Consider the following 72,089-nt stretch of genomic DNA (forward strand, 5'->3'; position numbering starts at 1 on the left):
AAATCAGAAATGAAAAGGAGAAATAACAACCTATACCACAGAAATAAAAAGGACTGTAGAGATTATGACTGATTACCAGGAATGAAACTGAATCAGTAATCAAAGAATCCTAATAAAAAAAAAATTCCAGGACCAGATGGTTTCACAGGTGAATTCTAGCAAGTATTTAAAGAAGAGTTAATACCTATTCTTCTCAAACTATCCCAAAAAATAGAAGAGAAAGGAAAACTCCAAATTCATTCTAAGAGGCCAATATCACCCTGATACCAAAACCAGATAAAGACACCACCAAAAAAAAAAAAAAAAAAAAAAAAAAAGAGAATTACAGGCCAATATCTCTGATAAACATAGATTCAAATATCTCCCACAAAATACTAGCTAATGAGTTCAATAATACATTAAAAAAATAATTCACCATCATCAATGGGATTTATGGGATCAATGGGATGTAAGGGTGGTTCAATATTCACGAATCAATTAATGTGATACATCACATCAACCATATGATCATTTCAGCAGATGCAGAAAAAGTATTTGACAAGGTACAACATCAGTTCGTGATAAAAACCCTCTACAAAGTAGGTTTAGAGGAAACATGCCTCTACATAATAAAGGCCTTTAAAAAACGTAAAGGCCTTAAAAAACTGCTGTATTCCTATACACTAGTAATGAAGCAGCAGAAAGTGAAATTAAAACAATTCCATTTTCAATTACACCCAAAACAACGAAATAGTTTGGAATAAACTTAACCAAAGAGGTGAAAGACCTGTACTCTGAAAACTATAAAATACTGATGAAAGAAATTGAAGATAGCACAAATAAAGGGAAAGTCATTCCATGCTCATGGCGTGGACGAACAAATATTGTTAAAATGTCTACGCTACCCACAGCAGTCTACACATTTAATGCAATCCCCATCAAAATCCAGTAGCATTTTTCAAAGAACTAGAACAAACAATCCTAAAATTTGCATGGAACTCTGAAAGATCCCAAATAGCCAACGCATTCTTAAAAAAGAAAAACAAAAGTGGAGGTATCACAATTCCAGACTTCCAGTTATATTACAAAATGGTAGTGATCAAAACAGCATGGTAATCAATTCAGTAATCAATGGAACAGAATAGAAAACACAGAAATAAACCCACAATTATATGGCCAATTAATCTTTGATGAAGCAGGAAAGAATATCCAGGGGGAAAATGTTTCATCCACAGATGGTGCTGGGAAAACTGGACATCTACAAGCAGAAGAATGAAACTGGATCACTTTCTTACACTATACACAAAAATAAACTGGTGTAAGGCCTATATGTGAGGCCTGAAACCATAGAAATCCTAGAAGAGAGCACAGGCAGTCATGTCTCTGACATCAGCTGTCTCAACATTTTTCAACATTCTAGATCTGTCTCCTGAGGCAAGAAGAACAAAAGCAAAAATAAACTATTGGGACTACATAAAAATAAAAAGCTTCCACACAGTGAAGGAAACAATGAACAAGACTAAAAGGCAACCTACAGAATGAGAGAAGATATTTGCAAGTGTCGTATCTGATAAAGGGTTAGTATCTAAAATATATAAAGAACTTATAAAACTCAACACCCCCAAAAAACAATCTGATTAAAAAATAAACAGAAGGGGCACCTGGGTGGCTTAGTTGAGCGTCTGACCCTTGGTTTTGGCTCAGGTCATTCTCTCGTGGTTTGTGAGTTCAAGCCCCACATCGGGCTCTGCACTGGCAGTGTGGAGCCTGCTTGGGATTGTCTCTCTCTCTGCCCTCCCCACTCATTATCTCTCTCTTTTTCTGTCTCTCTTTATCAAAATATTAAAAAAAAAACATTTAACAAAATAAGCAGAAGACATGAACCCACATTTCTCCAAAGAAGACATTCAGATGTCCAACAGACCCATGATCGGGGAAATACAAATCAAAACTACAATAAGATATCACCTCACACCTGTTAGAATGGTTAAAATAAAAAAAACCCACAAGAAACAACAAGTGTTGGCGAGCATGTGAAGAGAAAAGAATCTTTTTGCACTGTTGGTGGGAATGTTGGTGTTGGAGGGAATGTAAACTGGTTAAGCCATTATGGAAAATAGTATGGAGTTTCCTCAAAAGGTTAAAAATAGAATTACCTTACTATCCAGTAATGGCATTACTGGGTATTTACCCAAAGAATACAAACACTAATTCAAAGGGATACATGTATCCCTATGTTTATAGCAGTATTATTTACAATAGCCAAATTATGGAAGTAGCCCAAGTGTCCATCAGAAGATGAATGGGCAAAGAAGATGTGAGAAGATTCCATGTGCATATATATATATATATATATATATATATATATATATATGCAATGGAATATTATTCAGCCATAAAAACAATGAAGTCTTGCCATTTGCAATGACATGAACAGAGCTAGAGAGTAGAATGCTAAGCAAAATAAGTGAGAACAAGACAAATACCATACTATTCTACCCATACGTGGAATTTAAGAAACAAGAAACAAAAGAAATGACAAAGGAAAAAGAAAAGAGACAAAGAAAAAGACTCTTATCTGTAGAGAACACGCTGATGGTTACCAGAGGGAAGGTGGGTGGGGAGACAGGTAAAATAGGTGATTGGGATTAAAGAGTACACTTAACATGATGAGCACTGAGTAATGTATATAATTGTTGAGTCATTACATTGTGTACCTGAAACTAATAGAGCACTGTATGTTAACTATACTGGAGTTAAAATTAAAAACTTTCTAAAAAAATATTTTGAACTGAATGGAATTGAGAGCACATGTCAAAATTTGTGGGATGCAACCAAAGAAATACTTTGAAATTTATAGCATTAAATCCTTATATTAGACAACCAGAAAGGTATAAAATAAATAATCTAAACTTTTACCTAGAAAGCTAGAAAAAGAAGAGCACATTAAACCAAAATAAGAATATAAAAAAACATAAAGAGTGCAAATCAGTAAGACAATGGCAAAATCAACAAAACAAAAAATTGTTTCATTGAAAAAGATTGATGAAATCTATGAATCCAGAGCACGATGGACAGAGAAAAGACAGAAAATATAAATTAATAATATCATTAAAGAAAGAGGACATCACTACAACTCCTATAGACATTGAAGGGATAATAATAAAATATTATGAATAAATTTGATGGAAATAAATTTGGAAATTAAGATAAACTAGCCAAATTTACTAGAAGATGTAACTTATAGCACAAGAACTATAAAATGTGAATAGCCACATATCTGTTTAAGAAATTGAATTTATAATTAAAACTTTCACACAAAGAGAACTCCAGTCCAAATAGTTTCACAGATGTGTTCTAACATTTCTGAGTAGGAAATAATATCAATTCTAAACACACTTTCAGAATAGAGAGGAAAAGGGGGACACTTCCTAACTGACTTTATGAGGTCACCATAACCCTGATATCAAAAGCTGACAAGGACATTGAAAAAATAAATTATAGACCAATATCCTTCTTAAGCCAAGATGCAAAAGTCCTTAACAGATATTAGCAAATTGAATCAAACAATATATAAAAAGGATAATACATCAAGGCCAAGTGGGGGGATGTTCCAGGAAGGCAAGATTGGTATATTAATAAATCAACAGAAGTCAGCACATTAACAGAAAAAGAAAAAATATGATTAGTTCAAGAAATTCAGAAAATGATTTGACTAAATTCCAACATCCATTCATGACAAAAATAGAAGTTCTCAGCAAACTAGGCATGAAAGAAAACTTCCTCATCCTGACAAAAGCCATCTCTATAGCTAACATCATACAACAAAAGTAAAATATTGAATGTACTTTCCCCTACCATCAGTAATAAGGCAAGGGTATCTGTCTCACTACATGTATTCAGCATTGTACTGGAGATCTTAACCAGGGCAAAAAGGAAAGATTAAAAAAAAAAGAAGAAGAAGGATTGGAAAAGAGAAGTAAAACTATCTTTAGTCACAGAAGATGTAGCTGTATACACAAATAATCTGATTCCTGGGGCGCCTGGGTGGCGCAGTCGGTTAAGCGTCCGACTTCAGCCAGGTCACGATCTCGCGGTCCGTGAGTTCGAGCCCCGCGTCGGGCTCTGGGCTGATGGCTCAGAGCCTGGAGCCTGTTTCCGATTCTGTGTCTCCCTCTCTCTCTGCCCCTCCCCCATTCATGCTCTGTCTCTCTCTGTCCCAAAAATAAATAAACGTTGAAAAAAAAAATTGAAAAAAAAAAAAAAACAAATAATCTGATTCCAAAGGAATCTACCAAAAACTATTAAAACTAATAAGTGAATTTAGCAAGGACACAGCACATAAAGTAACTAAAAATCAATTGTATTTCCATATACCAGGAATAAAAATTGTCAAATGAAATATAAAACTTCATATTTATGTTTACAATGGCATTACAAAGCATAAAATACTGAGGACTAGGTTTATCAGAACATGTGTAACATCCCTATACTAAAAACTAGAAACTACAAAACATTGTTGAAACAAATGAAGAAAACATAAATAAAGGGAGAGATACACCCTGTTCATGGCTGATAAGACCCAGTGTTGTTAAGATGTCATTTTTTCCCAGTTTTTCTAAAGATCCAAAGCAATTCCCCCAAAGCAATCTACAGATTTATTGTAATCCCTGTCAAAATACCAACAGCATTTTTTTAAAAATGAGAACAAACAATCCTAAAATTTATTTGGAACCTCAAAAGACCCTGAATAGCCAAAGCAATCCTGAAAAAGAAGAAAAATAGAGGTATAAGAATCCCAGATTTCAAGATATACTACAAACCTATAGCAATCAAAACAGTACTGGCACAAAAACTGACAAATAGATCAATGGAACAGAATAGAGAGTCCAGAAATAAACCCACACTTATATCGTCAATTAATTTATGACAAAGGAGGCAAGAACATACAAAGGGGAAAAAGTCTCTTCAACAAATGGGAGTGGGAAAACTGGATAGCTACATGCAAAAGAATGAAACTGGACCACTTTATTACACCATACACAAAAAAAATAAACTGAAAATGAATTAAAGACCTGAATGTGAAACTTGAAACCATAAAACTCCTAAGAAGAAAACACAGACAACAGTCCTCTTTGACATCAGCCATAGAAACATTTTTCTAGATACATCTCCTGAGGCAAGGGAAACAAAAGCAAAATTAAACTGCTGGTACCACACCAAAAATAAAAAGCTTCTTCACAGTGAGGGACCATCAATGAAACAAAAAGACGATCCACCAAATAGGAGAAGATAGTTGTAAATGATACATCCTGTAACAGGTTAATATCCAAAATATACAAAGAACTTCTACAACTCAGCACCATAAAACAATCTGATTAAAAATGGGCAGAAGACATGAACAGATATGTCTCCAAATATGGCATACAGATGACCAACAGACACATGAAAAGATGCTCAACATCCTTCATCATCAGGGAAATACAAATCAAAACTACAATAAGGTATCACTTCATACCTGTCAGAATGGCTAAAATCAAAACACAAGAAACAAGCATGGGCAAGGATGTGGAGAAAAGCCCTCATGCACTGTTGGTAGGAGTTGCAAACTGGTGCAGCCACTATGGAAAAATAATATGGACATTCCTCAAGAGATTAAAAATAGAATTACCATATGATCCAGTAATTTCACTACTAGATATTTACCCAAAGAATATGAAAGCACTAATTTGAAAAGATAGACACACCCCTATGTTTACTGCAGCATTATTTACAATAGCCAAGATATGGAAACCCAAGTGCCCATCCATAGATGAATAAAGACGATGTGGTGTGTTTGTATACAATGGAATATCAGCCAAAGAACAAAGTCTTGCCATTTGCAACAACCTGGATGGATTTAGGGGATATTGTGCTAAGTGAAATAAGTCAGAGAAAGACAAATACCATATGATTTCATTCATATGTGGAATTTAAGAAACAAAACAAATGAACAAAGAAAAAAAAGACAAAAAACTCAGACTTAAATATAGAGAACAAACTGGTTGGGGGGGGGGGGAGTGGGAGGTGGAGGGATGGGTGAAATAGGTGAAGGGGATTAAGAGTGCACTTATCCTGATGAGCACTGAGTAATGTATAGAATTGTTGAGTCACTATATTGTATACCTGAAACTAATATAGTACCGTATGTTAATTATACTGGAATAAATACTTTTAAAATGTAGTGGGAAGAGGGGTGCCTGGGTGGCTCAGTTGGTTAAGAGACCAACTTTGGCTCAGGTCATGATCTTGCAGTTTGTGAGTTCGAGCCCTATCGTCAGGCTCTGTGCGGACAGCTCAGAGTCTGGAGCCTGCTTCTAATTCTGTGTAATCCCAATTAAAATCCCAGCAAGTCTTTTTTTGTTTGCTTTTGTTCTTTGTTTTTTTGTTTTGGTAGAAACTGTCAAGCTGATACTAAAATTTAGATAAAAATAAAAAGGAACTACAATAGTGAAAACAATCTTGAGGGGCACCTGGGTGGCTGAGTCCATTAAACATCTGACTTGGGCTCAGGTCATCATCTCATTGTTCATAAATCAGTGCCCTGCCTGGGCCTTTCTGCTGTCAGCACAGAGCCTGCTTTAGATCCTTGCTCTCCCTCTCTCTGCCCCTCCCCCACTTGCACTCTCTGTCTCTGAAAAAATAAATAAAACTTAAAAAAAAAAAAAAAAACTTGAAAAAAATACAAAGTTGGAGAACTTAAATTCCCTACTTTCAAGAGTAAATTTAAAACCAAAGTAATTAGGACAGTTGGTAGTGACATAAGGATAGACAAATAGATCAACTGCGCAGAAGTAAGATTCCGCATATAGAGTCACTTGGTTTTCTATAAAGGCACCATAGCAAATCAACAGGGAAAGGAAAGCCTTTTCTACAAATGATGCTGGATTAACTATTCAGCAAATCAATGAACCCCAAGTACTACCTATACCATATACTAGACTTCACTTTGAGATGAATCATAGACCTGAAGGTTTCCTAAACCTCTTTAAGGAAAGTTAGAAGAATACCTTTGTGAGCTTAGGATAGGCAAAGTTTCTTGTTGTCGTTTTTTTTGTTTTGTTTCATTTTGTTTTTTAAGCAGCAGATAGTAAGCAGTAACCACAAGAAAAAGAATTTGCAAAATTAGACTTGTCCAAAGCAAAAACTGCTCAGCTTTCTTCTGGTCTGAGGCAGACTTACTTCTTTTCTGACAAACGATTTGTAACCAGAGTATTTAAAGAAATCCTTAGTATCAATAATAAAAAAAAAACCCCACAAGCCCATATAAAAATTGAACAAGGAGTTAGACACTTCACAAAAGAAGATATGCAAATGATCTTCATGCACATGAAAATATGCTTAATATCACTAGCCATAAGAGAAATGCAAATTAAAACCACACTGAGGTTCTCTTTCACTTTGTAAGGTGGCTAAAATAGAAAAGAACACCAAATATTAGCAAGAATGTATATTTGCTGACACAATCTTTTCAGATAAATGTTTGGCTCTTTCTCACCAAGTTAAACATTTATCTATCCCATGACCCAGAAATCCATTCCTAGGTATTTATCCAGAAAAATGAAAACATATGTCCACAAAAACGCCTCTATAAGAATATTCATAGCTGCGTGAGTCATGATTGCCAAAATCTGGAAACTCCAACATCTACCACAGGAGAACAGACAAGCACGTTCATAAGTGTAATCTGCTCAGCAATAAAAAGAAATCAATTACCGAAACCTGCAAGCAACTGGATGAATCTCAAAAATATTAAGTGGAACAAAAGAAGTCTGACATCAAAGAGTACAAAGCATATTATAATTCCAGTTTTAAAAGTCTAACATAATCAATGGTGATAGAAATCCAGACAACAGTTGTCTCTGGCAAAGACTTGGGGGGCTTTAGGGAACATTTTGAAGTGATAGTAATATTCTAGATCTTGTGTGCTTTGTTTTAGGGTTTGGATTAATTGGGTATGTACATTTGCAAAACTCACCAAACACTTAAGATCTGTGCATTTCTTTATATGTAAATTATAGCTTAAAAAGAAACAAGAAACCATTGAGTATCTGCTATATATCAGGCATTGTTCTAGGTGCTAGTGATAGAACTGTACACAAACTGACAAAAACACCTCTGCCCTTGTGAAGGTTAATTCTAGATTATGTAAATAAACTTCTGATGTGCTAAACTGAAGCATGCAATTACAGGTTTACCCCTGCCCGGAGAAAGAGGCTCAAGGTATCACACCTCCTCGCCCCTCCCCATTAGCCACCTTACTACACTGGTGGCCAATGGCCTTGTGAGAGAGAGGCCAGCCCACCTGTTGGGAAGTGGTGTGTCGGCATTCGGCATTTCCCATAGGACAAGATGTACTAACTGAACTGAAGACCCTTCTGGGCCATATTTCATTTCTGTGTAAAGCAGCATTTATTCAATTACATGCCTTAGGTTGGATTCACGGGAACAGCCTTGGTTTGGGCCTAGGGTGCAGGGGAGGCAGCAGTGAGGCTGCTGCAGAATCTGTGATCTTATCTGTGGGCAGAAGCTGGGCCCTACGCTGACCTATTAAGGGTGTGCTTTACCAAGCGCTTTGGGCAGACTTGAGGGAGTACAGACGGCTAAGACAGAAGTTTAAGGCCAAGTTGCATACTGGCAACTCCAGCCAGCCTAGGGGCTGTCAGCCTTTTGTGGACTGGCTAGGCTCTTTGTTTTACCTCCTTGTTTTCCCTTTGGCATAGCCAACTCCAACACAGCTTTGGCTGAGAAAGTAACAAGGTGACCTGAGAAGGTAAGAAGTCATTGTGGAGACATTTCTTTGTTTTAGTTCACCCCAGAAAGCTACTTGATAATATACTATTAAAAGGCAGAGTGCCAAGATGCAGTATTAATATATTGTGGAGGGTGCTAAAATGGGTGAGGGTGGGAAGTTGCTAGTAGGAATGACCAAGGTGATTTTCAGGGTTCTTTCTAGCTGTCAACAATGTGTGATGTTGTTGGATGCCTTCTTTTTCTACTAAGAATTTGACAAAGTTTTATTACTACTACTATTTACATAATGACTTATATTTTATAAAGCACATTTCTTACAATAATCACAGCTAGCTTTATTGGTTGTTTGTGTTGGGGAGGGCTATCTTAGGTTCCCCTAGAAGTAGACTCTGTAAAAAGAATTCAAGAGTGGGGTGCCTGGGTCGCTCAGTTGGTTGGGCGGCTGAATTCAGCTCAGGTCATGATCTCATGGTTCGTGGGTTCGAGCCCTGCATCAGGCTCTGTGCTGACAGCTCAAAGCGTGGAGCCTGCTTCGGATTCTGTGTCTCCTTCTCTCTCTGCCTCACCCCTGCTCATGCCCTGTCTCCTTCTCTCTCAAAGATAAACATTAAGAAAAATTAAAAAAAATAATAATTCAAGTGCAAATTAAGCCTCTCCCAATTCATTTGGAAGATAGATGAAAAATTGGTAGAGGAGCAGGGAAGTGAGACAGGGAGGAAAAGTCAGCCAATAAAAGGTACATTTGGGGGCCACTTCCCACTGGAAGAACATGAGACAATACCTGAGTTATCCTACCTCAGAGGGAAGGTTACTGGGTCATTTATGTAACTATCATTATACATCGGTTGAGGGCTGTTTCTTGGAGGAACACTCATTCTCTGGCATATTGAGCCCACCTCTTGGACAGCAGAGCTGGTTGGGCAGCAAGAACATGCCCTCAGAAAAGAAATGCAGATATCAGCAATTGGAAGTGGAGCTGGCGATCCCTGAACAGTAAGATGGGTGGGAGACCAATGGCATGTGTTATGCAGCACTGTGCTAAATACTTCATATGCATTTTTGACTGAACAGTCACAACAACTCCATGACTTGGTATCATGGCTTCCATTTTAAGGAGAGGCAGCTAGGACACAGAGAGGTTCAGTAGCTTCATCAAGGTGGAATGAGGGATGGAGAGTTGGGACTTCTGACCCCAGAACTCATTCTTACTGTGCTGTTCTGGTGTTGTGTTTCTTAATTCCTTTATCTCCACACTAAACAAGAGACATTTCTCTTCATTTTATACATAAGGAAATGGAGGCTCACCAGGTATCAGACAACTTGCTTGCAGTCTTCCCATGAGCTGGAAGGAGAGCCCAGGCTGCCCTCTGAAGCCCACATACATCCCCAAAATGCCCTGTCTGGCTATGAGCTTTATGCTCCTCATGTGCCTGCCTCCTCACTAAGAACTGTGGTTTTTCTTATGCTCTAGTCTTTGGAAGGTTTTATTTATAACTCCCTCTAAACGGGCTTCCCGAAAAACCCATCGTTCCATACAGCAATGCTTAGAGCTAATTGCTCAGGCAGCCTCTTTCATCAGCCTCAACTTAGGGAGAATTTACTTGATTTACTTGCTTTCACTTTCTAAGCCTTCATTTGTTTGCTTCCTTAAACAAATTAGACCTCAAGTCTTTGAAGATGGACTATCAGAGAGGATATACTCTGCATTCAGCATAAAAATTAAGCGAAGTCTAAGATCAGGTGTTTAGAAAGAGATATTTTGGTCACATTTGATCACAGTAAGCTAATCTTTTTCTGTGCTTAAATTTTCCCTTTGAACTCAGGAAAAATACCTTCTTGAGCCTCTAAGACCACCTGGTTTGACCCTAGCATTCCTGTAGATGTCTGTGCCACAGCTAATTAGATAGCAGACAGGAAGATCTTATTCTACATACAAAAGCCCAGCAAATATAAGGGTGAGAATTCTGACAGAGCCAAAGAAATCAGGAGACACCGTAGAATAATACTCCCCCAAAATGGCCCAAAGAAGGCCTCATCCATGGCTTGAATTCTTCCACATAACCAAAGGAGAATTAATTTAGTTCTCCAGGTTTCCATCCCACTGGAGGTTAGCCATTGGCTTTACATCCATATGCCTGGCTTTCTATCTCTGTGTGGGGAGATGTGTCAACCACTGAGGTATGCTGCTGAGATACCCTTTCGAGAGAACCTGCTGCAAAGAGGGTAGCTGGCAGGTATCTTCAAGATGCTACAAACTCAGATCTCCTGCAGACTTCACATTGAGGCCATGCTCTCTCTGTTTTGCCTCCAGCCAGGACTAACCATAGCAGAGACACTAAAGCCATAACATTCCTATCAGACATAAAACTCCTATGATAGGAAATATTTCCTCTGGGGCTCCTCATCTGCCTAGGTCTTCTCAGATATGCTCTTCAGTCTGGGTTCTCCTTCCTATCCCTTCTTAACTCTCTTCTTTTAAACATCACATTCTGAAGACAATCCCCACCTACTTCTGCTCCTTCTTCACAAACATTCCCCCAATGAATCTCTAACACATCTAATTCTATTTTGGTGTCCCTACTTGGAGCACTCACGCTTTTACAGTTGGTACATGGAATGGGGTTTTGGAGACTAGCTGACTCACTTCATGGCTAGCAAAAAGAATCCTAGCCCAAATGAAATGTGGTATAAGGATAGTTCCCAGAATAAAGTGGTATGCCTCAAATGCTGAAGGTTTCATGGTCAGTGACCTAGAAAAATGTCCCCATGGAGGAGAATGTCTTTGCCAATGAAGTGATTCAGGCATTTGAAATACATGAGGGAAACAACTCCAAGGCCAGTTGTTACTAAATTGTACTGACACACTGGAGAGGGATAAACAGAAACTTAGGGCCATTAACAATTCAGGACTAAGTGTGAGGACTGTACAGCCTCTCTGGAAACTTACACAGTCTCTCATCTCCTACAATGGAATAAAGATCATAGATGAAGAGAAGAGTCTGGATCTAACAGTTTCTTAGAGCTCCAGAGATAATTAAATGCTCAACCAAGACAAGGCCATTATGCTAAGGTCTGGGCCCTAGCTGGGAAAACTTTGGACCATGAAACTTTGGATGGGGGGCATCTGGGAGGATACCCCTCCAAATTTTACTTATGTCCTGGCAGATGGTAAAAGAAGGAGTTTTAAAATTCAGAAGGAAAGAATACTAGAATCAGTAGTTTATGTGAGATCAGAAGACCCACCAGAGGGACTGTATTGCATTGGAGAGTTCAGAGGACACAGTCTTCATCAGGACCATCAGGAATATGCTATGAAGTTCAGTAGTGGCAGGACAAAGCTGGGCTTACTGATAGCAATGGGAAGTGGAGCCTGGAAGTAATAGAGGCCAGGTGGCAGCACTGGACCACTAGAGCTAGGGGGCTGTAATTACCATAATGCCTGGCAATGTCAGAGAGGCAGCCAAGGGCCCTTGACCACAGAGAATTGTGGAGATGGTCAGGGGAACATGACCAAATAGACAAGAAGCCAAATGTACTGCTTAGTACAATCAGAAGAAGAAAAGAATAGAGGAGAGGGAGACTAAAGGCAGTTACCTCAATAGAAGGTCATGATCATTTACTCAGTGAGTATCCCTGAGACAGTTTTCTGATTTGAAATCCAATGACTGAAGAGATGGCCAGATCTCCAGGAGAAGGGCCCTGCAACATGATGGCAAGTATAAACTACAATGACTTCCTCAGTCCTGCCTCAAAACCACCTATGGCTATGTACTTGGGTGACTGCGCTGTGGGAAAGTGTATACTCAGACACTTCAAGAAGTATTAGACACAGAGTCTGAGTTGACATTGACACCCAAAGACCCCAAATATTTTCACAGTCCCATAATGAATGGAGACCTGGCTAGTCTGGTTCACAGTAGGCTCAAGGGTCCACAGAACCATACTTGGCAATTGGAGTACTGACCTCTTGGACTGTGGGCAAATAAGAGTGAGAATAGTGGGGAAAGGTCAACTGGAAGCCTCTGAAGTAAATAAAAACAGTATCCCATTCAAAGTCTTTTTTCAGAAGGCAGTGGATGGATGACTGGAGACTACCACAACCTCAAATAGTAGCTCTGATTACAGTGCTGTTTCAGACATGGTATCTTTGCTACAGCTGACTCATAAGGTCTCAGAGGCAGATGGTTTAAGGCTATTGACTTGGCTTCTTCATTATTTCTACTCCAATCAAAAAAAAAATCAGAAAATCAGAAACAGTTTATTTTTACATGAACAGACAACAGTATTTATTTCATGTTGCTCCAGGGCTGTGTTAACTTTCCCATTTGCTCTCATAATACACCTGAATGGTTCTGGTGTATCAGAAGGAAAGAATTCCAGCATTTCTGTGGAAATGGCAGCCATGGAAGTACTCCACTCAGATCTCCTTTCAAGAGAAGCAGCAATAAGCAGAGTAGTTCCTGGCTCCTGGGCAGCTTCAAGCTATCACCCTGTTTCTAATGCAGCATTCATTTTGTGGCCTTGCTTTCCATGGGCTCCTGCTAGCCAGTGACCAAGCATGGGAAGATGCTGAGAGCTGGGCCATACCTGCTCCAGGTGGGACTCCTGTAATGGGCAGTGTTTGCATAGGGGTCCCTCTTGGTCTGGCTGAGAAGTGTTTCACCGACATTGAAACCTTCTCCTATTCAGTTCTCCCCTCTTCCCTCTCCTTGAACAGCTATTAGCCCTGCACAGGGATCTGAAGGCTCTCTCTGCTCACTCCTGCTCCCTCTCCCCTGCCCCTTTTATAAACATTTCCCTTCTGCATTTTTTATTCTGGTTGGGATCTACTTCTTAGAGGACACAAAATGGCACAGGAGGCCATAGAAAAAGGCAAATAAAATTCCTCCACAAAACAAAACAAAACAAACAACAACACATGTATTGCTGGATGGAGAAGTGATTATTGAGCAGGATTTTCAGATATACACTTTACACTTTCTGGACATTTTCAAAATTGCAAGGAAACAAGAATAACTGTCTTGGAGAAAATCTTTAGCCCAAAGCTATTTTCAAGTGTCTCCATAATTCCAAGTTCTGTTAACTTGTGTGGAAGCTCTTATATTTGTCAGATCAAATTCTTGTTCTCTGCCCAACTTGGAAGTTTGCCTTCTGAGTGGCAAAGCACAATAACTGAACTTATGGTCCTGAATGTTGATTGGAAGAGGACTGGCCCAAATCTTATTTCTCCCCAGTCTCTCTGGGATCACTAAGGGCAGCACTCCTCTTGACTTTCAGAGGAAGTCGTGAAAAAGCATTAGCACTTTGTGCTTTATAGCTTGTCTTGATGGACTGCAGAGCACCTCCTTATCCATCATCTTATTTTCAACTGTGCACCTACCAGGTGAAGGAGAGTCTCTGGCAGCACCTTTTTTTTTTTTTTTAAAGCAATTGGATGATTTGCCACTTCTGTCTTAGTATATGCTTGAAACTAAGATATACAGTTGACTCTTGAACAACATGAATTTGAATTGCACGAATTCACATACATGTGGATTTTTAAAAATACAATACTGTAAATGTATTTTCTCTTCCTCATGATTTTCTTGTCTCTAGCTTCCTTGATTGTAAGAATACAGTATATAATACATATAACATACAAAATATGTGTTAAACAATTGTTTATATTATCAGTGAGGCTTTCATCAATAGTAGGCTGTTCAGTTTTGAGGAGGCAAAAGTTTCAACTGGCAGGGGTGGGGGTGCCCAAATCCTGCAAGTGTTCAAATGTCAACTGTGATTGTAAATTTAATTACTGAAACTAGAGAGGCCAAACCAAAAAAGTGACATCCCCTGCCTTTGGTAGAAGAAACATAAACCAAGCCATATGGGAAATGGTTGAGAAACAAACTGATGCTAAAAATAGGTCAGAAAGAAAAGAGGACTCTACTCTTTGCTTGTAAAAGAAGCACCAAGTGCTCTCCCTACAACAGACCATCTTCTTGTGTCTGTATCTTTTTAATAACTGGCTGGAAGACTGCCAAAACTACATTCATATTTCTTCTCCCAAATCAATAAATGAAAGAAGAAAATATCTATGACTTGGTTGAAGCAAATCTTCTATCAAATGTGACTCATTACATGAATGGAGGAAATGAGGCTGGATTAAAATGGCCTTCATTACAATACTAATAGTTACAGTTGCTGAATGTGTTCAACAAGCCATGAGCTTTCCACACAATGCTCTCACCCCACAAAGATCCTACAAAGTCAGTATAATTTCTCCCACTGGACAGGGGAGATCCCTAAGACCCAGAGATGCCTGGTAACTTTCCTGGGGTCAACCAACTGGGACAAGGCAGAACCCAGGTGGGTCGATGCATGTCCAAAGCTACTCCATCCTCTCACCTTCCTCTCTTCAGGCAAGAAAGACATGGGGGAAGGGCAGGGAGAGGCTGGGTAAGATGGTTTTCAGAGCAATGGCAGACCCTTGTAATGAACAATATCAGACTTTGCACACTGAATTTTCTAACAGCTGGAAAGAATGAGAGCAACACTAATAATTGTAGGGATACTTTAAGATCTTGTGAATAATCTTGGTGGGGAACATTAAAAAACAAGATGAATTCTTCCTTTTCTAAACTCCTCTGCACTTCATTTGAGCACATCATTTGGAGCATATTGGGGCTCAATAGACATTTTGAACCAATAAATAAATTTGTACCTCTATTAAAATAGCACTGGCTTTTTGCCTTGTGCTGTAGGTATTTCTGTGTGCTTTAAATCTCCCCTCCTAGATAGTGTCTTAATATCAATAGCCTCTAGCATTTATGTAGAAATTTATGGTAAAATTTTGTGTACATCATTTTACTCAGAGCAGTTCTATGAGGTTTGAAAGGCAGGCATTCTTCTCCACATTTTAAGGACTTTGAGACTCAGAGAGAAAGGATTTGCTCAAAGTCACATTCCTAGCAAGGGGGAAAGGTTGAGCTTGAATTAACAATTTCTAATTTCACATGTTTTTCTTTCAAATATACAGAGTCCTCTTATGGAAAACTGTCCCTCTAATTCTTCATTGCAGTGTGACATAGCCAAGCCCTACACCTTACTCATGATAATGTTCCATAGTATCTGTTGGGTCATTTTTATGAATGAGTGACTGGAGGAGGAAAGGCATGAATGAAACCCTTCTAAGAAATGGGTGAATGAGGTTTGCATTTGGGCAATTTGACTTTCAGATCTGGGTGGAAAGTGTTCTGGTAAATTCCTCTGTATACTCACATTTAAATAAATGTCCTCCCAGATGTCCTCAAAGGAGACAGTTTTACCACACTTTCTAGTTGAAAAATATTCGTGTTTGGTCCTTCCAGAGGCCATAAATCTCTTTAATCAGTGCCTAATGGTCTTGGGGATGACTCTGAGCAAGTATCCCATTAATTGAAAGAAGAATGTTGTCATCTGCCACGGGGATTTCTCATCATGTTTCATCAGATTCAAAACAGAACCCTGTTTGGAATTCTTTTATGAACAGTGTAATTACACCACATCCTATGGTGTTTGGAAGTAGTGCTCACAATTAGCATCTCTGTCATGAGTGGGAAGTGATCCATGCTAAATAGGAGCTGGGCCAGATGGGTCTTGCTAAGACCCTCTCCCCTCCGCCTTCAGCTCCATTAAATTAAGTTGTCCCTACGTGTGTGCAAAAGAATAAATCAATCTTTACTTCTGTGTGTATTAAAGAAATGCATCCGCTTCCATTAATTAAAAGTCAAGTGCTTCTGTTTATAGTGATCAGGATAGAACAGACGCTTATGCCAAAGAATTCCAGAGAAGCAGATCCTGGTGAGATGCCAGAGTCCTCGGCAGGCTGCGCAGCAAGAGGAGCTCAGACATGAGCCGACCTGTCCTTGTCCTGGAAGGTAAGGGGCAGCATCCCAGCGAGTCCGGGGCCTCTAGCCCCTATTGCCAAGTGGCCCCTACTTGGGAACATGGCTGATACTCTCCAGGGGCACATAGAACACAAGACCCTGCCTGATGAACAGCTGCCGTTGGGTCTGCTGGTCGTGTGTAGCAGCAAACACTTTATCTTGGGATCCGCATTTTCCTCCTGACTTTGAAACTTGTTTCTTATCTACCTTTTCACTTCAAATTCCTCCCCTACTGCCAACAAATATAGACATAGGCACTCAGAGTTCTGTTTCCATTCTTCCCTTCTTTACTTGAAGTTGTTCCTAAGTCATGTCTCAACCGTTTACACCTTAGTAAGAAGTTCAGCCAATGTTTGGCTCCCCATGTATATTATGTTATATATTGTATGTATGTGTATATATACCATATACTATGTGTATATATATATATATATATATATGTGTGTGTGTGTGTATATATATAGCATATATACACATATATATAGTATATATATAGCATATATATATACTATATATATAGCATATATATATATACTATATATATAGCATATATATATATACTATATATATAGCATATATATATAGCATATATACACATATATATAGTATATATATAAACATACATATAAGCTTAGTTCCTCATTATGGGAAGAAAGGTTTTGTGCCTAGAGAATTTCTTAGACTTCTTTCTTATATATCGGTATAATTTTCTGTCATAAAATAAATCTCATAATAGGGGAAAGTTTTTAAATAAAAGATAAAAGAATTTGACCTCAATCCTATCCCTCAGAAGCGACCACCTTAAATATTTAGATGTATTTTTTTTTATCTCTTTCCACTTATAAAATTGTAAAATATGTGCTGATTACAAAAAAAGTAGAGGGGCGCCTGGGTGGCGCAGTCGGTTAAGCGTCCGACTTCAGCCAGGTCACGATCTTGCGGTCCATGAGTTCGAGCCCCGCGTCGGGCTCTGGGCTGATGGCTCAGAGCCTGGAGCCCGTTTCCGGTTCTGTGTCTCCCTCTCTCTCTGCCCCTCCCCCGTTCATGCTCTGTCTCTCTCTGTCCCAAAAATAAATAAAAACGTTTAAAAAAAATAAAAAAAAAAAAAGTAGAGAGGGGCGCCTGGGTGGCTTAGTCGGTTGAGTGTCCGACTTCAGCTCAGGTTGTGATCTTAGGGTTCATGGGCTTGAGCCCTGTATCGGGCTCTGTGCTGACAGCTCAGAGCCTGGAGCCTGCTTTGGATTCTGTCCCCTCCTCTCTGCCCTCCCCCACTCACACTCTGTCTCTCTCTGTCTCTGAAAAGTGAATAAACATTAAAAAAAAAAATTTTTTTAAGTACAGAGAAATTCTTATTCTCTTGTTTTAGGCATAATTCCAACAAGCTTGGTTTCATTTCTCAGTCCATAGATTAGAGAAAGCGATTTTAAAACAGGGAGATTAACAGGGGAAAACACCAAGTAAAAAAGAATTGAGACTCCTCAACTCTCCTATGTTTATCCTTTTGCAGGCTGATGAATGAGAAAAACAGAATCAGACAAAAGAACCGGGGGCAAATGGTTCCTTGTATACAACTTGAAACCAAATCATCAAGAAGGCAACCGACTGAAAGGGAGAGGATATTTGCAAATGATATACCCAAAAGGGGGTTCATACCCAAAATATATCAAGAACTTGTACAACTCAACACCAAAAAAACAATCCAATTAAAAAATGGGCAGAGGAGGGGTGCTTGGGTTGCTCAGTCATTGAAGTGTCAGACTCAGTTTCAGCTCAGGTCAGCATTTCATGGTTCTTGAGTTCAAGCCCTGCTTTGGGCTCTGCACTGACAGTGTGAAACGTACTTGGGGTTCTCTCTCTGCCCCTCCTCCTGCTCTCTCACTCTCAAAATAAATAAACATTTTTTTAAATGGGCAGAGGAACTGAATAGATTTTTTTCCAAGAAGACATGCGGATGTCCAAGAAACACATGAAAACATGTTTAACATCACTCATCATCACGGAAACGCAAATCAAAACCACAATGAGATATCACCTTACACCTCTCAGAATGGCTAGAATCAAAAAGATAAGAAATAACAAGTGTTGGTGAGGATTTGGAGAAAATGGAACCCCTATGCACCGTTTGTGGGAATGTAAATTGGTGCAGCCACTGTGGAAAACAATATGAAGATTTCTTAAAGAAATAAAAACAGAAATACCATATAATCCAGTAATTCCACTATTTGGTATCTATCTGAAGACAATGAAAATGCTAATTCAAAAAAAATTATGTACCCCTATGTTTATTGCATTATTTACAATATCCAAAATATGGAAGCAATCTAAGTGTCCACTGACAGACGAATGGAAAAAAAATGTGCATATATATATATATATACATACACACATATGTGTGTGTGTGTGTGTGTGTGTATGTATAATGCAATATTACTCAGCCATAAGGAAGAATGAGATCTTGCCATTTGCAACAACATGGATGGAACTAGAAGATATAATGCCAAGTGAAATAAGCCAGACAGACAAAGATAATTACCACATGACTTTGCTCATAAGTGTCATTTAAGAAACAAACAAAAAAATGACAAATAAAGAGGGAAAAAAAGACAGACAAAAACCAGACTCGTAAATACAGAGAACTGATGGTTACCAGAGCAGAATTGGGTGGGAGGATGGGTAAAATAGGTGAAGGGGGGCGGTTAAGAATACACTTATCATGATGAGCACTGATATATATAGAATTGTTGGATCATTATATTGTACACCTGAAACTAATATACCACAGTATGTTAATTAATAAACAAAATAAATTAAAAATTTAAAAATAAACTAGAGAGGGTTGCAAGGATTGTGATAAATTTTAGCAACCTTTCCATTGCAATTCAGGTCTTTGGAAATGTTAACATTGGGAAGAAATAATACTCGATGTATGCTGCATTTATAATTTAGTTAGCTCTTTGACAAAATTTGTCTTTGTAACAAGTGTGTGAACCCCAGTAGGCAAACATTTTGCTTAAGAACAAGAAAACTGAGTCCCAAGTAGGCTTCAGTGTCTTGCCTGGGTTGGCCAAGCAGTGGTTCTTCTGGCTCCTCACCTTGCCTGTTTCCTGCCTGACAATGCCACCTTCCTTTCCTGGAACCCTTCCCTGGAGACTTGTGCCTGGGCACTATAAGGTCAAAGTTAAGAACACTGATTTGACAAAGGTGACTTCTCTATGTGGTCGTCAGAGCACACACCTGAGGGTCAGACAGCTCAGGTTTGACTCCAGGCTCCTTCACTTACTAGCAGTGTGACCCCTTTGACCCTTGATTTTCATATCTGTAGCAGGTGGATAATATCCGACCTACATCGTAGGGTTACTGGCATAATTAAGAAGTTAATTAACATAAAGTATTTAGACAAATACTTAGTGCTAGGCAGTAAGTACAATATACCAGCACCCCACCTATGACAAAATGGATGTGAATTTAGGGGAAAAAATATGATTTAAAGTGAATGATTTAAAGAATAATGCATTTGTGCATTTCATAGATTATTTTAATGCTGTTGTCCTATTTTACTGTTAAGTAGGTTTTGTTCCAATTTAAAATAGTTTATTTTTTAAAAGTTAGCTTTATGGCTCAACAAATAAACTATTTATGTTTGAGCTCCACCAAATTAGTATAGTCTGTCCATGATTTTGATTTATGATGTGATTCAAGTCCCTGTTTTTATCAAAATTTTGGAACAGTGTTAATGACATATTAGTAAAGGAAATGTTTTCAGCAAAAAGTTTTACATACATTAACAAGGGGCATGCTGTACTCCCCATCCCAACCCCCGCTCTCCAGCCCCAGAATGGGTCCTGCTTTAGGGAAATGAAGTCACCCCTTTTTTTTTAATTATAAAAATACCTGGTGCACCTGGGTGGCTTAGTCGATTGAGCTTTGGACTCTTGATTTTGGCTCACGTCATGATCTCATAGTTCATGAAATCGAATCCCGCGTTGGGCTCTGCACTGAGTAGAGCCTCCTGTGATTCTCTCTTTCCCTCTCTCTCTTATCCTCCCCTACTCTCTCTCTCTCTCAAAAAAGTTAAAACTACCTTTATTTAGGGGTGCCTCGGGATGCTTTATTTAGCAACCGACTCTTGATTTCAGCTCAGGTCATAGATCTGGTGGTTTGTGGGGTCAAGTCCGGTGTCAGGTTCTGCACTGACAGCATGGAGCTTACTTGGGGTTCTCTCTCTCGCTCCCTCTCTCTCTGCCCCTTCTTTGCTTGCATGCACTTGTGTGCTCTCTATCAAAATAAATAAACTTAAAAAATACCTTTATTTAATACCAACTGTGCAATATTTATAGGAAGCCAAGAAAGGATCCTATTCTAGTGGCAGCTGGGGTGGTTGGAAGGGCCACTGGGAAGCTGTCAAAAGCTCACATTTAGTCTTTAGCAAACAAAAATTCTCATGTTATTTGATGCAAAACCCTCCTTTTTTCTGACATGATTCTGGAATGGGCTGGGAGGTTAGGAAAGAAGGATGAGCTGCATGGTTGGAGCCAGTGAAAACATCTTTCTTTTCATGCCTATTATTAAAGCAGCTCCATAGGAATTGTGCCCTTTCTCTCTCTCTGTTCTCTCCTAATTATTTGATTATTTCCATTTATGAACATAATTGCTATGCAATTGTAATACGTGTACTACTTGGCATTCTTTATTTTTCACTGAGAAGCAATTTAAAAATGTTTCCACAAAGTTTTCCCTTTTCTCCTTAAAACTGTGTGATGTTTTATCTTATAAATCTGGTACAAGTTTATTTGACCTTAGAATTGGGCATTTTCCAATATTTTCCCAGATACATCTTTTTTACATGTAGTTTTTCTTTTATTTTTTTTTCTTTTGAGTTGTTATTTTGGAACCATTTCTCAAGGTTAGGACTAATAGGTCAAAGAATATAAGCACTTACTTGGAGGTTTTGTCACATAACAGTGTTAGGACTTCCAACAAATGTGAACAGAGTTATGGAGGTGACTCTTTTTAAGAGAAAATGAAATAGGATTTTCTATCTTCAAGAAGAGAAAAGCAGGCTAGGAGAGTAACTGAAAGAGAAGAGAGTCATGAAGAATAGCTTTAAGGGCCCTTTACGATAGAGTGGATTGTAAATAGTCCTAAAACCTATAAGGAGAGGCCAGAAGGGGCATGGAAAAGGAAAATACTGCTTCACCTTTTAAAAGGAGACTGATCACACATGAAGCTAATCTGTAAAAAAGTCCATTCCTTCTCCCTTTTACTTGAAAGGCATCCAATGGAATCATTTCCATAAATTAGTCTCCTGGCCATGACGTTTTACTGTTGGGGCTTTGTGGTACCCTCAGTCCTCACACACTTCCAGTTTATTTTTAATCATTTGGATGTGCTCTTGGTGAAGTGGGTACTTTTCCCATCAGAAGATTATGAAAGGAGCCTCACATGTCCAGCAATTGTTAGAATGTAGAAGTTTACATTGCCAAACGCTGGGGCTCATGTATTGAGCCATTCAATAAATGGGAGAAGAGAGGAGGTGTCATTGTGGGAAGAGTGTGAGCTTTAGTCTCCCGCTAGTGAATCTCACTTGTATAACAAAGCATCCCACATAGGTGTTTCTACTGACAATACTGAGCTGAGGGCCCTCTTCCTCTGATATTCCCAGCACGTGTCACACTAAACACTTGGTAGTCATCTTCTGTTTGCTGATCCTTAAAGATAACCTTGCCATGGCTGGTTTTCTTTCTTTGAGCATGTGGGCAACATAGGCATAAGTTCTTTCAGTCTGCAAGAATCCCAAACTCAAGGGCATGACAGATTTCAAAATCAATAGGTCAGATGTTTGTTAACTGAAAATATAGTAAATTATGGTTTCCCATTAGATTAAATTAGGACCTTTCACTATTTAATCATGTTTTACGTACAGCTTTTAGATATTGTTCAGTTGTTGAAGTGTAAGTACATATGTGACTTAATTTGATCTTCACAAGGTCGGAAGTATTATTAGTCCACGTTACAGATGGTGGGGAAAAAAACCAGAACACTAGGTTACGTTTTCCAAGTTGATGGAACAAGTGAGCAGTGGGGCTGTAGACCTATATATAACCTGCACCATCAGACTCTAAGCCCAGTCTCTGACCATGGGAGCAGTTTCACTAAGATATGTTGTGCAGAAGATTGATTCAAGCTACGTCTGAAGGGAGTTCTCTGTGCCTCTTGGATTTCAGTGCCTTTTTCTTCCCCAGATCAGGGAAGTTCTCAGCTATGATTTGTTCAAGTACACCTTGCACCCCTTTCTCTCACTCTTCTTCTGGAATTCCTATGATACGGATATTGTTCTGTTTGATTGCATCACTTAGTTCTCTAATTCTCCCCTCATACTCCTGGATTTTTTATCTTTTTCTCAGCTTCCTCATTTTCCATAATTTTATCTTCTAATTCACCTATTCTCTCCTCTACCTCTTCAATCTGTGCAATGGCCACCTCCATTTTATTTTGCACCTCATTTATAGCATTATTTTAGTTCCTCATGACCATTTTTTTAGTCCCTTGATCTCTGTAGCAATAGATTCTCTGCTGTCCTCTATGCTTTTTTCAAGCCCAGTGATTGATTTTATGACTATTATTCTAATATTCTATTCTAATATTCTATTCTATTATTCTTGTTCTGTTATAGTGTTTAAATTTTTTTTGATCAATTTGTTAGCTGTTGCTATTTCCTGGAGTTTCTTTTGAATTCTTCTGTTTCGTCATTTTGGATAGTCCCTGGAGTTGCGGGGAACTGCAGGGCTCTTCCCCTGTGCTGTCTGGAGTAACTTGTGTTGGTGGGCAGCCGCAGTCAGACCCAATGTCTGTCCCCAGCCCACTGCTGGGGCCACGGTCAGACTGGTGCGTACCTTACCTTCCCCTCTCCCAGGGGCAGGACTCACTGTGGAATGGTGTGGCCCCTGTCTGGGCTACTTGCACACTGCCAGCCTTGTGGTGCTGCTTTGATAGGATCTTGTGTATTAGCCAGGGTGGATCCGCAAGGTGGTGCACAGAGGTGGGAGGGACAGGTTCAGTTCGCTTTGCTTTGCTGTTGGTGGTCCCCTGAGGGAGGGGCCCTGCAGCACCAGGAGGGAGGCAGACCCGTGGAGGGATGGATCCACAGAAGCACAGCACTGGGTGTTTGTGCGATGCAAGCAAGTTCGGTGCAAGTTGGGTGACGGGAACTGGTTCCCTTTGGGATTTTGGCTGGGGGATGGGCAAGGGAGATGGTGCTGGTCAGAGCCTTTGTTCCCCGCCAAGCTGAGCTCTGTACTCCAGCGCTCACCTCTCCCTCCCAGTGTCCTCTCGCCCTCCCACTCTCCCAGCAGAGCTGGTGACTATTAACATTCCAGATGTTAAGTCCCACTGGCTGTTAAGTCTCATGCAGTCTGGACCCTCCACTTTTGCAAGCCAGACTTGGGGATTCCGCCTTGCGGGGCAGGCTGCCCCTCCACTGCCTCGGCTCCCTCCCGCCAGTCCGTGTAGCTCACATCGCCTCCCCGCCCTTCCCACCCTCTTCCCTGGGCCTCTCGTCTATGCTTGGCTCTGGAGAATCCATTCTGCTAGTCTTCTGGCAGTTTTCTGGGTTATTTAGGCAGATGTGGGTGGAATCTAAGTGATTGGCAGGAGGAGGTGAGCCCAGCGTCCTCCTACGCCGCCATCTTCTGTCCCTCTCATGCCTTAAGAGATTTTTATAACATATTCTGAAGAAACCAGCTCCTTCCATCTTGCAGCTCTGGCCCCTTCCTCATACACAGGCCTGAGACAGTCACTGTGTTTGTCTTCTTCAAGTCAGCACCAAAGTTTTGAGGAAATAAAAGTCTCACTGTGAACAGAGCAGGAGGAGCCAGATGTAAGAAGAATGGCCTAGTTCTAAAGGACAATGGAGAGACAACAGCTTAAAGAATGAAGAAGACACATGTTGAGGAGGGTGTGTGGAGACGTACTATCATGTACTCCTGGTAGGTATTTCTCCTTAGATACACATGTATAAAATACTTTATATACAAAAATCTTTCTTCTTGAAAATCTATCTGCTAATCCTTCAACAATGTCATTTCTTTTCTCACTTCTGAACCCATCTGGTCTTCAAATGCTTCCAATTTCCCAAATTTCTCCATTTTGGGGGAGCAGCGAGGTCTTCAGGGAAGCTATTTCCTCATGTGTATTGTTTGTAAAGTACCTGTTTCCAATTATTAAGTGGAGTAGCCCAAGTCCATGCACTCCTGATATAGGCTATTGTCCCAGCGTAATTATTAAAAGTCCCCTCATAGATGTCCCATTTTGTGTGGTAAACTATATGATGACCCTATTTATAAGGCAAGGGCTACTTACATTTTAGTGTAGGAGGATAATAATTTTGCCTAGATGATCTCAAATTCCTCTGTAAGATATGGAAGAGTATCCCACATACCCCAAACTCCCTCAGCTTGAACTTGCTTGGGTTGAGTTGAGAGCTTTCTGAGATGCAGGTCTGAGATAGCCTTGAGTCCTCATTAACAAGATGGGGGCCTGGAGTGTTGTTCAAATGCACTCCCTCTAAGCTGCCACTCTGTTCAAGTTAGATAAGCGGGTGTGGTAGAGCCTTATCTTCCCATGGGTAAGAAGAAAAGTAGAGATACAGAGAGAAATGCTCTTTATGACTGTAAATGCCTCCTCCATCTGTTTGCAATATGAAGGAAGGGAAAAGGAAAAAAAAAAAAAAGATGAAGAGATTGATTTAAAGCCATCAATGACTCCAGCGTCCTGTCTCTCCCTAGTCCCCAGGCACTCATCTCAGTGAGAGAGGTTTTGATAGGAAGCCTGTTCTGGAAGAGACGCTGGTCCCAGAGCTGGTACAGAGCTCCTGTGACGTGGCAGTTTCTATAGAGACGAGTCTCTTTCCTAGGAAAGCTCCGTAGGCAGGATACACAAAACCCTAGCAACCAGTTGAAGGCTTTTTTTTTTTTTTTAAATATGATTTTCTGTACTTGAATTCAAAAGGCCCTCCCTTCCCTGGAAAGGCAGCTTTGTGGAAAGCAGGAAAGGGTGGGCTAGTTTTCCTGGGGGCTAAGAGTGTGGAAATAGATTCAAAGATTGTAGGTGAACTAGGATAGGGAAAGGGAGGAAAAGAGATTGCTTCTTACAAAGCCAGGGTGGCTGACTTCAGCCTGAATTCATCTCCCAGCCTGCCCTATGGGAGCCTATCACCAATGCCATGAATCCATGAAATAATACCCTTAGGGACAAAGTAAAACTGCAACTGCCTTAGCAACCTCACCGTTGTCTTCCCTTTCACCTGCCAATTCCAGGCATTTTTAGCAGGGAGAAGTCAAATGCTTAGAGGGTGCAAATCAGAGAGAGGCACTCAGGGGAGCCTGCTTATTTGGCATTAAGTAAACGCTCCACTCAGCTGACTTTCAGTTCCTGCTCTTCCCGTCAAATCAGCACAAACATCACTTCTTAAGGAAAGTCTTCTTTCTTAATAAAAGATTGCATTTGGCTACTTGTAAGGAAAGCCAACCAAGACGTTGGACCAAATAGGGGTTATTTTTCACCTAAGAAGAAATCCAGAAGTGGAGCCTGCCAGCTGTCATTCATGCCCTGGCTCCCTTTGTCTCTCTGCCTGGCCAGTCTTGGAACGTTTCATCCCCATGGTTCCTCTGTGGTCAAAGATGACTGTTCTACCTCCAATCATCATTCCAGTTAGGATGAAGAAGTAGCAAAATGGATGAGGAAGGGGTGGTGCCCACATCAAGAAGCAAGACCTTTCCCAGCAGATTTTTAGTTCTGCCTCTCTGAGCAGAACTGGATCACGTGGCTATGCAGGGGATATGCAGGGTTGTTTGTTTGTTTGTTTTAATTTTTAATTAGCTGAGCAAATTGCTACCACAACCAGTGAGTGTGTTTTAAGAGCAAAGCTCGGAATAAGTATGGACGAACAGCTAGTGGCATATACTATACCTTCCCTGATCATCTCTCCACATCTACTACCTCCAGGTTAGATTATTTCTCCCTGCACCACATGTAATGGCATGCTGAAAAATGTTTACCAGCCAATGCTCTGGAGCAAGAAAGGGCACTACGTTGTAACATTTGCTGATTTCTGTGACATAAATACCTCCATTATGGTCAATTTCAAGCTACCAACATGACGTCACTCAATATAGAGTTGGGAAGAGATACACAGCAATGCGTTTTTCTATCTAGTACTGCATATACAAAAGACAAATAATCTCAAGAGCATAGATAATATTGAAATATAAAATAATGTCTCTGTTCTACAGACATGTGTTAGAAATCGAGGAGGATGGCAGAGCTTTCTTAGCCTAGAAAGCTCAGCCCCACAAATCTTAGCTTTACATTTAGTTCATGGCCCATGGGACATCTTTTAGAAGATTAACATCTGGTTGCCATTCTGACCTAAGTCAAGCGTTGCTCATACTTTAGGAGCCTACTGCTTCAGTCTCTCACACTCAGGCAGGAATGAGACTGGGAAAACTGGTACCCCTGCCCCCAACTCTTTGGAGTCAGTGTAGCGTAGAGATGAAGTAAAGAAGGAAAATGGAGGATGGAGTAAAATATTACTGAACTGTCTTAGTATGCATAGCTGGTCCCACAGCTGGAGAAAGGAGAAGCTAGAATGTCTTCTGCATGTATCTCTGTATTGGGAACTGACCTTGTGCCTCTGGCCACTCTCAAGTTTTATGAGTCCTGAATTCAGTCAATTAACTTGAAAGCTGTTTTTCATTTTCTGCTGTTAAAGCCAAACTCCATGAGGGATGGGTTTTAGGGTTTACTGCCTGTACCACATTAACGAGTTTTCTCTTCTAAAATGAGGTGCAAATGTTGCCAACTAGACAGAGGATGAGGCTACCCATGATGCTGCCTTCTGGACTATTCACTGTAGACTGGACCATTTTGGATGCACTCAGTAAAGCTTAAAGAAAGTACAGCATATTACAATGCTCACCTAAGATGGTGAGCAAGATTATTTTCTTTGTGAAACCAAGAGCAAGATGTAACCAGAAACCTCATTTTCAGGCTGTGAGGAAACTCGATTTATCAAAATGACATCAGGCAGAGTCCGTGACTTGATTTATTAAAAACAATTATTCTTGGACTCTTTCAGTGATTGGAACACTCTAAAAAGAAGTACAGACTTCGTTCCAGGTCCTGAGGTAGGTAGAGCAAACGAGGTTCACATTTATTGTGAAGGGACCATTATCCATGCCTGGGGTTCTAGCTTGCATGGATACTTCTAGGTAACCGCTATTGGACAGCTTAAAGAGCCTAAGGAAGTGTACAATACTTGGTTTTTGCAGGCTAACAGACAACACTGTCCCTGTAGTGGCACAAACCTGAACTGCAGGTCTTAGAAAGACCAATCAGCAAAGGGAAGGAGCTATGTCATGCAAATTCAAATATTATAATAACTTATATTTTTATAGCACTTACAATTTTAAAATTTCTTTCACATTCACTCTCTCTTTTGACTCTCACAATCCATCTGTGAAAAAAAGGCTGGCATTTCATTTTACAGATGAAGTTATAAAGATAAGCTATTTATTCAAAATCATAAAGCTATTAATGGGCTCAGGTCTCCTGACTTTAAAGTTAAGCCTCTTTCTACCACATTGTACTTTTTTCCTCTTCAGGGCATCAAAATGAACTTGCTCTATGTCCTATCCAGGTCTGAGAAGTAACCACAATGTGAAAAGGAATACTACTGTCTTTTGTCCAGTCCCTATATTGCCCCTGCCCTATGTAACAGTTCAGAAAACAGTGGCTTTACAGGGAAGTGCTTTAACCTTAAGAGATAAATAGTGAGAAAAAAAAAAAAAAAGAGATAAATAGTGAAAATCTCAGGTACTACTGAAAGCAAGTGGAGGAGCGCTTTCCAACTTTAGTGCTCAAACTTTGGTAGCAGCTTCCTATTTTTCTCCTGACCAGTACTGGAGTTGGAAGGAATCTAAAGTTCCAAACTCCTATAACTGTACCAAAAAGAATAAAATACCTAGGAATTAAACTTACCCAAGGAGGTGAAAAACCTGTACTCTGAAAACTACAAAACACTGATGAAAGAAATTGAAGATGACACAAATAAATGGAAAGGGAGACTATAGTAGTGGGTTGGAAGAATTAATATTATGAAAATGTCCATACTACCCAAAGCAGTTTACAGATTCAATGTAATCCTTATCAAAATACCAACAGTATTTTTCACAGAACTATAACAAATAATACCAAAATTTGTATGGAACCAAAGAAGACCCTGAATAGCCAAAAAATGATCTTGAGAAAGAACAAAACTAGAGCTATGACAACCCCAGATCTCGAGATATATTACAAAGCAACAGTAACCAAAACAGTTTGGTACTGGCACAAAAAACAGACACATGGCTCAATGGAATCGAAAGCCCAAACATAAACCCATTCTTATATGGTGAATTAATGTACAACAAAGGAGGCAAGAATATACAGCGGGGAAAAGAATTTCTTCAACAAATGGTGTTGGGAAAACCGGACAGCTACCTGCCAAAGAATGAAACTGGACTCCACTTTCTTACACCATACACAAAAATAAACTTAAAATGGATGAAAGAACCAAATGTGAGATTTGAAACCATGAAACTTCTAAAAAGTGAGACAGTAATCTCTTTGGCATACATCTTAGCAATATTTTTCTAGATATGTCCTCTCATGCAATTGAAACAAAAGAAGAAAATAAACTACTGGGAAATCTGCACAGCGAAGGAAACCATCAATAAAATGAAAAGATAAACTAGTGAATGGGAGAAGATATTTGCAAAGGACATATCTAATAAGGGATTTATATCCAAAATATATAAAGAACTTCTATCACTCAACCCAAAAAAACAAACAATCCAGTTACAAAATGGGCAGAGGGTCTGAATAGACATTTCTTCAAAGAAAACAGAGCTGGACAACAGACACACTAATCATCAGGGAAATGTAAATCAAAACCAAAATGGGATATTACCTCACACCTGTCAGAAAGGCTAAAATAAAAAATACAAGAAACAGCAAGTGTCAAAAAGGATGTGAAGAAAAGAAAATGTTCATGCACTGTTGGTGGGAATGAAAACTGGTGCAGCCACTGTGGAAAAGAGTATTGAGGTTCCTCAAAAAACTTAAAATAGAAATACCATCCAGGAATTCCACTAGTGGGTATTTACCCAAAGAAAACAAAAACACTAATTTGAAAAGATATATGCACCCCTATGTTTATTACAGCATTATTCACAACAGCCAAGATATGGAAGCAACCTATGTGTCCATCAACAGACAAATGGATGAAGAAAATGTGATACGTGCATACACACACACACACATACAGACACACACACACACGCAGACACACTGGAATATTAGTCATAAAAAAAGAATGAGATCTTGCCATTTGTGACAACATGGATGGACCTAGAGGGTATTATGCTTAGTGAAATAAGTCACAGAAAGACAAATACATTGTGATTTCACTTATATGTAGAATCTTAAAAACAAAACAAACAAACCAAAAAAAAAAAAAAAAAAAAGCAGACACAGACCTAAAGAATTTGTTTGCTACATTCCACTGCCCTAAAATAAAAACTATGAATGTTAAGTATCCCCCCTACAGGCACATGTACACATCCATATCACAGGCACACAGAACACACATACCAATAGGCTTGTTTCTAATGGATATTCATCTCCTGTACTTTTTGCCACAGGCCTTGTCTTTCCCATGACATAGAACAGAGTGGAGGAGAAAGTGACCAAAGAGAAACCTCGGCTCTTTCTGTATGGATTCATCTAGTGCTTAGGGCTGTACCACTAAGGGCCTGCCACGTTTATTAGGGCCCATGCACCAGCTACTGCCCAGCAGAGAGCAGGTACCAGAGTGGGAGGGCCTAGCCATCTCCCTGGAAGGCGAATCTCTCCTTACCATACAACTGCTCTTGTTTGTATATGCACAACTTTGGATGCAATTGCGTTTACAAGTAATTAGATGCTTTTCACATCAAGCTGCCGAGCTACAGATTTCCAGAAAAGACTCTGGGTAAAACTGTGCAGCCTGTCCTCAGCCTGGCCCCCTGATTCTGCAGGAAAACACTCAAAGGAGAGAGGAAAGAGCCTGGGCAGCCCTGCATCGGAAGACTCAGTTATTGGCATAGTGCCCTCCTTGCCAAGGCTACTGCCAGGGCTAACCCAGGGAGATGGAAGCATTGTACATATGTGGTGGGAGGGGGTGTTTCTAATACTCTGGTCTGACTTCTATTCCTTGAATCTATCATTCATATATATCCCAGGACCAGCCCATAAGGTATGTGCTTTGTGAAACACAAAAAGGATCAGAGCAAAGGTAGCTGAATTCTGAAGAGGAAAAGAAATATGAAAACACTTTAAAGGGAAAGAAAACTGTAGGCAGTGGCTTGAATGGAAAGAGACCAAGAGAAAGAAATTACTCCTTCAATTATCAGAGGTACTAAATAGATGGGCTTGTCCCTGCCGCAAGTCAGCAGGCAGCTAGTCAAGATAGAGACATCCACATCTGCCTGCAGTCCAGAACAGAGGTCTGGGGTTTAGTGTTTTGCTAGATAAGCAGGAGGGAAACCTTGAGAGCTTGCTTGATTTCATCAAATGCTTTTGCTTAAAGGCTTAGGAGCTGCCTGGGTTCTTTAACTCTCACCTCTACCAAACAGGTATGGTAGATGAGACGCACAAACGTTCATGTGAATTTAAAGGGAGTATGAGAGCTGTGGTTCTAAAGTCCCAACCCATCAGGCATCAGGGCTGCTGCTTACCAATGTCTTGAAGACACTGAGTGTACACATGAGTCCCAGGGTACAAGCTGAGAGACTTGGGAACCACCGACTGATGTTAAAAATAACAGTGCTTCGGGTGCAATCACTGTCTACTAGGAACTGCAAAAGGACAAACACATCTCTGAAATTCATGCTGACCCAGGGATGGTGCCCCAGGTAGGCCTAGTAAGAAGGGAAGGGATGAAGAACAACCCAACAGGCCCGTGATAAAATGACCTTGTGGCCTGACTCTGAACACCCCAGCCCCCATCAGGTTCCTGGGTTTGGGCTGATGGTTAAGCTCTTCCAAGGAAGATAAAGATCCTTCTGGGTAAGAGGCCAGCTTGTGGGAGGTGCAGAAAGAATCTGTCCCCCATTTAGGACCCCCAACACGTACTCTGAGTAGGGACCAGAGCACAGAGGCATACTTGGATGAGGGCAAAACCTTGGCTGGATCACGACTCAGACAACAAAAAAAGAGGGAGCCCTGAGGGTCTCAACTGAGAAAACGGGATCTTTTCTTTGTGCCTAGTTACCTCTTTATTCCAAAGCACAGTATTTCTGTCCAGAAAATAGAATCTGAAAAAATGACCTTTAATGAAGACCATAAGATTGGAATACAGCTGTGGATTCCCAAGCCTATCCTCCTCATTTTATAGTTGAGGAAATGGAGGTCACCTCCCCACAGTTAGTGGCAGACTTAGGAGTAGAGCCTAGATTTTCTGATTTTCATGTTAGCCTCAGGACACTCCACCTGGCTACCTCTACTTTGTGCCCCCTGCAGGAATTTCTAGCCAATCCACCAGTCTCTGTGAACTGAGAATTTTTTTTAATGAACTATTGTTTTTATATAATTTACTGTCAAGTAGCTAACATACAGTGTATACAGTGTGTTCTTGGCTTCAGGAGTAGATTCCCATGATTCATTGCTTATATACAACACCCAGTGCTCATCTAACAAGTGTCCTCCTCAATGCCCATCACCCATTTCCCACCACCCCTATCAGCCCTCAGTTTTTTCTCTGTATTTAAGAGTTTCTTATGGTTTGCCTCCCTCTCTGTTTGAAACTATTTTTTCTCCTTCCCTTCCCCATGGTCTTCTGTTAAGTTTCTCAAATTCCACATATGAGTGAAAACATATGATATCTGTCTTTCTCTGACTGACTTTTTTTTTAAGTTTATTTATTTTTGAGACAGAGAGAGACAGAGCATGAAGAGGCGGGGGGGGGGGGTGGTCAGAGAGAGAGGGAGACACAGAATCGGAAGCAGGCTCCAGGCTCTGAGCCATCAGCCCAGAGCCCGACGCAGGGCTCGAACTCACCAACCGCGAGATCGTGACTTGAGCTGAAGTCTGACGCTTAACCGACTGAGCCACCCAGGCGCCCCTGACTGACTTATTTCAATTATCATAATCCCCTCTAGTTCCATCCACCTTGTTGCAAATGGCGAGATTTCATTCTTTCTCGGTGCCAAGTAGTATTCCATTGTATTTATAAACCACATCTTCTGTGTCCATTCATCATTTGATGGATATTTAGGATCTTTCCATAATTTGGCTATTGTTGAAAGTGCTGCTATAAACATTGGGGTACAAGTTTGAAAGTGCTGCTATAAACATTGGGGTACAAGTGCCCCTAGGCATCAGCACTCCTGTATCCTTTGGATAAGTTCCTAGTAGTGCTATTGCTGGGTCATAGGGTAGATCTATTTTTCATTTTTTGAGGAACCTCCACACTGTTTTCCAGAGTGGCTGCACCAGTTTGTATTCCCACCAACAGTGCAAGAGGATTCCCATTTCTCCACATCCTCACCACCATCTGTTGTTTCCTTAATTTTAGCCACTCTGACTGGTGTGAGGTGGTATCTCAGTGTGATTTTGATTTGTATCTCCCTGAGGATGAACAATATTAAGCATCTTTTCATGTGTCTGTTGGCCACCTGGATGTCTTCTTTGGAAAAGTGTCTATTCATGTCTTCTGCCTATTTCTTCACTGTATCGTTTGTCTTTTCAGGTGTTGAGCTTGGTAAGTTCTTTACAGATTTTGGATACTAACCTTTTATCCAATATGCCATTTGCAAATATCTTCTCCCATTCCATCAGTTGCCTTTTAGTTTTTTTGATTGTCTCCTTTGCTGTGCAGAAGCTTTTTATCTAGATGAGGTCCCAATAGTTCATTTTTGCTTTTATTTCCCTCGCCTTCAGATATGTGTTGAGGAAGAAGTTGCTGCAGCTGAGTTCAAAGAGGTTGTTGCCTGTTTTCTCCTCTAGGGTTTTGATGGTTTTCCGTCTCACATTTAGGTCTTTCATCCATTTTGAGTTTATTTTAGTGTATAGTGTAAGAAAGTGGTCCAGGTTCATTCTTCTGCATGTCGCTGTCCAGTTTTCCCAACACCATTTGCTAAAGAGACTCTTTCTTCCATTGGATACTCTTTCCTGCTTTTTCAAAGATTAGTTGGCCATACGTTTGTAGGTCCAATTCTGGGTTCTCTATTCCATTGGTCTATATGTCTGTTTTTGTGCCAATACCATACTGTCTTGGTGATTACAGCTTTCTTGTAGAGGCTAACATCCAGGATTGTGATGACTCCAGCTTTGGTTTTCTTTTTCAACATTACTTTGGCTATTTGGGGTCTATTGTGGTTCCACACAAATTTTAGGATTGTTTGTTCTAGCTCTGAGAAGAATTCTGGTGCGATTTTGATTGGGATTGCATTGAATGTGTAGATTTGCTTTGGGTAGTATCGACATTTTAACAATATTTATTCTTCCAATCCATGAGCATGGAATGTTTTTCCATTTCTTTGTGTCTTCTTCAATTTCTTTCATAAGTTTTCTATAGTTTTCAGCATACAGGTCTTTTACCTCTCTGGTTAGATTTATTTCTAGGTATTTTATGGTTCTTGTGCAATTGTAAATGATATCAATTCCTTGATTTCTCTTTCTGCTGCTTCAGTATTGGTGTATAGAAACACAACTGATTTCTGTACAATGATTTTATATCCTGCGACTTGGCTGAATTCATGTATCAGTTCTAGCCATTTTTTACCAGACTATTTTTTAAGACCGGTTTGGGGTCTACCTCAAAATTGAGTGGAAGGTACAGAAATTTCTCTCTCTCTCTCTCTCTGTCACACACACACACACACACACACACACACACACACACAGCCTCACCCCCCCTCTTCCTCCCTGCATGGTCCATTTTTGAGAAATACTGAACCTATACCAACACATCATAGTCACCCAAAGTCCATAGTTTACATTAAGTTTCACTCTTGGTGGTGTACATTTTATGGGTTTTCACAAATATGTAATGACATGTATCCACCATTATATCGTACAGGGTAGTTTCACTGCTCTAAAAACCTTTACACAAAGCATTTTCATAGCAACTCCTATAACAAAGAACCAATCATAGGGCTTTGTTTGTGTTAATATGGGATTCATCTCTGGTGCACATCTGTTTGGGTGCTCATTGTCTTGAAGACACACCCCTCACCCACATTCATTAGTGCCTGGGATGGAAATGTTACAGATATGTAGGCCCAGGAGTAGGATGCAAGCATGTCAGTCTGACCGACAGGATCAAGGTAGGACCAAGCTGTGATGTAGAGTTGTCAGTGTGGACGAAGTTTGTCTTTGGAAGCCCCACAATACCTATGTGCATTCATGCACATGCACACACACACACACACACACACACACCCTCTATTCCTTTCTTCTAGTACAGCCAACTTCTCTCTATCCTTCCTAAGGATCTTAGTGCCCCTTTGCACCATATTCTGTTCTGTCAAAAAAAAAAAATGCTTCTGGGAAGGGATCCAATGCCAATTATTTGCTATTCAGTGTCAACTGAAGCCATCACATTTTCCTTCCCAGGGGCATGTGCACCATGTTTTAAAAATTCCAGGTACTTAAAAGCACGTGGGAAGAAGAATTAGTCCTTGCAATCACCCCAAATAGTATCTGCTGCTCTGCTTCATTATAGCACAGGTTCTGGCCTCCCTTCAGTCAGAGACTGATGAAGAGCCAACACAGGATATAAATAGAGGAGGGGATTTGAAAAAGAAATGGTCATTTGGAGCAAGAACTAAAGTTTTCTTTTTCCAGGGTGCCTGGGTGGCTCAGTTGGTTGAGCATCCGACTCTTGATTTTGGCTTGGGTCATGATCTTACAGCTGTGGGATCAAGCCCCACATCAGGCTCTGTGCTGACAGTGTGGAGCCTGCTTGGAATTCTTTCTCTCTCTGTGTACCCCACTCCCGTTCACCCTCTCTTTCTCTCTCTCTCTCTCTCAAAATAAATATTTCTAAAAAAAGAAGTTAAAGTTTTATTTTTCTAAAATATAAAGCAGGTTAAGAATAGAACCCTGGCTCTCATGCTATGGGGCAGATGTGCTGGTGTTAAGGAAAGCACACCGGAAAGACCTGGATCCCAGTCCTGGGTCTATGTAAAAGTAGCTGGGTGACTTTGCAAGTCACTGTACTTCTCTGAGCCTTGATTGTTCCTCTCTAAAATATGTGAGTTGGATTAAATGGTTTCTGCAATTCCTTCCAGCTCCAACATTTTTCAGTTCTATATTTCAGAGGAGGAACTAAAAGGAAACCAGATAAATCTAGGTTGCCAGGCTTCCCACATCCTTTGCTTTTGACAGAGGTGACTAAAGTGGCTTGAAGAACCTATTTTCACCAAACCTTGCCCTGCCATCTCCCACAAAGGAGCTAATGCCCAGCAGATTACAAATACCCCTATGACAAAGAATGCAGCTCCGTTTTTTTAAACAAGCATACTGATTTTAAGAATAGCCATCTCCAGGGCGACTGGGTGACTCAGTTGGTAAAGTGTCCCACTTCGGCTCAGGTCATGATGTCACGGCTTGTGAGTTCGAGCCCCGCATCGGACTCTGTGCTGATAGCTCGGAGCCTGGAGCCTGCTTCTGATTCTGTGTCCCTCTTTTACTCTGCCCCTCTCTCACTCGTTCTCTCTCTCTCTCTCTCTCTCTCTCTCTCTCTCTCTCGAATAAAAAAAAAAAAAAAAACGAATAGCTTTCTCCTAGTGTATGTAACTTTGAACCAAACCAAGGAAACTTATGACGGTTCAGCTTAATCTTATAAAATTTTTAATCAGTAAGTGCTGCCTGGAAGAATCTGGCTATTGTGGTATCTCAAAGAGGCAGATACAAAAATAGTTATGCTGGTATTAGATGCAACAGACAAAGCAACTATTGTAACAGAGGGGAAATCTGGGCCATTGTATCTGATGGAAAGCACACTAGTCTTGGAATGGAAGTTCAGATTCCTAGATACAACTTCTGACTCTGATGCCAACCATAGGTAAACTTCATCATTAAGGCAGGAACTATACCTGTCTTACTGACTATTCCAAGTATTGCCTGGCATATAGTAGGGGCTCAATAAATATTTTTTGAATAAACATTTGCAATGTCACATAATCACGGACCTTCAGCTTTGCTTACTTGCTCTTTCATTTGATCCCTTCTTCTGTCTCCTTATCACCAGTTCTTAATCTAGATTATCATTATCTTTGCCTAGATTGTTCTAATAGGCTCCTAACATCCTCTATCTAGCCCATTCTCCAAAATGTGGCCAGAGCAATCTTTCTGAAATGAAAGTGTGACCACATTACTCCATATTTGAAAATCAGACCTCCAAAATGTCATATTTATTGGCTTAACATTATTCATAAGGTACTCTTACTTTGTTTTAATGTCTATAGGATCTATAAGGATGTCTCTTTACTTAGTAGCTCAACATGTGGTATTCAGTAAATGTTCTGTATGCACATGAGAAGAATATGTTCTGAAGTTGGTTGTTACAATGTTCATTTTGGTCAAGTTGTCTAATCATATTGTTTCCTTCAGGCTTTTTTGATCTACTATAAGTCACTGAATTATATTAAAATCTTCATTTATGATAATGCATTTGTCTATTTCTTTTAGTTTGTCAACTTTTGCTTTACATATTACAATTTAGAATCTTCCTGTTAAATCGACCCATTTCACATAATGAAAATTTATGTTGTCTCTTTTTTACTAAAGTTTAGCTAGACTTATTAATTTTATTAGTCTTTTCAGCACTATATATCTAGTAATGCTTCTTGACTAAAGTTTTTTTTATATGCAATTAGTATACCCACACCCAAACCTCTTGTAATCTCCTGAGGATTAGGGGCACTAGGAGTATCTTCTGTTATAATATCAGTTTTTTTACCCCAGTTCCTAACACAGAGCTCCTAAATTGCTTGGAATTTCCTGAGTCATAGAAATGCCTTTGTTCTAATACGGTGACTCTTGGTGGGCTCCTGGATGGGAAATAGTCACCAGAAAGATCAAGCCATGATTAGAAGCTTGGAACTTTCAGCTTCATCCCCTGTCTTCCAGGGAGGGGAGAGGGGCTTGAGTTAAGAATTGCTCATGCTGATGTCATGATGCCTCCAAAAAAAATCCCTGAAGTATCAGGTTCAGAGAGCTTCTGGAGTTGATAAATACATCCATATGCTGGGAGGGTAGTGCATCCCAATTCCACAGGGACAGAAGCTCTTGCACTTATCCTATGTACCTCTTCATCTGTCTGTTCATCTACATCTTCTATCATATATTTTATATAATATAATGAAGTAAATGTACAGGAGTGTTGCTTGGGTTCTGTGAGCAATTACAGCAAATTATTAAACCTGAGGATGGCTTTGTGGGAACTCTTGATTTGTAGCTAAGTTGGACAGAAGTGGGGTAATCTGGGAACCCACTAGTAGCTACTGGCATCTGAAGTGGGGTCAAGTCTTGTGGGACTGAGCCCTTAACTTGTGGGATGTGATACAGTTAGGTACAGAATGTCAGAATTTAGTTGTCTTCTAAGACACCCAGATGGTTTTGGAGAATTGGTCAGTGTGAGAAAAAAAATTCTGTGCTCTGGGTAGCCAGAAGGGTTTAGTGTGTAGAGGAAATAAAGTTTTTTCCCCTTTTCAATCCTTATATATAAAGTTTGTCTTTTGGAAACAGCATTTCTGTAAGTATGAACATATTTGGTTTTAAGTATACATCTGTATGGCAATAAATTTAACAACCTAGATGAAATAAACTCTTAAAAAGTATAATTTCTTAAAATTAACACTAAGTAAAATCTTCCCATAACTATTAAATAGGTTGGATTTCCAACTTAAAACATTCCTACACAGAAAACTCTACGATTAAGTGGCTTCACTAATGGTTTCTTCCCAATACTCATGAAATAAATAATACTAATCTTACAAAAAAGTTGTCTGGAAAGAAAAAGAAAAAGAAAAAGAATGAATAGTTCTCAGCTCATTTTATACAACCAGCATTACTTTCATGAGGTGATACTAACATCTGAGAATGACATTTCAAGAAAGGAAAATCACAGACCAATTCACTATATTTATAGAGGAGAAAAATCATATAATGACCTCATATGTAAGAAAAACAATTTGACAAAATTCAACATCTTGATAAAAGTGAAATTCTCAGCAAAGTAAGAATAAATGTTCTACAGCACACATATTTAATGGCAAGATATTTATTACATGCTTCCCCCAAAGTTCAGCAACAAGACAATGATGCCCATTTTCACCACTATTATTCAGTATTGTACTGGAGGCCCAATTCAGTACAATAAGCTTAGCAAAAAAGAGGTATAATTACCGGAAAGGAAGAAATAAAACAAGTATTATTTATAGACTACCTGATCGCATACATAAATAATTGAAAAGAATCGGTGAAAAACTATTAAAATTAATAAATAATTTAACAATATCACTATACACAAGGTCAATATATAGAAATGATTTGTATATGCTAGCAACAATTAGATATTTTTAAAAAATTAAATGCCACTTTACCGTAGTATAAAAAATGTCTAGTAATAAATCTAAGATGCACAAGGACTCTATTCTAAAATGTACATAACACTATTGAGAGAAATTTTAAAGTCCTCAATAAATGGATAGATATATCAAGTTCGTGGGTTGCAAGACTCAATATTTTTAAGATATCAGTTTTTCTCAAATTGATCTATAGATCAAATACAATCCCAGTCAAAATCTTCAGCAAGATTTTTTAAAAATAGGAATTGCCAAAATTCTAAAATTTACATAGACATGCACAGAATATAAAATAGTCAAAATAAATTTGCAAACAAAATGAACAAATCTGGAAGACCTGTTTTACCTGATTTTGAGATTATAAAATTCCGTATGGTATTGGCATAAGCATAGACAAATAGATGAATGGAACATATTAGAATCCATAAATAGACCTACACAAATATGGTCAATTGATTTTGGATAAAAGCTCCAAGATAATTCTCTGGGGAATTCCAAAAAATTATATGAAACAACATGATATCCATATGGGAAAAAAATGAATCTCAACTCCTATTATATATCATAGCAAAAATTCGTGTGCAATAGATCATAAATCTAACTGCAAAAGAGGAAAAAAACTTCTATAAGAAAATGAATATTTTTATGGGTTAAGCAATAGTTTCTTAAATAAAGCACAAAATACATTCACCACGGGAAAAAAAATGAAAAATTTTACATCAAAATTAAAATTCTGCCTTTTGCTCTTCAAAAGACTCTATTGAGAAAGTGAGAAAGCAAGTCACAGACTAGAAGAAAATATTTGCAATACATATATCTCACAAAGGACTTGTGTCCTGAATATATAAATAACTCCTTAGTAAGAATAAAAAGCAAACAATTTAATTTTCTAAATGGGCAAATGATATATGAATAGCCAATGAAAAAGATTAACATTGTTAGTCATTAGGAAAATGCACATCAAAACCATGAGATATGACTTCACACCCAGTGGAATGGCTGAAATTAAAAATACAAATGATACTAGGTATTGATGAGAATGTGGAGAAAGAAGAATTTTCCTAATTGTTGCTAAAAGTGTAAAATGGTACAACTGCTTTGGGAAAGAGCTTGGCAGTTGCCACGAAAGCCAAACTTATTTCATACCCTATCACCCTGCAATTCCACTCCTGGGTATTTACCCAACAGGAATGAATGCATATGCCTACCAAAGATGTCTATAAGAATATTCATAACAGCTTTACGCATAATTGCAAAATCTGGACTTAATTTAAATGTCTATCAACAAGTGAACGGATAAGCAAATAGAGATATGTTCTAACAATATTGCAGAGCAATGAAAAGGAACAAACTGTAATAGCAAGGATGAATCTCACAGACCATAAAGTTAAATGAAAAAAGTTATAAACTCAAAAGAAAACATACTGTGTATATTTATATAAAGCTCAAAAAGAGACAAAACTCATCTACAGTGAGAGATTTTGGAACAGTGGTTATTTCAGGAAAGGAGTATTGACTGACAAGAGTCATGAAGAAGACTTCTGGGGTTTGATGTGGAAGGTGGGGACACGGTGTGTACCCTATGAAAAACTGAGCAGTACACTTTAGACAAGGAAGACCAACTTGCCCCAGATTACCTGGAAATGTTCTGGTTTTGAAACTACAAGTCCTTTTTTGGAGGAAACCAGGATGGTTGGTCACCCTAACTTAAGATTTGTGCATTTTACCATTTTACCATATGTATGCTATTCCTCAATTTTTATAAATCTGGACAAAGTCCCAATTCCTTCTCATAATACATACAGCTTTTGCAGTGTGACCCCATTGTGCCTCTGCATTTTCTCATCTGGCCTCCCTCCATCTTGTGCTCCCTCCACCGCCACACTGACAGCTGGTGGCTCCCTGAATATGCCGTACTCTCTCTTGGTTAAGCTGGTCTCTCTGTCCAGAAACCCTCTCCCCTGGCTCTTTTCAGCTAGCTTCAGTTCATTCTTTTTTTAAAAAAAAAAATTTAACATTTTATTTATTTTTGAGACAGGGAGAGACAGAGCATGAACAGGGGAGGGTCAGAGAGAGGGCGACACAGAATCTGAAACAGGCTCCAGGCTCTGAGCTGTCAGCACAGAGCCCGACACGGGGGCTCGAACTCACAGACCGCGAGATCATGACCTGAGCCGAAGTCGGCTGCTTAACCGACTGAGCCACCCAGGTGCCCCTTCAGTTCATTCTTTAACTCAGGTTGGATATCATCAACTGTAAGAAGCTTTCCCTGACACATGGTCGAGGTTTGGGATATCCCATAGCATATGTTTAAGTGGCCAGTTATTTATTTATTCATTTATTCAATAAGACATTATATTAAACTCTTAAAGGTACTAGGAAGTATCCAGTCCTACAAGACCTCACAGTCTGATAAGTATGTAAACATACCTTGGCAGAAAAATACAAGTGGATGGGCTATACTCTAAGTTACCATCTCACCCACAACATGCCTAGAGGGAGAAAGATGGCTTTTTTACTTTTAATTTATTTCTTTTATTTCTGAGTATAGTTGACACAATGGGACATTAGTTTCGGGTGTACAACATAGAGATTCAAGTTCTCTATACATTATGCTGTGCTCACCCGAGTGGAGCTACCATTTGTCACCATAGAATGCTATTTCAATACCATTGACGATATTGCCTATGCTGTGCCTTTTATTCCCATGACTCATTCTGTAACTGGAAGCCTGTATCTCCCACTCTCATTACCCATTTTGCCAACCCCCACTTTCCTCTGGCAACCATCAGTTCTCTACAATTATAAGTCTGATTCTGTTTTTTGTTCATTCATTTGGGTTTTTAGATTTTACATATGAACGAAGTCATATGGTATTTGTCCTTCTCAGTCTGACTTATTTCACTTAGCATAATTTCCTCTAGGCCCATCCACACTGTTGCAAATGGCATGATCTCATCCTTTTTTATCATTGCATAATATTCCATTATTTATATTGCATCTTTTTTTAAAAGTTTATTTATTTATTGAGAGAGACCAAGAGAGAGAGGGAAAGAGAGAATCTGAAGCGGCTCTACACTGTCAGCACAGAGCCCGATGTGGGGCTCAAACTCACAAACTGTGAGATCACGACCTGAGCCGAAACCAATAGTCAGACGCTTAACTGACTGAGCCACCCTGGCGCCCCTATATTGCATCTTCTTAACCTATTCATCTATCAGTCGACACTTAGGTTACTTCCATATCTTGGCTACTGGAAATAATGCTGCAGTAAACAGAGGGGTGCATAAATCTTTTCAAATTAGTGTTTTTGTTTTCTTTGGGCAAATATCCAGTAGTAGAATTATCAGATTATATGGTGTTTCTATTTTAAGTTTTTTGAGGAACTTCCATACTGTTTTCCTCAGTGGCTGCACCAATTTACGCTCCACCAACAGCACATTAAAGTTCCCTTTTCTCTACATCCTGACACTTGTTATTTGTCTTTTTAATTTGAGCCATTCTGACAAATGTAAGATAGTATCTCATTGTGGTTTTGACTTTCATTTCATTGATGTTTGGTGATGTTGAGCATCTTTTTATGTGTCTGTTGGACATCTGCACATTTTCTTTGGAAAAATGTCTATTCAAGTCCTCTGCCCATTTTTTAACTGGATTGTTTGTGTTTTTTGGGTTGAGTGGTATAAGTTCTTTATATATTTCATTTTTTTTAATGTTTATTTTTGAGAGAGAGAAAGACAGAGCGTGAGTGGGGGAGGGGCAGAGAGAGAGGGAGACACAGAATCTGAAGCAGGCTCCAGGCTCTGAGCTGTCAACACAGAGCCCGATGCAGGGCTCAAACTCACAAACCATGAGATCATGACCTGAGCCAGAGCCAGATGCTCAACTGACTGAGCCACCCAGGCACCCCAATATATATTTCAGATATAAACCCCTTATCAAGTATATCATTTGCAAATATCTTTTTGCATTTGCTAGGTTGTCTTTTAGTTTTATTGATGGTTTCCTCTGCTATACATAAGATTTCCCAGTACATGCCTCATAGGGTTTTTGTTAGGATTAAATGAATCAGTGTATATAAAGACTTAGAATGGTGGCTGACATATAGTCAACAATTTTAAGTATAGTCATTCTTATGTGAAATATGTAAAAAGACTGCAACATTGCAGATATTTCTCCATTTATTATCACCCCCACACCTCTTCATCTTTCTTCTGAGCCCCAGGTTCACATCTCTTAAGCCTAAGAGATGTTATCACATGATTGAAATGTGTGTGGTTCAAATGTATAACAATCAATCTCAAATCCCCTTCTCGACAATTTTTGCTAATTATCTGTTACCTAGACTAAAAACATCCCAATCATATTTCTTTCCATGAACTTCTACATCCAATTGTTCAATAAACCTTGACAATTATTATAGCCATTCCTTTTTTTTTTTTTTTTCTGGTTCCAGTGCCACTTTCAGAAATAGAATTTCTGATCATCACACATTTGAATTTCTTCCAATGGCCACTTACCTCACTCCCCTCTAATTCAGACTAGTCTCCCTAGATCATTCCTTGATCCCATAATCTCTTGCTCAGAAATCTTCAGGGGCACCTAATTGTCCTTCGGAATCAGTCAAAATTGCACAAACTGTCATTCAGTGTCCATCACAATCTGACTCAAAATCTACCCTTTCAAATCCATTTCTTTTATCCTTTTCACAAAATCTCTCTGTCAACTCGAATACCCAATTTATAGCACTGACTGGTAAACAGGGCTAGAATTGGAGCTAAGGCCCAAAGCCTATCAGAGGCCTCTCTCTCCTCTAAGCCCAAACTTAAAGCTTAGCACCAGCCACTAACCTAATGTGAATGAGGCAGAGAACCCAAATATGCACAACCAAAGACACATGAAAGCAAGCAAGATGGCTCTTCTCAAGTGAAAGCGATTTCTAGATGTCCCATGCAGCCACATAGAGAGGCAAGGTAGAAGAGAGTGCCGTGCTCAACTTACTGCATCAACATTTTTAAAAAATTAATTTATTTAGGTAATCTCTACACCCAACGTGGGGCTCACAACTTGGAGATCAAGAGTCGTATGCTCTTCCTACTAAGCCAGCCAGGCGCCCCTTGCATCAACTTTTTAACATTTGAAATTTCTTGTCCACCACCAACACATGGCCCAGTCATTGTTCTGAATCTGACCAAGTGGATTTGTAACTCTTCCTGGGATGGTGACAGTGAACTGTCCTTCATCTGGAGCCCAGACTTTATAGGGCTTCCCACTTCTTTCCTTTGTTCATATCCTTGATCCTGCCTTGAATATCCTCCCCATTTCTGTCAGTTGAAATTCTACTCATCCTTCAAGGTCCAGGATAACATGCTGATAACATGATCATCCTACTTCTAATTCCTATCTTCTAAATTTTAACAGCACTGACTGCAGTTCAAATTTGATACTTAGGATTTCCTGCCTTGCATTATTAGCTATATTTTCCCGGGTACTGTACATATATTTATTCCTCCCTGTATTGACAATCCCTTAAGCTACAGACCATGTCCCTATGTGAGTCAGGAGCTAATTAAGATTCTCTGACCAAATTTTTTTACTCTAATACCAACTAGGCATAATAAATATGTGTTGATGAGTTACATGTTTTATGCATTAGGCTTCAAGCTATAGATTTCAGTGTGAAAGAGATCTAAAACTGTGGGTCACATACAAGGGTGTCCTTTGCTATCATACTTACAATGGCAAAAAATTGAAAAGAACTAAGTGTCCACTAACAAAGTAATGGATAAATAAAATCTCTTATATGTATATGTTGAAACTCAGAATGAAAATAAACTAGATTGACATGTTCATCAAAGATAAATCTAAAACTATAACATTCAATGAAAAGAGCAAAATTTAGAACTATATTATAACCTACCAAGTACATTTTTAAGACACGGATAAAATAATACATTCTGTTCATGGATTCATGAATAAGAAAATGCTATAAAATATCAGTCAAATCCATTCATATTTATATTCATTAGCTGAAAGATGGGAATGGTCAAAGAATCTTCAAACTATTTTCTGTCGTTTTTATTAAATGAAGTAAACAAACATGAATGTTTGCTATATTGTTCTTTGTCTTTTTCTGTATTTTTAAAGCTTCTCAAAATGAAGAGAAACAAACAAAAAGATACCATTTGGTCCAGATCCCTGTCTTATGGGTGTCATGCTATTATTCTTTCTTTCTATTGTGTGAATATAAAGATCAAGGAAAAGGGGAGGGCCTGAAGCTATACTGAGGCTAGGGCTTGGCTTGGGCATTACTGCCGATGACAGTTCACTAAATGCTTTCAATCAGCTAGTATTCTTGGTTATTTTCCTGTAAGAGAAAAGTGAGGTAGGGAGGGGAGAGGGTGAAAGCAGAAGTGGGAGAAAAACCTTTCCTGTTGCCTCACTATAGTGGATTGCTATATGTTGTGTTTAAACCTCCTATATAGAGATGTCTCATTCTTTGTACCCCTCTTGAATTGATACTGTTTCCTCTCTGTGTTCTACACACTGTCTGTAATAATAATAATAATAATAACAACAAGAGCTAACAATTTTGAAGAGCTTATTATGTGTCAGGTATTATGCTAAGCAATTTATATACATGTTTGTATCAGTATAGATGCTTCTAGCTTTACGTACCATAAAACTCTATTCCAATGGAGTTAAACTACAAGAAAATGTATTAGATATACTATATGTCTTCAGAGAAGGAAAAAAATAACAGCCTTCAGGACTGGTTTGTGCAGAGGCTCAACAATATCAGCCAAGTCCCAACATGTCTCCGGTCTTTCTGTCCTACTGTTTGCAGGTGCCATGAGAAGAATGCCATAGAGTCGGGTCTGCATGCTTCCACATTTGCATCCACCAGGAGAGACCCAAGTTGGCTCAGGCCTGCCATTCCTAGTGAGTCACTGTGGAGAAGATGGGTTCTATAAACTGTTTAGAGCCTTAAGGAGCTAGGGTGAGATGGATGCTGGGAAGAGGACACCATACCCACCACGGAGAGGTTCTCATTATTCCTCACAATGTTTCTGTGAAGTAAATGCTATTACAATCTATGCTTTACAGATGAGAAAACGAGAGGTTTAAGTGGTTTTCCAGGTTACATGGCTGGTAAGCGGCATGCCCTCCACAACTATATTGCACTGACTTCCAGTACGGGTGGTGCATGATTAACTGTAACTCATCAGTCTCCTGGGATGGGAACTGAGATATCAACCACATGGTCCTCCTACCACTTGAACCCTGAAGTGATGGTTGGCAGGTGGCCATCTCCAGGCATCTGTGCTTCCCTTCCTTCAGCTCCTGACTCCACTTTTCCTTTTCACTACACTAACGCCATCTTTTCTGCTCTGGAGGCTCCTCTCTTTGCAAGCTTGGCTGTGAGTGACAGATGGACTCACCACCTCCCTGGCTACCTGATGTCTTTGGAAAGTCAGCCCCTAAAGTGGTTTGCTATTATTAAGCATTTTAAAAACAATTTATAGGAATAAAGAGACTAAGAAGAGTAACAACAAGCTTGGGAAATTTACAAAGCCTCCAGAATCTAACAGTTCTCTTAGTCATTGAACAGGATCCCAGCAAGGCCTGAGGGCCTGGACCAGAGGAAGGGTGGAATGCTTCCTGAAGCTTGTGTCTCCCAGTCCTGGGGGCACATTTCAGGGCTCTTCCCCAAGGCTGCCTCCTCAAGAGGACATCCTCAAAGCACACAAAGGATATCTTTGTTATCCTTCAAGGTACCCTCCTTGAAAATACTACCTCCTCTGTGGAAGTCCAGATTTCCTGGACGGGGTCACTGGTTCCCAGTGATGCCATGCACCAACATTCTGGAGCCCCAAGTCAGGCACAGGGGTCAGAATCAGCCAGTGCTCTTCATAAGCCACATGGGAAAACGAGGATGTGCCTATGAATGTGCAGACAAATCTTCTGCTCAATGGATCTTGTTAAAATGCTGATTCTGTTTCAGGAGGTCTGGGGCAGGGACTCCAGTTTCCTCATTTCTAATAAGTTCCAGAGGATATGGATGCCACTGGTGAAGGGTTCACACTGGAAAGCATGAGCGTGTAGACAGTGCTAATGTTGGCAGTAGATCAGCCTTCCCATTGTGGACACCACTGTGTTGGGGGCTTAGGGCCAAGGAATTGGCATGTCCTCCTGGGAGCGTGATAAGTAAAAAGGCCATCCATTTCTGGCTTGACTTGATGTCTGGTTGTCATAGGCTGCCAGAAATGAGTAATTCCCAATCTTCTCAAAGCCCTGAGAAACCAATCCCAAAGGGTAGAAGCTACAGGAAGACAGATTTCCTTTCAATATGAAGGCTAGCTCTCACAACACAGAGCTTCTTGGACCTGGGTGCAGCCAAGCAGAGTCAAAAAGAGGCTTCTTGAGGGTGTAAGGGAGGGAAGACTGGGGCAGAGGGAATTGTGCTGGCTGCTATTAAGGTTTCCCTTCAACCCTGAGATTGTATAAACCATAATTCAAGGACAGAAGACAGTGACGAGTCAGAAGTTTCTTCCCTTCTCATCAACTTCCCATTCAGACAGATTTTTCAAAGTGATTTGTGTCTGAGACCCAGCTTATCATTCTGGCCCTGTTTGTTTTGCATTTATATTACTCTCCCCAAATAAAGCCTGCCTCCTTCTCTCCAGGGTCACAATGGGTTAATATCATCAATACAACTGCAGAAGAGAGAGTGCAGTTTTAATGTGAGAAGAAAAATATTGACAGGTTTGTACAAGAGACGTAATTAACTCCATGCTCTGGTGATCTGCCAACCACATACTTCTCTCCTTGTAAACTTCTTGCTCTTCCGCAAGTCTTAAAAAATCCTACTTTACCCTATAAAGGCTAAAAAATATACATGATTTGGCTCTGAAAATAACCTAATCTTAGGCAATTTAAATCTGGTGTTGTTGTTAAATGATTACCCAATACAGATGCTGCAGGCAAGAAACCACTCTATACTGACGCCAGTCCCCAAGACATCCATCCTTTCCTGTGACAGTCCAGCTTTCTCAAATGCTTTTTGTCTCAGCAAAGGTCAAATATTAAAAGTCACAGAGCTCAGAAATACAAATGAATATTATCTAAGCCACAGCAACAGAGGCAGGAGGGGACTCTGTAAGAAAAGCAATGCAAATAGCACACTGCAAGTACAAGCATGAAAGAAATGGCAGAATTTGTAATCAGGAGCAAGTTCTAAAGCCTGTCTGCCCCTTTTGGATGCTTCACAGTATTTTTAATACACCAGTGACAGAAGAGCTTGGTTAGGAGGGACATCTTTCATCTCTGATCCTCTCCCTGACAACGAAAATAGGGTGAGCACATTTGCATAACAGAAGAAAGGGACAGATTGCCAGTCCAGAAGGACCCACAGGACACCTGTCAGAAATATTAAAAAGCAGGATAATCTCACAAAATGTGAAATGTTTTATGTACCAGTCTGGGATAGTTTATAGAAAGGCTACAATGGGCAATAAAATGTGAGCCATGTCCCATCTACAAACCCTCATTTTGTGAATGACTTCAGGATCCCGGAAAAGCCCTCTCCGCCTGCCCTTTGTCCCTCCTTGACAATACCTTTCAGCTGCAAGCTCCTCTGATGTAGCACAGGGAATTATGCAGTCACTGGAGCTCAGGAGCAACTGTCTCAGCTCCCCGCCTCCCCACCTGAGCCAGACCACCTTCCCAGACCCCCTTCACCTGCCTCCTGGTCCTCACCCACCCCAACAAACCCCACCACCAGTGGGAGCTCCTCTCCTCTCCCAGAGCTCAGGGACATGTGATCCTGTTCTCAAGTCACACTCAAACCATACAAAAACATCTTTCTCAGTGGACAGAACTGCAACAGTGCACTTCAAACAGTACCCCAATTCAGGCCCACTGTGAGTTAGGAAGATATTCATGGCTGCCTGTGTATTACATTGTTTCTTGAACAATGCAATCCAGGTAAACAAACCAATCTGGGAACATGTCTCTATGGGTTGGTTTCACCACAGAAAGATAAAATCTTGTCTCCCCCAAAGACTGTATGAGCTGAAGGAAAGAGAGCAGGGAGATGGTGGGGCAATGGGATTATTTGGGCATGGGCAAGAGGAAACACATGCTTTAACGTTTCGTTGTGTTGTATTGGCTGGGGTCCATGGCTCTGGCCGCTGAGCAGAAAGATAATGGGTTTGGGATTAAATTTCCTGTGCCCACACTCAGAGAATGGATCATCTGCTACCCCCCAAAGATTTTTTGGGTTACAGAGACAAAGAATTAGAAACTGGCAGGACTTGGGGGGTGGGGGTAGGTGTGTAGGAGACATGACCTTTACCCCCAAGTAAATGGCAAAATAGATCATTCCCCTGCCCACTTCAGCAGCTCTAGATAGGCAGTCAGGAGGAGGAGGTGAAGCCTGAAGAGCCCAAGCCTGTGAGGTGGGAGCTGCCCAGAAGTGAGTGTGTGTGACTCAGGGTGGAATTTTCCTGCCAGACAATGAAAATAGGTTGAGGTTTTTGTTGTTATGGTCACTCATATTGATCTTCTATTGTTAGATCTCTCTCTCTCTCTCTCCTTCACTTCCTCTTTCACATACACACACACACACACACACACACACACACACACACACACACGTATAATAATTTACACATTAGACTAAGTCTCCCAAAATAGAGCTGCCAACCATGACTCTTAACTGAAAGAAGTGAATGGTAACCTTCATTCTGCCATTTCTCTATGGCAGTTCTCTAACTTCAGGGAGCATAAAAATCACCTGTGAAGCTTGACAGAGTTGTGAATCCTCCTCAGAGATCCTGACTCAAAGGGTCTAAAACCATACTTACTAATCACAGTATTCAGCATTACATTCCATATAAAACAGAGAAGACTATATACGCAAGGTCTCTCTACACAATAAAACGTATTCAGAAACATGCAGCTCCAGCATGCACCCAATGTCAAGAGATGCCCAGGTGCCACCTGGCCATCAGGGGTTACTCAAAGGAAGTCATCGGGTCAATATGAAGTGATATCTCACCTTGGAGGTCATCTTATTGGACCTAAGGGATCAGCACTGTGGAGCTTAATTACGTGTTTCTGCAGGTGGTGGTGGGGAGTCTCGGGCTTGTCTGGAGCAGCGTCCTCTCAAGGCAACTGCAAGTGAGGGTCTGGTTACTGGCTGCTGAGTACGGATGGGCCAACCTCAGGGTGTCTGCATGAGGAAATGGCTCATTTTTGTCAAAGAAAGCAGTACGTGGGGCTCTACACAACAAATACTTTGGAAATTTGTGGCCCTTTTTAACTGTTAGGTGTTTCAAATTGGTTTTCCATTCTCAGAAGAATGAGCCCAGAGGGAACTTTTGATTCAAATGTAATAATTGGTCTCTTGAATATTTTCTAGAAAAGTGCTGTCCAATTGAAATATAAAAATCTGATGTGAAGCTACATATGTAATTCAAAATTTCACATTGGCCATGTTAAGTAAAAAAAAAAAATCATTTTAATATATTTTATTTAACCCATTATATCTAAAATATCATTTCAACATGTAATCAATATTTAAAATAATTACTCAGGTAATACCTTACTTTTTTTTGGTACTACATCTTCAAAATATTGGTATATTTTACATTTAAGGCACATTCCAATTCAGACTAGTCATATTAAGTGTTCAGTAACCACAGGTGGCTGGTGGCTATGGCACTGAACAGCAGTGATGCAGGGGACACAGAGTAGGCTGAGATCATATCTTCTCAGCACCAGTGAGAAGCAGGTGGGGAAGAAGAAAAATAAAGATGTGCTGATACAGGCCCATACCCGATCCATGAGGAAATTCTATTGGCTCTTCCTTCAAAACATAACCAGAGACCTATTTCTTCTTAGCACTTCTGCTGCTACCATCCAAGCCACCACTGTGTCTCCTGGATCACTTTTTACTGCTCTCCCTGTTTCCATCCTTGCCCCCTATAGTATATCCCCGAAATGGGAGCCAGATTAATCCTATTAAAGCATTAAGTCAGATTATGTAACTGCTCTCCTCAAACTCTTCATAGCCTGTTCATTTCACTTAGAATAGAAGCCAAAGTTCTTACAATGAATCACCAGACCCTACATGGTCTGCCTCTCCCTCCCCCAGTTACTGCTTCCTCTATTTACTCTCTGCTTTCTCTGTTCCATCCCCACGGGCCTCTTTGCTGTCCATCAAAGGGCCCCTTACCCTCCCATCTTCGGAGCATACTGCTTGTTCTTTCTTCTGGAAAGTTTCTCCCCCAGGTACAAGACATCAGCAAGGCCCTCTCCTTCACCTCCAAGTTTTTGATGAAATAACACCTTCTCTTTGAGATGTGCCCTATGTAATATTGCAAACTGCCTCCCTTCCTCAGTCTTGCTCCACATGGTGAGTCTCGTTTACCCTGTTCCACTATACAATATACAAGTGTGTTTATCATTTATTATCTGCCACTGCACCCCCATATACACTGCACACAGGCAGGAATCTTCATCTGTTTTGCTTACTGTTGTATCTGGAATGCCCAGAATACTGCCTGGTACACAGGTGTTCCGTAAGTATTTGATGAACAAATGAATGAATGACTCAAGGTGGGGGCATCCTGTACTTCCTTCCCTGTAGCTCAGCCCTGTGTCAATGAAGAGGGCTCTGTTCCACCCTCCCCAGCAATCTTCCTTATCTCACCAAATTGCAAAGGTGTTGAGAAAGAATATCCAGGATTAATTGTTCTCATTAAACAAATTCTTACTCTGAAGCAATGATTCTTTACTGGTTTTTTATTTCTGTCTTTTAATTGTAGACTCCCTTGAGAAATTGATGGCAGCTATGAACATTCTCTCCCTAATATCCATGAACACACGATTTGGAGTTCATAGGCCTCTGATGCCCACCAGTTAGAGGCCAGGGATCTCACTTGAGAATTCCTGCACCGGAGGTTCACCCACATGCGGTTTTCCTATATTTCTTTGAAATCAAATCTTCCTGCTCTTCCAAAAATAGCAACCATGTCCAGGAAGAAATTACAGAGCTCAACAGCCAAACTTGAATGGTGATACAGTTCATCTTCTCATGTTCAGACAACACTGAACTGTCTATTCATCCTAGGAAAACTCCACTTCCTGTGGTAGGCAGGTCAATATCTCACATAACAAAACTTCTTTCTAAAACCTCAGCTGAATCGGTACTGTTTTAAGATTAACCTGCCCTCTTGGTCAGACCTCCTGGGAAAACAAAAAAAAAACAACCCAATGCTTGTCTTAAAAAATGTATTAAGAGAAGAGAAGAGAAGAGAAGAGGAGAGGAAAAGCCCTAAGAGACTCAACTATAGAGAATACACTCAGAGTTGCTGGAGGGGAGGTGGGTAGGGGGATGGGCTAAATGGGTGATGAGCATTAAGGAGGACACTTGGGACGAACACTGGGTGTTATATGGAAGTGATGAGTCACTAAATTTTACTCCTGAAACCAATATTACTCTGTATATTAACTAATTAGAATTTTTTAAAAAAATTGAAAAAGAAAAAAATGTATTAGGATGCTACTGTTCCCATATCTGACTCCCTTTAGGCAAAATAAACAGATCCTTTGGCCTCTTATCCAAGCCAGTACTTACTGAAAATGCTTTTGCTCGGGAAGGCCAGAGCCCAAGTCAGAGCCAGCTCAGGGATATCCAAAGACCCAGAGAAGTAAAGGCTGAAGGAAAAAGGGAGACCCTCGGCTCCCCTCAGACCTTCAGGGGAGAGAGTCACACTTTCCAGGCAACCCTTCTCCTTTGCCTAAAAATGTAGCATGTGATGACTGAGAAAGACAAAAAGCAGAGGTTCTTTATACTCTCTTCCCAAAAGTGACTGCCAGATTCACAGGGCTGGTTCCAATGTTATTTGGGGGACAATTAATGTGTTTTTACCTCAGTGAATCAGATAGTAATCTTCAAACAGGCCTTTGGTTGATGGAATGAGATAAAAGATAAGTTTGCATTATTCTGAATTTCAGCTTTTCATGGACAATAGCCTGAAAGCTTTAAAAATGCTTTACAAAATAAATTTACAGACCTCCTTTTCTGAAGCATGACTCAGAGAATAGTAAAACTCTCTGGGCCAGAACTGAAAATGCCTCAGAATTCTTGAAATCAAATCAAAGTATAACAATCTGTGTCTTCCCAAAGCACATTCTATTCATTGGGCAATAAAAAGCAAGCTTGAATAAAACACAAAGTTTGTATCAGAACCTGATCAGAAGGTCTGGAATGAAATCATTCCATCAATATTTTTTTGTGGGGATTACAGTTTATTTACAAGAAGTTGCCAAGAGGCCTTGATAGATTGTGAGATTTCCTAAGGGACCAGAACTGTGCAATCAATGATACTGAGGAAAAACACTGTAAATTCTCTAAAGAACTTGGTCAGTGAATGGAAAGATGATTGTTCTGTCTTTCTTTTGCCACCTGAAGCTAACTGGAGGTTCATGGGAGGGTGGGGTTTCAGAAAACTTCAGACATTATTAGCCAGCTGCACAGTCGCTCGTGCTGGGCCACACTATATGCACATACTACCTTCACAAACACCTCAAGGAGAGGTTTCTTGAGGCTTATTCATTCCTTCAATTAACCATACACTACGGATGGGACATTGACTAGCTCTCAAAGACCCCATTCTACTAAAAGGGCAGCTGTGGTTGAATATGGTTCATAATTTTCTGGACCCAAAACTGTTGAGGAATGATGTTACTTAAAGCATAAAGAAGCCAAATAATCTTTTCAAGAGGTTTAATGGCTCAGCCAAGCAAAAAATTGTCAAATACTCTAGCCTCCCTTGTTATCTGACTTTAATTTCTCATGGCAAGAAGGTATTGAGCAATTATAATTGGCTACAGTTTGGTGTAATGATAATTTTTTGTTTTTGTATTGTTCATACTAATTGCTTTTATTCTACAATGGGATGAAGGAAAAACTATGAAAGACTTAAGAAAATATTATAACTAAATAATTTATAAAGATTTTTAGATGGGGATTTTCTGACTCCTGTGGCACAAGGATTAATAATTTCGGTATTCCTTTAAATTACTTTCTAAGATTGGGGCGCCTGGGTGGCGCAGTCGGTTAAGCGTCCGACTTCAGCCAGGTCACGATCTCGCGGTCCGTGAGTTCGAGCCCCGCGTCGGGCTCTGGGCTGATGGCTCAGAGCCTGGAGCCTGTTTCCGATTCTGTGTCTCCCTCTCTCTCTGCCCCTCCCCCGTTCATGCTCTGTCTCTCTCTGTCCCCAAAATAAATAAACGTTGAAAAAAAAAATTAAAAAAAAAATTACTTTCTAAGACCTCTAATGAACCACAACTACCAAAAAAAGTATGGCACATTCTGAGATCTCTGAATTTTGGACTGAATGATGAGAGTCAACTCAGACTGAGGCAGAAAAATCTGCACATTTATGTGACATTCAAAAGTCACTTTTAATGCACTCGTTCATACAGGGATGAAGCTGTGTGGAGAGATTCAAATCACTATATGGATCATATCATTAAAAAGTCACTGGGGGAGGGCTTTTAAGAGACACACAGACTGTACATGTCCTTGTACAGGTGCTACACTTGGCCTCTAGCGAATGCTCAGAATCCAGACTGGAGATTTTCTGGACAAAAAAACTTTTTCTGTACCCTCTTAGGTTCAGTGTTTAGAGGTCTGTGAATTAAACTAACAAAAGGCAGGTTAGCAAAAAAAAAAAAAAAAAAAAAAAGATGTTCAGTTTTCATAGTCTTTTATGTGCATGGGGAGGTCACAGAGAAGTGGCCAGACTTGTCCATTTTAACAAAAGAAAGGGGATTCAGGCTTCAAGGGACAGCAGTTTGTGAGGAAGCGAGTAGGAAAGATTTGGGGGGATTAATGGAAGATAAGGGCTATTTTAGTAACATTTGTTAATGCAAACTTGTTTTGGTGTTGACTCTTTGTCTCCAGTGATGAGTGCTCTCTTCTTCTTGGTATGGCAGTGGGAGTGGATGAGGCAACACCTACACAAAGGGAAATTTATGCCCTGCTTTCAGGCAGAAAAGAAGAAGGTAGAGACTCTTCCTGCACCTGTTGATTCTTAATTGCTTTTCACTAGAAATAACCCTTATGTCAAAGTGGCATATTTGTTGGTGGCATATCCTTATTTCCTTCAAAATCATCCTCCAGGCTGCAATAGGGGAAGGCCAAATCCCTCGTGTAAACTATCTTTTGCTTATTCTTTTGCTTATGGGTGGAGGGCTAAATATTTTTTTTCCACAAACAGGGAGCAAGATTAGGTAGAAAAATTAGAGTTTATTCTCTCCCTTGGCAATACTCACAAAAGTCTCTACTTCCAGAGACACTGGAAAAGAGAAATTGCTAATAACCAACCTCATTCCTTGAATGAGCTAACTGAGGAAATAAGGGCTTTGGGGGCACCACAACCTTTTTTTTCCCTTTTTTTAAGTTTACTTATCTATTTCGAGAGAAGAGAGAGTACATGAGCATGAGTGGGGAAAGGGGCAGAGAGATAGAATCCCAAGCGGGCTCCACACTTGACTCAGAGCCCAACCCTGGGCTGGATCACACAAACTTGAGATCATGACCTGAGCTAAAATCGAGTTGGACATTTAGCTGGCTGAGCCACGCCACCTCACACCACACCCTTCTTGATGGGAGGGACTAGGCTCTGGAGAATTGCTGGGAAACTCACCTCCAAGAATATTCCCACTGACTACTGGAGATGGAAATCTGTAGAAAGCTAGGAAATTCGCCTCCTAGAATATACCCACTGACTACTGGACCTGGGACGAGATCAGGCTTGGGGCTTGTGTGCAGGTTTTTCCTCAACTTTTCGAGCCCTATTAATGTGTATAACCTCCTCCTTTTACACGTAGATAGGAACCCGGAAGAATGATCTTTGAGGCTATAGGTGAAGGGATTGTTTCGTTTAGAGAACTTTAAGGATCTTAAGAAAAAAGGTCAGTATTTATGCTCATTCTGAGGAACTTTAATGCTTTTTGTGTATGCATACATGTACCTGCCAAGGCTAGAGATAAAAAAAAAAAAAATCAGTCTTTCCTTTAGCTATTAGAGTCCAATTTCCTGAAGCATCAAGGACGTGAAGTTTACCTATTGGACATCATGAACTAGGTCTTCATTAGAATAAGTGGAAATCTTACTTTGTAGGAAATACAAGGTGTGATTATATGCTGTATATTCTGAGATCTGAATACGAGGGGAATTTTTACACCATTTTAATAGAAACATTGCTCAGTTTTAAACCTATTTCAAGCTTAAATGAATGATTTTTCTTTCCCTTCTAAAGTAGAATTGAATCTTCTACTCCCAACCATCAGTGTTGGGATAATCCAAGCTATTTAGTTAGCTCAAGGTCTGTTAGAGAAGATGTGGCTGGTTTTATGTACTGGCTGTCCCTATCTGGAATCTGATTTTTTGCATCTAAAAATATTATGTCTCCATGTCCTGAAAATTGACCTTTATACTATGCCTCATGAGACTGGGGTCAAGGGAGTTGGTTGGGGATTGTAGGACAGAATGAAAGGAAGTTGATTAGAACATTCTGAGAGTTGAGATGTGGCCTGAAATATGATATTTTTAAATAGGTATGTTGGTGGATTCTGCAAAGACTTGTGGAGAATAGCAAGTAGTGTGGTACTGGATGCTGTTGCCAAAGAACGGGCGGGGGCAGACATGAAGGAAAATACATTCAAATAGTGGCTCTCAGATGGAAGAATCTGGACCTTCCTGACACTTTTTTAGTCTGTTGGAGAGAAGAGATAGGATGAGATTTGAGACAAACCCTTAAAAAGATTGTCCTACATGAATGTTCATAGCACTATTATTCACAACAGGCAAAAAAGTAGAAACAGACTAAATGTCCATCAACCAATGAACAGACAAACAAATGCGGTATACCCACACAATGGAATATTATTTGGCAATAAAAAGGAATGAAGTACTGGCACATGATACAACATGGGTGAACTTCAAAAATTTTATGAAAGAAGTCAGAGCAAAAGAACACAGACTGTATGACTGCATTTATATGTCAAGAAGAGGCAAACTCACAGAGACAGAAAGGAGATTGGAAGTTGCCTAGGCCTGGGGTGAGAATGGGGAATGAAAGTAAAATGGACACGAGATTTCTTTTGAGCGTGAAGGAAATGACATGAAATTCAACTATGGTGATGGGTGCAAACTCTGCAACCTTACTGAAAATCACTGAAGATTTAATTTGTGTGATTTTATGGAATGAAACTTATGCCTCAATAAAGTTATTTTAAAAATTACTATCTGACTATAGTCTCCCTTCTTATTCTTATTCTTGTTCTTCTTAAGTGTTCAAGGATTCTAGGTATGAGCTTAGGTTCATTATGACGTTAAATAATTCCCTGACTTTCCCTGAAGGGAGAGGTTTCACTGTTTATCTTTTCAGGCAACCAGAGCTGAGCTCAGATACTGGTAACATAGAAGAAAAGCTGGCCTCCTAGCGTCTCAGGTGGGCCAGACATCAGGAAGAGGAATCACCTTCTCCATCACTACGCTGTCCTCACAAGAGTGCTACCTCTTCTTCTCTCATTGCAAGCTTAATACTGTTCCTCTCAGCCCAGAGGGGCCCTGGTAGGATGACGGGTGTTGGGGATTTCTAGGTTTCAAGGATGAAGAACACCTAGCAGTGAAGCATAAACCAGAGTGCCTTCTAGTAGGAGAGGGAGTATGCAGAGCGTCAGAAAATAACATTGTAATCATGCAGGCCTGGTATTAATGGAAAAGATGGAGAATAACTCAGAATGGAGGAGAATTTTCACATTCCCTCAGCTGAGATCATTTCTTCAAGGCAAGTGGTTTTGAATTGCTATGAATAGCCTCCTATTTGCATGGCTTTCTTATTTCTTTTAATTACCCCCCAATAAATTGCTTTAAAACAACATTATTATCTCCAGCAGACCCCTTCTCCTTTGCTTCTTCACAGCATAGCGCTGAGCCTCATGATACTGTTATCAATCCGTGGCTGTCAAGAGCTGAGGCAGAGCTGGACAAACTGGGATTAGACATCTCCTGAATCTTCTGTTACAGATCACAGTGTGGAAGGGGGCAGGACTGTGAACAGATTTCAGTTGTGTAGCTCACAAAATCTTGGTGAAATCTTTGTGGTCTGATTTGGGTCAGAACAAAGTTATGGGCTGGTTTCCATGTCTCCTAAATTTTCAAGCCAACAATGTCAGTACTCCCTCAAGTTAGCCCAGGAATCCTGAGAACCACATTACCGAAGGAGGAAGACTAAAAAATAATTTATGTACTCCTTCCACTCATTGATCCTATTTCCATCCTTTGGGGCCCAGACAGAAGAAGTAAAAGCCCTCTGCAACATGACAGCCTTTTATAGGGTTACACCTTCAAACACATTTTTCCTAAGATTCCAGTAGTCCACACTAAACATCCCCAGCACATCAGCCATTCCTCAGAAGATGTGAATTTTCATTCTCAGCTGGACAAATTTTGTTTTTGTCTCTCTTACAGTATGCTGCCCTTTTTAAGGTATGAGCTAACAAAGACGTACATGGTGTGAATATCACCCTTCTCATTAGTGACAGTCACCATTGTTCATGGAAAATATACGCAGTGCTGAGAAACAACTTTGTAAGGGCTGGGAGAAGAGCTATTATCTGTGGTGTTTACTATCAGTAGACTCTATGAAGTGCTTTATAAACATTAGGCCATTAAGTGGGGTGGGGGAAATAAAAGAGAATTTCTGTTCACCTAATGAGGCTCCCTCTAGGGATGAGAAGTTTGGCTAAAATCATCATTTGGGTCCTCCCATTCCAGATACTACCCTGAAGGGTCTTTTTCTTTTAAAAGCTTACAAGGGTGAAACGATGATTAATTGAAATTACTAACCCTATATTATGAAAAAGAAGTGAATGTAGTTTTGCTTAAGAGTTTGCAAAGCATAATTATGTCTAATAGCAAGCAACGAGTAATGCAGCTGTGATGTTAACTTCAAGTCCCTTTTCACTGGGGAATGGCTAGACGCCCTCCTCACTGGCCAGAAAGGAGGCAGGCTGTGTCCTTGTGCTTTCTTCATCCTCAGTCTGCATCTCCCACCCATTCTCTTCCAGACAGCTCTGGGGCTGGATCATGGCGGCTTTAATTAAACAATTATTGAGAACTCACAGGCATTCTTTTCGGTTGCTTCAAGTTTACTACTTAACTGCAACCTTCCGGAATTGCATTTCTGAGCATGTCTGGATTCCTTTAATGAACACTCCTTTAATGAAAACCGCTGCCTACAGTAATCAGCAGGCTCACCCAGGCTCCCAGCTGTAGCCACGGGGATGGAATGAAGTGGAAAGAGAGGGGCTTGCTAGGTCAGTCTACCAATTTGGGCAAATTCAGATGTTTGTGGGTAATCCTTGGAGGAAAAATCAATACCGACAGATTTTCTTCTACAGTGTATTTCAGACTGAATACACATGAAAAACAACAAGCACATTATAGAGTTATTTCTGTTATAATGGGATAACCAACCTTTTGTAAGTGGCCGGTCATATCCAAGAATATTAAGAAATCACCAAAGCAAGAGCATGTGACTTTTAATCTTGACAGTACTGACCAAGCAAATATTGCATTGACATGTGTCATTGGGATACCTGGTCTTACAAATTTAACGTGTTCATTTGTGATATGTAGTAGTTAGGAAAACTTTTAATACCAAAAAATAGGAAATTCGGTCAGCACTGGCTTATCCAATTAAAAAATTGTTTTTCTTACCTCACGAGTAGTCAGGAGGTAGGCAATGGCAGGCTTGGTTCAGCTTCCAAGGAATCAGGCCTTTCTAGCTTTCTTCTCAGTTGTTTTCAGCATGTTGCCTCAAGGTCACAAGATGGAGGTTGCCTTTCCAGGCAATATGTTCACATAAGAAGTAGACGTGAGACAAGGCATGGCTCCAGTAAGCTTTTCTTCTTGTGTCTGTTATATTATCTGAAAATAAAATCTTTCTTAAAACCCCCTTAACACAGACTTCACCCATCTCATTGATGAAGACTGGATCCATGGCCCCCACTAGCTGCAAGGGAGAGAGGCAAAGTGGGTATCTGACAAAAGGGAAGGATTATTATAACTGGTTTAAGGGAATCAAGATCCATAGAGTGAAGCTAGACATATGGTCTCCCCCAAGCAAAATGATTCAGGGATGGAGACTACCGAGAGAATATCAGTGATGGACCACAACAATCTCTTGTATACTGAACATATATACCACAAAAATCACTTACCATGGATCAGATTCTGAGAAAAGAAAGGAAAAAGGAAAGGAAAGGGAGAAAAGATAAATAACTGTGGACTTGGATTTCTTAAAAAAAAAAAAAGGAGACTGAAATATACTATATGAAGTAATTAATGGTTTTTAGAGAAAACTACATTAAGAGTGTTAAAAAGCAGGAGTGCCTGGTGGTTCAGTTGGTTAACTGTCTGGTTCAAGTCCTGCATTGGGCTCTGTGCTAACATGTGGAGTCTGCTTGGGATTCATTCATTCTCTCTCTCTCTCTCTCTCTCTCTCTCTCTCTCTCCTCCCTCCCTCTCTCAAAATAAATAAATAAACTTGTTAGTTTATTTGAGTGTTAAAAAGCAAAATTTCAACTGAGTACATTTAAAGATCAATTTGGCTTTATTCAACAATTCATGAATTGGGCAGCATCCCATCTAGCAAATATCAGTAAATCCTGAGCTGTAGGAAAGGAAGGGTTTTTAAAGGCAGAAAATGGAGAAAGGAAATTAGCAAAAAACACAATGTTTCATTATTTTTTTATGGCTGAGTAACAGTCCATTATATATATAGACCACGTCCTTTTTATCCATTCGCCTATCAATGGACACTTGGGTTGCTTCCATATTTTGGCTACTGTAAATAATACTGCAGTAAACATCGGGGTGCGTATATGTTTTCAAATTAGTGTTTTGATTTTCTTTGGGTACAAACACAGCAGTACAATTCCTGGATCGTATAAGATCTTGCCATTTGTGACAACATAGAAGGACCTAGAGGGTATTATGCTAAGTGAAGTCAGTCAGAGAGAGAAAGGCAAATACCATGTGATTTCACTTATATGTAGACTCTAAAAAACAAAAGAAACAAAAAAACAGAAACAGATTCATAGTATAAAAAATAATTGCCAGAGGGGATGGGGGCAGGAGGATGGGTGAAATAGGTGAAGGGGATTAAGAGGTATAAACTTCCAGTTATAAAGTAAGTAAGTCACAGAAATGAAATGTACAACAATGGGGAATATGGTCAATAATACTGTGATAGCGTTCTATGGTGGACAGATGGGGACTACACTTATGATGAGCAGTGAGTAATATATAGAAATGTCAAATCATGACATTGTACACCTGAAACTAATATAACATTGTATGTCAACTATGCTTCAATAATAAAAATAAAAAATAAATTAAATATAAGTGAATGCGTTGTTTCAGGCAAGATTACCCTCATAAAGGGAATAGAAAGGGTGTATCAGGTAGACTGATTACTTCACTAATGCTGACCAGGTAATTCCAGGGTGACTGGTTAATGGTTATATTCTTGAAAGAGGTTGAAACTGCAGTTAGTTTAGGTATCAAGTCTTGGTTTCTGACATGGGACTTACTACAAGGGACCCCATTTTGGGCCTGCTGTTTCCTTTTTAACAAGAATATCAGACTATCACTAAATATGGAGGTGTTGCTTGTCATTACTTCTCTGGAATGTAGCTTTGAAAGCAGAATTTCTCCTATTGTGCTAAAAGCAAACAAACAAAAAAGATAGACTTGATGCTTTACCTGATGGAAATATATGACAATGTTTTCTATACTATGGAAATATTCGATTAAAACACACTTGCCATGTCTAAAAAGTGGGTGGTTTTCACATCATTTATAAGAAGAAAAATGTTACTTGTAAGAGGCAGTATTCTTTAGCAACATCAAGAGTTAGCTCTGGAGCTAAGCAAACCTGGATTCAGATTATGACTTACTGCTTGTTAGCTTTGGTCAAGACTCACTGTCTTCCTTGTGAAATGGGGAGAATAGCACCAGACCATTGACTGCTAGTGATGAGTCTTAAAGGAACCAGGGTATATTAAATCTTAGCATAGCTGCAGGCACATAAGTAACCCCTCAATATTACCTAGCTCAATACTTTTCTTATTTTTGTTCTGAATAAAATAAAAACATTTGGACCTAATTTAATTGTTAATTATAATAATTTATTTATGAGATCTTGTTTGTTGTTGCCAATCCAGTTTGTTGTTGCTAATCATATCCTGTGACCTCTCCCTGTTGGCATTCTGCCAAAAAACTATAATAAAAAAAATACTTTGTGCTGTGTTTTGATAAGAACTCTCTACTTAGATGGTGACTTAAGAAGTCTACAGTTGTGCATCAGACCACACCTAATGGAGTCACTGGTAGGTGGCCCTTGCCGATGCCCCTAGACCACTGTGTCCCTGGCTGCAGCACCTCCAGTGTGCTGTGAACCCTCTGTACTAGAGACTCCAGATACAGCAGATTTGGGCTGTCATAGATGAGTGCTGAGTCATGGTGGCTTTTCTTTCTCAGACCCTCCAAGTCTCTTCCAAGAAATCTCTTGGCTTGCATGCCGTCATTTCTGTTGTTGAACAGTTCATTTTTTGGACCCAAGTATAAAATGAGACTATACTCTTATCCAGCCCACATCATTCCATTTTGCCTTCAAGAAAGTCCTAAGACCCTTTGTTAAATACTTAGTTAAATGCACGCATAGCATATTTGCCTGGACTAGCGATGTGGCAAAGGCATTGAGGTTACTTAGGTTGGAAGACTTGCTTGTATTATTGTCTCTCTCCCTTATTAGAGCCAATAAGATAGAAACCATGTTTATTTTGATAACGCTGGAGACAAAATAAGTAATTTTTGAATAACTTACCGATTGATAAACTGAGTATTTGAGTGATCGCTAATTGTTTATATGCTCCCATGACTATCCTTTCATAATTGTTTTCTAGAAAACTGCCCATGATTGATGTGAAAGCTACCTTTACAGTGTGGAGCCCAACTCTGACTTCTACAGCCTGACTCTAACTCGCTATTATCATGCTTCAAAGAAGATCCAGACATTTGTAGCATGTTTAACCACAGCCAGGACTAATGCAGGACACCTTTCTCTCTACAAGGCAATCTAAGCAAAGCTAAAACCAAGTACAAATAAAGTTACCTTGGAACTAACCGGGGCTGAGCAGTCCATCTATATAAGCTCATCTAAGAACAATGGGTTGTTTTAGCTTTTTTAATTCCAGGCTCTAGTATCTCTGATATGGCTGAGGTGGTATCAGATAAAAGTTGTACTTGTTCCTCTGGGGAAAGTGTTTTCAAAATAAATCCTTTACCAAACATGAAGCAAGGAGAGGGTAGATTCTGTGAACAAATGCCACTTGACTGAATATTGTTCTGTGTGTGGCTTATTCAGTCATCTAGACACCCTCTTTACCCGAAGGACTTCATCACAGAACTAACTTTACATTAGTGATCAGAAAACACCAGGGTAGCAATGCATTGCAATTGGCATTTCCATTCCACTCAGAGTATCAGGAAACATGGTTATAAACAAAAAATAAAAAAAAAATTGCAGAAGTCTAATATGAGTGTGGAGAAGAGAGGGGAATCTGTGCTTCTGAGAGGCATCACATGTGACCCAGGATTACTGCTGAAATGTCCAAAGGAGACTGCTTCCCAGAAACAACTAAGGCTATTGCCTAGGACAGAGGCTGCAGCAATAGAAATGGAGGCTTGGTGCAGGAAAGACTTCCTCAATGTCCACAGTGGTATACTCTGCAGCCATGAAAATGTACCACCCAGATCTCCTCCTATGGGAGACTGACCCAGCTGCCGCCCCTCCAGACCCACTTCTACACTCTTGCCAAGGCTGTGCTTACCCCTACCTGCTCCCAGCCACCATGGCGAGGGTACTAAGGCAGGAACACTCTGACAGACAGGACTTGTCGCAGGGTAACTCTGTGCCAAGGTTCTCCATAGGCTTGAAACATTCCTGTAATCTGAGACTCTTCTAACCCAATCTTCCTTTGCTCACCCTCCTCTTACAGGTATTAGATCTCTATTGCAGTCTTAAAGCTCTCCTTGCCTTTCCTGTTCTCCCGAGTCCAGGAAATCTTTTGCACATCTAGTCCCATCTTGGCATCCATTCTTTGGCAGACTCAAACTGATGTTTGTAGTATTCCTTTGTCCAATCAACTGAGCATTGTTACTGCTCCAAAAACAAAGATCATACACAGAGACTATCTTGATCAGGGTGAGAAGAAAAACCAAATATATTTCTATTCTCTACACAAGCCAGGAGTGAGAGCTTTTTTCTTTTCCCATTGGCCAATGATAAAATACTTGGGTCTCCTACAACTTTTTTGTAAGGTAAAGACATAATATTATATTGGGAGTTGACAAGATTTTTAGCCATTGGGATATTGAAAAGGAAAAAAAGGAGAGGATCACATATGTTGTTGCTGGAAACTCCCTACTCTGGAATGTAGCACATTGTCTCAATTCTCCACAAGTGCCCCACATATGGAGGGGCTGGGAGCTGTCCACAAGGGAGAGGTAAAAGAGTGCTTTTTCCTAGACTCAGAATTTCTGTATCTGATCTTGTCTCACCCACACTCATGCACTCTTTTATCACATGGGAACTCCATGAGATCAGGGCCTATGTTTGCATTTCTCATATTCACTTCCATATTCCAATTGCTTTTCAAGTGCCTGGCACATAGCAGGTGTGTTCAATCTGCCCCCTAAAACAAGCCGGTGTGTCAGTGTCAGTGGCAATGTTTCCCACTAACCTATGGAAGTCAGCTGGGTGACAATAGGGAGCAGAGAGCATCAGGTATTTTTGCTTTGCAGTTTCCCATAACTGAGAAGTAAATGACCAGTAGCTGCTTGTCACTGGGTCTGTGACTGTTTGAATGATTCTTCTTCTTCTTCTTCTTTTTTTTTTTTTTTTTTTTTTTTTTAAATAAATCCTGGGGTTGCCTGGGTGGCTCAGTCGGTTAAGTGTCAGACTTGGGCTCAGGTCCTGATCTCGTGGTTCATGAGTTCCAGCCCGCATTGGGCTCTGTGCTGACAGCTCAGAGCCTGGAGCCTGCTTCAGATTCCGTGTCTCCTTCTCTTTCTGCCCCTCCCCTGCTCATACTCTGTCTCTCTCTGTCTCTGTCTCTCAAAAATAAACATTAAAAAAATTTTTTTTGAGAAAAAAAAAATCCTGAATTGTCTTTCTGTAGCAGAGGATAATGGGGAAGTCTACATGAAGGTTGTAAAGGAGCTAGTTTATAGAAGTTAAAAAAAAAAATCTCTTAACAAAATTACTGAGTTTTGTAATATATTTATATCTTCAAAACTGCAATGTGAAAAATAAGTCCAAAACCAGTGCTTAAAACTAACTGCAATAGGAGCACTTGGGTGGCTCAGTTGAGCATCTGACTCTTGACTTCTGCTCAAGTCATGACCCCAGGGTCATTCAGATTGAGCCCCATGTCAGGCTCTGCACTGAGAGTGAAGCCTGCTTAAGATTCTCATTCTCTCTCTCTCTCTCTCTGCCCCTCCCTCCAACTCTCTCTCTCTCTCAACAGCAACAACAACATAAAAAAACCTGCAATACCTCATTTCTCTTTTTAAAAATGAAACTGAACATCTTATTTGGGGCTGTTTTTTATTTGTATTAGATTAAAGCAAGTAAACATTCTGAATTATAGAAAAAAGTTTCAATATTAAAATTTCTTTTCAGCTCTTGTATATTAACTTATTAGTCATACCCTTCAATGAAACATAATTTATAAGCTCATATCCATTTGTTTGTGAGCACATTATGAATAACATAAAACACTTTATTAATTTGATAATTATGAGCCATTATTTGGCTAGAGAGGACCAATTAAGTCAGAAGAATTTCTCCTTTCTCTTTCTCTCTCTCTCTCTCAGCACGTCTCTGTATCTCTGTCTCTCTCAGTCAGTTTGTTCGTCTCCCTGAAAGATAACCAGAGGATGACTAAACTTGGGGGAACATAAAAGAATTAAACTAAATCACACTGTATTAGAACTGGGAGAAGACTTTAGAGATGATTTGGTCCATAACTCTTAACCTAGAGGCAATGAATATCTAGGGAATCAATGAGTTGGCTTCATGGGAACAACTGTAGTGGGGTCTTGGCGACCCTGTTAGATGGTCCTGCAAAGGCAGAGCCGTCCAACTGCACTTGTTAGGGATGACACGGACTCAGTGGCTTCCAGAGTCTGCTCCCAGGCAGGCCAAAGAAAAGAGCAATGGACAGTTCCTGATAAAGGCAGCTAACTACAAGCATTCTTATATCCTCATGGACTATGTAAGTAAATTATCTCAGGACATAATAATCCTATCATCCTGGAGGGTCAGCACCACTGGGAATGCATGTGTAGAAAAACAAAAAACAAACAAACAAGAGGTCAAAGATGGGGAGAATTGTGGTACTCTGAACAGAAGCAGAAAAAATCAACAAATATTGATTTGGGAGGGTAGGCAAGGGTTTGGTTTTTAAGATATGGCATTCAAGGAGTGGTTAGAATACCCAGGTTTAGGTGTTCCAAAAGCAGTGTGAAACACAGAAGTGAAGGTCAATGTTCCCTATTACTCTAGCAAAATTCCTTCCCCATGAGTTTTTCTTTCATCTGGAGTTCTCCTGAATCAACCCATGGCCACCATCACACTTAGCCCTAGGAGTGTGCTTCACCCTCCTTTACCTGAAGTATTGTGAACTGGCTTGTAACAGATGAAGACAGTCAGTTGCTAGCCTTTCTGAACTTCGCCTTTGGTGACTTTACACTGGGAGCTTCAAGTTTGCCACAGTGGAAGGGTAGTAAATAAGTTATCTTTTAGAAATAAATTTCTATTTGTATCATAGAAATCAGCCAAGGCTATAAATCAGGCCTCCCCCCCCCGTCCACGGACCCATAGGTTGTTGAACATTTACCAGCCTTTTCTAGTCACTGCCTAAGAGTAAAATAGGGACAGGGAGTATGTGGGGCCTTAAATAGGATGATTAGGAAAGACCTTAATATTAAAGTGGCATTTGGGGCAAAGAAGAGCATTCCTTAGTTACAGAAAACAGCAAATGCAAAGCACCTGATGCAGGAGCATGCTTGGGGTTCAAGGGACAGGAAAAAAAAAGGCTAAAGTGGGTAGAGCAGAATGAGTGAAAGAGAGAGTGGTAGGAGATTAAGTCAGAGATGGATGATGCGGTAAGAGGCAAATCATCAAAGACCCTTTAGATGATTATAAGGAATATAACTTTTACTTTGAGAAAAATGGCAAACCAGTTGAGGGTATAAAGCAGTGAAGGGACAGGAGTACGACTTAGACGTTTAAGGGATTTCTCCTTTTAAAGGGGGTGTTTCATGAAGAACAGCCTGTAAGGGGGTTAAGGTGGCTGCAGAAAGACCCAGATGAAATCTGATGGTGACTAGGACCAGAGGGCTAGTGATGAAGAGGGAAGAAGTGGTCATATTCTGGATGGATGCAGGATTGTGATTAGCAAGAAGCTTTCAGCTCAATGAGAGAAAACCTCTACCTACCTACCTTCCTTCCTTCATTTCCAAAAAGACCTTTTTTTTTAGTTTATTTATTTATTTTTGAGAGAGAAAGAGAGTGCAAGTGGGAGAGGGGCAGAAAGAGAGGGAGAGAGAGAGAGGGAATCCTAAGCAAGCTCTTCGCTGTCAGCATGGAGCCTGATGAGGGGCTTGAACTCACAAACTGAGATCATGACCCAAACCAAAACCAAGAGCAAGATGCTTAACCAACTGAGCCATGCAGGCACCCCCCTCCCCCCCGAAAGACCTTTCTAATAGAGTTTTTATAATCCCCAATGAAGTACCAAGCCCTCTGTGCCTGGAGATAATCAGGAAGAAGCCTGATAATCACCCATCACTGATACTGAAGAAGAGTTTCCTACATTGGGAGGAAACACCTACAGGCTTCTAATAGTCTACAGTGGCATAGGGGCTTGGCTACACAAAAAAAATGTTTTTGCCTAAACGCAATAACTGAGGTAAGGCTAAGGGAGCAAATAGAGTTGGATGTATCTATTTAAGTGGCTTCATTTCTGTGAGGGGTTTTTCTTGAATATAATATATATAAGTTATATAAGTGTATGTAAAACATTACACATTATCTAACATACATTATATATTATATAATATTTATAATTGCATATATGTAATATATAATTATATAATATATATAATATGTATATACGACATATATATATATATATATATATATATATATATATATATATATATATATATATATATATATATATATCAATACTTGAGCGGGACCTAATATCACTTTATGTGTGTGCATACTGTGATACAGTCATATCACCTCAAAGGGAAGGTAAAGTGGGGTGCGGTATTTTAGTGCAGGCATCACTCTCCGTGGTGCTGAAATACCGATGGTCAAGGGATAAGGCTCTCTCAGCTGAATGACTCATCCTCCTTGGAGGTGATGCTACAGAGCTTGTGCAATCACATGAAGTAGAGATGGGGTGATGTGGGGAGGTTAGAGAATAAGTAAAGAAAAGATGCATCAGGCTTCAGGATATTACAGCCAGAAAGGATTTCAGGGGGTATCTAGTCCAACCCCTTAATTCTGCAAGTGAGGAAACAGAAAGCAAGCCCATCTGTCCTAAGTAGCAGAGATCCAAGACCCATTGTAACCTGGGATAGGATAAAATTAGAGTGGGGTATTCCTATGGGATTGCTCTTAACATTTCTGATGGAGCATTCTACTGGTTGAATTTTCTCTCATCATGTGGCCCCGTTTACTACACCAGTAAAAAAGCTTGCTCAGAAACATGTTTTGATTTGTGCAGGAATTTTCCTATGCAATGAGTTTACACTTGACATTCCCAGTATGGGCTTTATAGCAGTAATGGAATTGCTGGTTGGTGTCACCAGAGCTTCCCAGATCTCTGCAAATGCCCCCTACTTTCTATTAATTTTACTAAGCTTCTAACTGATCTCTCCTGATTTCTGAAAGAGTAGGACTTGAACGAACTTGGTGTGCACTTACATGCTACTTTTGTGACCTTATGCTCAAGGAAGCTGTGGATCTGCTGTTTGGTAGAATACAATTAGTGAGGTCACACAAGAGGAGAAAGAGCAGAGAGGGAAAGCACCCAGTGACAAGTTGTGCAGATGTTTAGTGAAATAAGAGCTTGTGCTATAATCTGGTAAATTTTGACAAAAGAAAAGAAAGGACAAGAGCCTGCTGAGATAGATATTCACAGTGGTTAAGGTGAGGAGAGCTTCCCTTGCCTGAATTATCTAGGTAGACTCAGGCATACCTTAAGATTTACATATGCGAGGAAGCTACTTTGCGAAATCTTCATTTTAAAACTTTGTTCAATTCTAATTAAGTCTGTGTTTTTTAACTGGGATGACAGACGCTAATAACTACTGAACGAGGGAATTGCAAAATGCCACTGACTCCTGATCTGTAAATAGAACAAAGCCATCTGTGCAGTGGAGAGCATGGAGGTTCCCGCCTCACCCTCCCAGAGGCTCATTGTAACCTTGGGTCACAGATGGAGGCAGCTCAGCTGCCCTGAGCACCAACTTCATCTGGCCTCAGGGCCCCAGAGCCCTGAGCAGGTGTGGGCTACAAGCTTAGTCTCCCTGGAGGCTAGGAAGAGCAGCCTTGAGACCCACACTGCAAACAAAAGCTAGTAAAGAGGACTTTTCTAAGCTGTTTCAGCCTGAGTCAGATGCAGGGCTCCAAGGGAAGGGAAAAACCAGCCTCCTTTATTCAAGCACCCCTACCTGCCTATGTCTAAGAGCACTCTGAGTCCAAAAAGCATTTATCTCCAAGCCTGAGTCCTGAGATTTTCACCAATATGCTATTTAACGTCTGCACAGGTGTCAGCTAAGACCAGGATGGCATGGCCAGGAACTGTCTCGGTTGCCAGTCTTCTTCTATATCCCTCACCACACAAACTGACTCACTCAACTTTTATGAAGATGGTCTTCCTCTAATAAGATACATTTACCATTGCTGCTCTGCCTTTCTCCCATACTAGGTCTTTTATTTTTCTTCTCAATTTTCTTTTTCACTAGAGTGAACACATTCGTTCCTTCCTGGTTTTAAGAAAATAATCGTCTCTTACAAATGTATTATACCAAATGAAGACAATGTGCTGACAGAGACAGGGCCTCCAGCTCTCATTATGCAATCCAAAGAGAATCTTGTAAGCTACGGTTTGCCCTGGAGAACTCCCGTTTGGATGTGGGGGTTTAGAGTGCAGATCAGGGAGGATCCTTGCCCAGGTCTTCTGATTTCCCTGGCTCAGGGTGTTTCTGACAGCAGAGAGGTTTGTATGGGGTGGGTGGCGGTGACTAAATAAACAGTTGGGGGTGGAGGAAGGGCTGAGTCGTGTTCCTATAAGGGCCTCAGGAGGCCAATGTGCAGGGCCTCCTCCTGTACTGCAGGCTGAAGCTGGCTTAATTGCTGGTAATTAAAGCAGAATCTATAGTTTCTGGGCATGCCCGGTGGGGGAGGGGCTGGGTTTCTGGCCTCGGATGAGCTGCAGGAAAGCAAGTGGCTGCTCCGCTGAGCTTACGGCTCCACACTCCCAACAGGGCCTGTTGCTGGGCAGTTTTCAGCAGAGGAGGCTTTGCAAACCTGCTCTTCAAGAATGGAGGAAAGTCTTTTCAAAGGAAATCAACGTAAAAAGGAGATAATCTTTATGGAGAGTTTACTATAGGTTAGGCATTGTTTGAAGCACATTTAATTCCCCAAACATCTCAATAGATAAACTCTTAATTGATGATAATGATAAAAAAGATTAGATAATTTACTCAAGGTCTACACTTAGCGCAGAATACAAATTGAGTTCACTGAATCCTGAGCTTGTGTTTTTAAAGCCCGTGCTATTTTACAGAGGCTGCAAATTGGCAGTGTATGAAGCTGGATCCTGCCCCTCAACCTGCCTGATCCCCATGTGACCTTATAATGCAGAAATGTCCAATAAAATTGAGGATTTCTGATTTCCTTGAAAAAGTGATAAGATCTGCCAACAGTGGCCCAATTTTTGCAAGCAAACAATGAGCCGGGGCTCAGTAGCTGCTGCCCCTTATAGAGAAAGAATCTCTAGTTTCCCTGGAGATTCTGTTTTTCAGTTTCTACTGCTCCCTTTTGCCTAAGTCGCAGCCCATTTCAATCATTTGTGGAACTGTCCTGGGCTTTGTTGGCATTTTGAGATTGTGGCACTGCTTCTGTAATGCAAATAGAATAAGAGATGAGAGTAAGAGCTTGAATAAAGGAATGAGTTGGCGAGGCCCAGTTACATGAGCAGCAAGTGTCCTTGCACTCAGTTACACACTTGAAGAGCAAAAGCTCATTGCTGAGGCCAGTTTATCCCTAGTCTCATTTTCAAACTCACAGATAAGCAGAGAAAAGCTGGCTCAGCGTAGGGGGAGAGAAGCACCGAAACTTCAAGAAGCATTGTAGTCTAAGACAAACAACGTTCCCTGTCTGCTTTTAACAGATTGCTTTTCATAAAGCTTTGCTATAGCTCTGCTTTATCATCCCTGCCTGAGCTTCCAGCTGGACAGAATCCGAAAGCTAAAAGCCTACAACTTGCAGAGAAGGAGGGC

Source organism: Leopardus geoffroyi, chromosome A1 (assembly GCF_018350155.1).
Source record: "Leopardus geoffroyi isolate Oge1 chromosome A1, O.geoffroyi_Oge1_pat1.0, whole genome shotgun sequence".
Taxonomy (NCBI): Eukaryota; Metazoa; Chordata; class Mammalia; order Carnivora; family Felidae; genus Leopardus; species Leopardus geoffroyi.